Source organism: Microtus oregoni, unplaced genomic scaffold, assembly GCF_018167655.1.
Source record: "Microtus oregoni isolate MIOR12 unplaced genomic scaffold, Mior012 000033F_ref0000390, whole genome shotgun sequence".
In the NCBI taxonomy this organism is placed as follows: Eukaryota; Metazoa; Chordata; class Mammalia; order Rodentia; family Cricetidae; genus Microtus; species Microtus oregoni.
The window spans coordinates 9,301,156-9,373,244 of record NW_024543092.1 but is presented as its reverse complement, the minus strand read 5'-3'; positions in this window follow the sequence as shown (position 1 = coordinate 9,373,244).

Sequence of the window (72,089 nt, the reverse complement as noted above, 5' to 3'; positions counted from 1 at the left end):
GGGGGAGAGGAGTGGGGGAGGGGAAAAGGAGTGGGGGAGGGGGAGAGGAGTGGGAGGAGGGGGAGGGAAATGGGAGGCTGGGAGGAGGCAGAAATATTTTTTTCAATAAAAAAAGGAAAAAATATTATTAGGCCAATAAACAGCAGGAAGAAGTTTGGACAGAACTGTACCCATATTCCCAAATATTGTTTGTAATGTTTCTTTACATTTAAAGGAAGATATGCTATAGAGATGGATACTTTGCATTGGTATAGATCATGGTTTATTGATACAAGTTTTAGGACAATTTTGCTATATGTCTATTTCTGCTCTTAAGGTATCATGTTTGTGCAGTTCATTAAAAAATGTAAGACATAATTAAAAAATATAGGTTAATAGATAATCATCTATAATAGTCAAGATTGTAGTCATGTTAGTTAGGTTTTCTAGATATATAGAGATATATTTCAGTTAGGTATTCTTCAAATATTTCATATTTTAAATATGGCATTTAAAATGTTTAAGAACTTAGGAATTTTCATGACCATGAGACACATCTTCCCCTGGCAGCACCAATCTACTTCAAGAGGAAGATGGGCATCAAAGAGGCTCCTTATGGAGTTGGCTAGCCATTTAAGCGAGAAACTGCTCTTGCCTGAACTGCTTGATGAACTGGACATGCAGGACCTGAGGAGGGATGACTGCTGAACTTGCCTAGAGTTGAGATAATCCTTAGGGGTTCCTGCTTCATAAAAGAGTCTGCCAGACACTCTGCAGGACACAGAAAAAATGTGACAGACAAATTGCCAATAGAGGTGGAACTGTCCTGCTTCATGGAAAATTCTGCTGGATACTATGGGCCTGTAGGCTAAAGATGGATGCCCCAAAGATACAAAAGAACTTTGGGGACTCTCTAGGCAGTGAAATTCCTCTTTCAATTCTAGAATTTTGAAAGTTGTTTACAATGTACTTTTTGACTACTTAGGTAATTTTATATATTTTTGGAGTCTTTGATTGAGTTGAAAAATAGATATAGTTTTTCTTAGTTATGATTAATGAAAATACAAATATTGTAGCTGTAATTCTTGCTTGATACTTGTTTTGTTATATGTAATTTTTCTATGTTAAAGTTAAAGCCTTCCTTTTTGTTTAAACAGAAAAAAGGAAATAGTGTGAGAGGTTCTTCTGTTTATGTGTTGCTTTTATTGGTTGTTGAATAAAGAACTGCTTGAGCCTATAGCAAGGGAAGAACAGAACTAGGCAGGAAAACTAGGCTGTATGCTGGGAGAAAGAGGACAGAGTCAGAGAGAAGCCATGGAGCTGCTGAAGACAGACACTAGGAACTTTACCCAGTAAGCCACAGCCATGTGGCGATATACAAATGAATAGAAATGGGTTAAATTAATATAAGAGTTAGCCAATAAGAAGCTAGAGATAATGGACAAAGCAGTGATTTAATTAATACAGTTTCTGTGTGATTTCAGGTCTAAGCTAGCCGGGCAGATGGGAACCAACAAGCGGCCTTCCTCCATCATAAAAGAATCTTGGTCAGTGTCCTCCTGAGTAGCAAAGGCTTCTATCCATTTTGAGAAGATACCAACACATACTAATAGATACTTATACCTGGTGTGAGGAGGCTTCATCTCTGGGAAGTCAAATTTCCATTTCTTATCATTGGCTAGTCCCCTCAGATGAACAGAGGAGACCTGTTTGCCCCTTGCCTTGGGTTGACCTGAGTGCAAAAGAGACTTTGAGAGGCAGCCTGAGCAGCCACCACTCAGAGAGATGTAATTTGGTACCTGGAAGATAAGACCTAGTCAGTCTGGTGGCACCCAGATGGGTGGTCTAGACAGTCAATGTACCAGAAGGTATCTGAGTGCAACAGTAAGCATGCTCTTGACTCCAGCCAGCTCCACTATTCAGTAGGATCCTGTGTTGCAATTTGGGATAGGGCCTTAGGCTGTTGGAGCTCCTTCAGCCAGCAGCCTTTAAGATAGCAGCCCACTTTGCTGTGGTCGCTTATACAATAAATGAAGCCGTAAAGTGTGCACTTGCTCTCTTGCTTCCAGCTGTCATTTCCAGCTGCTAGGTTTGGTTCCTGTTCCCCATTTGTGCAGAGGACTGTGATCTAGGGTCGTGATCTGTGAGCCTGCCCCTAAATAAATAACCCTTTATTATGCAATTCTGAACTAGTATGGGATTATTTTGTAATTTCCATCATCATCTTGTAAGGAGGCTGCTTGTTTGTTTCCTGGTAGCCCAGACTTCTGAAATAACCACACAGAAACTGTATTAATTAAATCACTGCTTGGCAAGTCACTCACTATAGCATATTCCTAGCAAGCTTTTACATATTGAATTAACCCATTTCTATTATTTAATATTATACCAATAGTCTTGTGGCCTACCAGCAAAGTTCCAGCTGGCAGTTTGCATCTTTCCCCTTTGGCATCTACATAGCATCTCCTGAATCTGCCAGCATTCAGTTTACTTTCCACAGCTGCCCCCCACCCACCACCAAGCTCTACTCTGCCCTATCATAGGCCAATGAAGATTCTTTATTCATTAACCCTCAAAAGCAATACATATACAGAAGGACTTTCCACATCAGCCTTATCTTCTTCCTACTGGGAGTTGGAAAACTCAGTGTATTGAGGATGAAGCTATGAATAAAGAAAGGCAATGGAATGGGCTCTGCAGGCATCTCTCTGGCTCTGCAGGCTGCCTGATCTGCTTTCTACTTTCCTTGCGCTTGTTTCCTTGTTGGCTGCTTGATGCCTCTTGCAATAGGTAACAGTCACCTCTTTAGGGAGCCAGACCAGAGCCATAATTACCTCCTCATTTTAAAGTTTTCCTGATGAGGGAAGCTCTGTTAACCAATCACCTTTAAGAAGTGGAATCTAGTTAAGGCGTGGCTACCTGGAGCCCAGGAAGAAAACTGGGATGGACCAGGTGTGCACTCTCTCTGGGTGATTCCCACCAGATACAGTGGAACTCGGACTTCCCATTCTTGTGGAGTGAATTTCCCCTTATAACAATTAAAAATATAATTGTTTATCTTTATTCTGGCCTGGTTATTTCCCAAATTGAGAGAACAGTTACATCTTCCCTTCAGCAGTCAGTAGTCCTCTCTCCTCGTGATTCATGGCTTGGGCATGAAGGGGAGCAAAGCACCCCTGCTGTCCATATGAATGTTTACTCGTCTGTCCCTTCACCAGTGCAGGGCTTGAGTGAGAACTCAGTTCTGCCTTTGGGGCCGCTATCCCTGAGGTAAGGCCTGAGCCCCATACAGCAATTCTCCTGACTCAGCTGAGGTTTAGAGTTCTCCCTCAGTTTCAGTCCACATCAAAGGCTGCTCTCTCCCACTGACAGAAGCCACGATGCTGTGTTGTTAAAAGTAAGTTTGTTTTGCTCTCTGTTTCCTGGAAGCTGACTTTTTTCAGCCTATAGCCCTGATTTCTTTCTGAAAATATTCTCACTCTCCCAGAATGTCCCTGGACCTTCCCTAACAGCATGGTGACCACATGATTTTTTTTTGAGAAATTTTCCTCTGTATTTCCTTATTGCCCCATTGTCCCTCTCTTCTGTAAAACCACTTGTGATTTTACTCCTTAAAATGGGCCCAAGAAATGGATTTGGTGTTGTACTCTTTAACCCCCAGCTCCTGGATGCCACCTCAATAAAAAAAAAAAAAATCAAGTTTGCTTCAAATTTGGCTCTAATTGTGGTGTGGCCTTATTGTCCCAGTTGGGATTAACATGAACAAGTTGATTCAAAAGTGGGTAGCTCTGGGGGCTGGAGAGATGGCTCAGCGGTTAAGAGCATTGCGTGCTCTTCCAAAGGACCTGAGTTCGGTTCCCAGCAACCACATGGTGGCTCACAACCATCTGTAATGGGGTCTGGTGCCCTCTTCTAGCCTGTAGGCATATATGCAAACAGAATATTGTATCCACAATAAATAAATAAATATTTTTTTTAAAAAAGTGAGTAGCTTTTCAGCATCCAAACCAACTGCTGAGGACAAAAGGATTTCTTGCCTCTACTCATCTTGCATCCTGGGTGGGACTGTGGTTGGGAGGATGGACTCCAGGAGAGCATAGGGCTTGGGGCTTATTAGGAAAGGGGTGGAGATGAGTCTGAAAGCGGTGGGGAGATGGGGAAGAGGAAGATGGGCTGTAGGCAGGGTGGAGGGAACCCAACAGAAGGTCTCAGCCTAGGAAGGGAGCAGAACAAGTGGCTGGAGGCTAGTGACAGGAGCTTTTTAGAAACCTAAACATCAGAATAATCTCCAGAATCACAACCCTTAAGCCAAGCTAAAGATGGGTTTTAAACAAGAGTCAGAAAAACAAAACTAAACAAACAAATAAACAAAAACAAGAGTCAGTCATTTATCAATATAAAGGATCAATATCAATAATCAGGGTACCCTGAAACCTGTGACACTCAACCAAACTGCCTTTGCAGTAGCTGGGTCCAGGGACCAGTAGATGGCCGTCCCATGTCACAGGGCCAGTCAGTCTCACAGTTTCAGAGCAAGCATTCCCTGCATTCCTCCCCAAACCCTTGGGAGAAATTCTTTAGCTTTCACTGATGTCGTGAGGATTTAGTTTGTGATCTTCTTGTTAGGAGAACATTTATGTGACTGGTCTAAGTAGACAAATCCATAACACTGGCAATGAAGAAAGGAAGATGCATGAGATCTTCTACAGCTCCCCTGGAAACAAGTGAGAATAAGGAGGACAGGGAGCAAGTGAGAATACAAGCAGGGGAGGAGGAGTTTGTGACTTCAGCAGTGAGTTGATATGACAGGAAATTTCCTATCCTGAAGAGGAGAGGCACCAACAGCAATCACAGGGGGTGCCACCTTGTGGTGGAATCATAAGAGAAAACTACTGACTCCCTAGGGACCAAACGAGGAACAGAGCAAACAACTGCATGCAGATGATGCCACCTAGTGGAGCAATCCAGAAAACTTATCAGAATCCCAGTGAATCAGAGCAATTACAGCCCAGGTCCCCTGTCAGGGGAGCAAGAGAAAACAGAAACACCAGCAACAAAATCAAGAAATCGGGCAACTCCCTGGGCCAAATGTTCCTGTCATGCATTCAAGTGCTCACACAGTTGGCCATCCATTCTTTCAAGAAAACTGAACTCTTTTCTCTCATGAGAGGCAGAACCAGAATATCAGATCTCCCACCACTGCATCCCACTTTAGCATGGGACAACGGAGGAAGAAGTTCTCCTCACAATTTTCTTTCTTAATCTCAATGCGGCTGCTTTGTCCCTTTCCTTTTTAATCAGAACCAGAACTGAATTCAGTACTGAGACCAACTTCCTAGGAGTGTCAGAAGGATTTTATATGTTTTCACATTTGGGAAAATTGGTGCCATCCTAGATTTCTTTGGACTCAGTGAGAGGACCATGACCCTCAAAGGTTTATCAGTAGTACCTCCCTACAACCTCCTCATGGGAGGGAAGGCAGGGGACAAGGCTAAATACCACAGAGATTGAGCCTGGGCCTTCAAATGAAGTGATCCAGGTGAGACAGTCATTGACAATGATGCTGATTAAATCAATCAAAAGTTTTGAATCTTTTAAAGAAATGGCCAGAAAAATGTGAGCTCATGCATCTAAAGTCTCTTGGTGACCGAACTGAGCTGTACAAGGTTTTAAAAAGACAAAATCACAATGACATCATTGCTCAAGTTAGGGGATTACAGCAGAGAAGAATTTGAGGTGGCCTAGTATTTTTGGTTTTATTTCAAAGCTCAGCAGTATTTCCCAGACCCTCCACAGTTGTTACTGATTTACATGTTTTAGCCTTATTGTTAGTCTTACATAAACCACAGTTATCTTGGTGAATACTCCTGGAACATAGTTAGGGGCATAGGCAGTGCCAAAAATCATTACCAAGGTGGACGTGACTCTTGGAGAAAGGGTGAGAAGTGTCCAGGCAGACACAGAAAAAGTTGGGATGAGATAGCATTACCTTGGTCATTGCAAATGGATTTAGGCTTTGAAGTAGAAGTTCTCATGAGAAAAGTGTTACCTCTTGGCAATCTGTTGTTACTGGAGGTTTTTATTCTCCTTCCCTTTTCTTGGGTAAAAGTTTAGAATATTCTGCAACATCCTCCATACTTTTCTTATGTGTAGTTTCTTCAGGGCGTCAGTGTTTCACCAGAGTTTGAGATGCAGGACGCTTGGAGTAACAGCTGCTTAATCTTAGGTGCTTTAGTCCTAGTGTCTTTGTTTCTTTGTTTGTTTTTGTTTTTTGGGAGACAGGGTTTCTCTGTAGCTTTGGGGCTTGTCCTGGAACTAGCTCTTGTAGACCAGGCTGGCCTCGAACTCACAGAGATCCACCCATCTCTGCCTCCCAAGTGCTGGGTTTAAAGGCTTGCACCACCACTGCTCAGGTTCTAGTATCTTATCTTCTATGTTAAAAAACTTACTGAAAACATCTTGGTGGATGTGATGGCTATTTTGGATTGCCCAATTGACACAATCTGGAATTAACTAAAACTCAAATGTCTAGGAATACCTGTGAGTGACTAATTTATTAATTAAATCATTTGATGTTGACAGATCCCACTTCAAATCCTAGACTTTATTTTTTAGATAAGTACCATATACCAAAGCAAAACCAAGACCAGATGAATGATCTAAATAGACCTGTTAGTCGTGAAGAATTAGAAGCTGTTATCAAAAATCTCCCTTCCAAAAAAAGCCCAGGACCAGATGGTTTCAATGCGGAATTCTACCAGAACTTCCAAGAAGACCTAATACCTATACTCCTTAATGTATTCCACAATATAGAAACAGAAGAGTCATTGCCAAATTCCTTTTATGAAGCTTCAGTTATACTGATATCAAAACCACACAAAGACTAAACCAAGAAGGAGAATTACAGGCCAAACTCACTCATGAACATCGACGCAAAAATTCTCAATAAAATACTGGCAAACTGTATCCAAGAACACATTAGAAAAATTATCCATTATGATCAAGTAGGCTTCATTCCTGAGATGCAGGGCTGGTTCAACATACGAAAATCTATCAATGTAATCCATCATATAAATAAACTGAAAGAAAAAAACCATATGATCATTTCATTAGATGCTGAAAAAGCATTCGACAAAATTCAACACCCCTTTGTGATAAAAGTCTTGGAGAGATTAGGGATACAAGGGTCATACCTAAATATAATAAAAGGTATTTACAGCAAGCCGACAGCTAACATTACATTAAACGGAGAAAAACTCAAAGCCATCCCACTAAAATCAGGAACACGACAAGGATGTCCACTCTCTCCATACCTCTTCGATATAGTGCTTGAAGTTCTAGAAATAGCAATAAGACAACATAAGGGGATCAAGGGGATTCATATTGGAAAGGAAGAAGTTAAGCTTTCATTATTTGCAGATGATATGATAGTGTACATAAGCAACCCCAAAAACTCTACCAAAGAACTCCTACAGCTGATAAACACCTTTGGTAATGTGGCAGGATACAAGATCAACTCCAAAAGATCAGTCGCCTTCCTATACACTAAGGATAAGGAAGCAGAGAGGAAAATCAGAGAAGCATCACCTTTCACGATAGCCACAAATAGCATAAAATATCTTGGGGTAACTCTGACCAAGAAAGTGAAAGATCTATTTGACAAGAACTTTAAGTCTTTGAAGAAAGAAATTGAAGAGGACACCAGAAAATGGAAGGATCTCCCTTGCTCTTGGATTGGGAGGATCAACACAGTAAAAATGGCAATTCTAACAAAAGCAATCTATAGATTCAATGCAATCCCCATCAAAATCCCATCATAATTCTTCACAGACCTGAAGAAGACAATAATCAACTTTATATGAAAAAACAAAAAAAAAAAACCCAGGATAGCTAAAACAATCTTATACAATAAAGGATTGTCTGGAGGCATTACCATCCCTGAGTTCAAACTCTATTACAGAGCTACAGTATTGAAAACAGCTTGGTATTGGCATAAAAACAGAGAAGTTGACCAATGGGATTAAATAGAAGACCCTGACTTTAATTTAAAAACCTATGAACACCTGATTTTTGATAAAGGAGCTAAAAGTATACATTAGAATAAAGAGAGCATCTTCAACAAATTGTGCTGGTAAAGCTATGTGAATCTGTAGAAGAATAAAAATAGATCCATATGTATTACCATGCACAAAACTCAAGTCCAAATGGATTAAAGACCTCAATATCAGTCCAAACACACTGAACCTGATAGAAGAGAAAGTGGGAAGTACTCTACAACATATGGGCACAGGAGACCACTTCCTATGTATAACCCCAGCAGCACAGACATTAAGGGCATCAATGAATAAATGGGACCTCCTGAGACTGAGAAGCTTCTGTAAAGCAAAGGACACTGTCACTAAGACAAAAAGGCAACCCACTGACTGGGAGAAGATCTTCACCAACCCCAAAACTGACAAAGGTCTGATCTCCAAAATATATAAAGAACTCAAGAAACTAGACCGCAAAAGGCTAATCAACCCAATTATAAAATGGGGCACTGAGCTGAACAGAGAATTCTCAACAGAAGAAGTTAAAATGGCCAAAAGACACTTAAGGTCATGCTCAACTTCCTTACCAATCAGGGAAATGCAAATCAAGACAACTTTAAGATACCATCTTACACCTGTCAGAATGGCTATAATCAAAAACACCAATGATAGCCTTTGCAGGAGAGGTTGTGGAGAAAGGGGTACACTCATCCATTGCTGGTGGGAATGCAAACTTGTGCAACCACTTTGGAAAGCAGTGTGGTGGTTTCTCAGGAAATTCGCGATCAACCTACCCCTGGACCCAGCAATGCCACTCTTGGGGATATACCCAAGAGATGCCCTATCATACAACAAAAGTATATGCTTAGCTATGTTCATAGCAGCATTGTTTGTAATAGCCAGAACCTGGAAACAACCTAGATGCCCTTCAATGGAAGAATGGATGAAGAAAGTATGGAATATATACATATTAGAGTACTACTCAGCAGTAAAAAAAAATGACTTCTTGAATTTTGCATACAAATGGACGGAAATAGAAAACACTATCCTGAGTGAGTTAAGCCAGACCCAAAAAGTGGAACATGTGATGTACTCACTCATATTTGGTTTCTAGCCATAAAGGTCATTGAGCCTATAACTCGTTATCCTAGAGAAACTAAATAAGAAAGTGAACCCAAAGAAAAACATATAGGTATCCTCCTGAATATTAACCTTCATCAGGCGATGAAAGGAGACAGAAACCCACATTGGAGCACCACACTGAAATCCCAAGGTCCAAATCAGGAGCAGGAGAGAGAGCACGAGCAAGGAACTCAGGACCGTGAGGGGTGCACCCACACACTGAGACAATGGGGATGTTCTATCGGGAACTCACCAAGGCCAGCTGGCCCTGGTCTGACAAAGCATGGGATAAAACCGGACTCACTGAACATAGCGGACAATGAGGACTACTGAGAACTCAAGAACAATGCCAATGGGTTTTTGATCCTAATGCATGTACTGGCCTTGTGGGAGCCTAGGCAGTTTGGATGTTCACCTTACTAGACCTGGATGTACTTACCACAGGGCAGGGAACCCTGATTGCTCTTTGGGCTGACGAGGGAGGGGGACTTGATCTGGGGAGGGGGAGGGAAATGGGAGGCGGTGGTGGGGAGGAGGCAAAAATCATTAATAAATAAATAAATAAACAACAAAACAAACAAAAAACAAATCCTGGTCTTTGATGTGGCAAGATACTCTTTTAATACAGATCTTTTGAGATAGAGGTGAGAAGATTCGCCTCTAGTCTGGGTCATACTTTCTGCTGGCCTCCTATGTAAAGGACATGAAGAAGGGAAAAACGAAGATCTGCTCTTTATTTGCTTTGTTTGCTGTCATTTGCAAGTGCATTCTTCCTCCTCCTCCTCCTCCTCCTCCTCCTCCTCCTCTTCTTCTTCTTCTTCTTCTTCTTCTTCTTCTTCTTCTTCTTCTTCTTTGCCCAACATGGTTTTTCTGTGTGGCCCTGACTGTTTTGGAATTCACTTTTGTTAACCACGTTGGCCTCGATCTCACAGAGTTCTGCCTGCCTCTGCCCCCCCCCCCAAGTACTGGGATTAAAGGTGTGTGCCATCATGGCCGACTTTTTTCTTTTTTATGAAGAATACTAGTGGGATTTTTAAGGGTCTGTAGGTCACTTTGGTATGAACATTGTAAATGTATTTCTTACAATCAGTGAACACAGGGTGAGTCCCCAATTAGTTGCGTTCCTTTAAGTTTCATCTGTCTGGAGTTTCTATTCTCAGCTCTTTTACCTCTTTGACTGAAGTTGTTGATGTTACTGACAATGAAGCAGTTCTCTTAATTTAACTTTCTGATCAAATGTTGTTAGTGCATGTAAATACAACTGGTTATTTTTGTTTGCTGATTTTTTTATCCTACAATTTGATACACAATTTATTACTCCTAGAATCTTTTGCTGGACTCTTCAGAGTTTTCTAAGCTTACTATCATGTCATATGCATGAAGAGACTCCTTAACCTCTTCATTTGTAAACCTGATGCATTTATTTATTTTTCTTGCCCAATTAGCTAGCATTTCTAGTGCCACATTGAGAAAAGATGTGAATGGCACCTTTCTGGCTTCAACTTTTCACTGTTAAGTATCCTGCTATCTGTATTATATTGTAAGTCTCTCTCTCTCTCTCTCTCTCTCTCTCTCTCTCTCTCTCTCTCTCTCTGTACATTCTTCTCATATTTAATTTCCTGACAGATTTTATCAGACAGTGGGTTGAGTTTTGACACCTTTTCTTTTTCTGCATTTATTGATGGGATGATGATGCTTTGCCTTTTATTCTCTTCATTTGGTACATCACATTTATTGATTCACCTTTCCTTGCCCATTGATGTGCAAGTGAGGGCAGGGAGTACTAGGGGTAGAGGAACGAGTGTCTTCATTGAGTTTTATTGCTTCATCGATATTTTTCTAGTGCATCTGTATTTTCCACATTTTAAAGATCCTTATCATTCTTATTTTCATCCTTCTGGTTTCCAGAGGATAGTTTACTATTCTTCAATCTTCAGCAAGATTGTTAACTGGAAGCCTTCCTTACTTTCCTTACTTTAATATAAACATATATTACTTCACAGTTCCCTTTAACCATACTTTTCTGTGTGTTGCAGATTCTTTCTAGAAAGTTATCTTAATGTCTGTTTCAAGTAAATAACATTTATACACAAGAAAACAGGAATATCAAAATTGGGATTTTGCTTAGGATAAAAGTTCATACAAGTTTTAAAAATTATTTTTATATGTATGTATGTTGTTTTACCTGAATATATGTGTGTTTACCATGTACATTCCTGATGCTCTTGGAGGACAGAAGAGGGTGTCATATGCCTGGAACTGCAGTCATCTGTAACTCCAGATACACATAACTGCTGTTGTATGCACCATGTGGGTGTTTGTATTTGAACTTGGAAAAGCAGCTGGCACTCTTAATAATTGAGCCATCTTTTCAGCCTTCTGTGTTTTTTTTTAAACCACAGCATATGTTTGTGGTTGCTTTAATAATAATGGCACACATAGGCCCACATAGGCTCATAGATTTGGATGGTTGGTAGCCAGGGAGTGGCATTATTAAGTTTGACCTTGTTGGGGTGGGTGTGACCTTGTTGGAGGAAGTGCATCACTGGGGTGGGCTTTGGGGTTTCAAATGCTCAAGCCAGGCCTAGTGTCGTGGTCTCTTCCTGTTGCCTTCTGATCTAGATGTAGAACTCTCAGCTAACTCTCCAGAACCATTTCTGCTTGTCTGCTGCCCTGTTCCCCACCATAAGATAATTTCAGATAAACCTCTGAAAATATAAGCCAGCCACAATGAAATGCTTTCCTTTATAAGATATGCCTGGGTTGAGCTAGGTAACAGTGATGCATGTCTTTAATCCCAGTATCCTAGGAGGCAGAGGTCGGTGGATCTCTGTAAAGTTTGAAGCCAGCCTGGTCTATAAAAGTGAATTCTAGGAAGCCAGAGCTATTACACAGGGAAACACTGTCTTAGACCCCTCCAGGCCCCCCTCAAAAAAACAAAGAGTTGCCCTGGTGCCTCTTCACAGCAATAGAATAATGACCTCTGCAGTTGCCTTGCTTATGGTGTCCCTTCACAACACTGACTATGACAATCATATTTACTCAGGTCATCCAGGAGAATCTTACATCTTGTCAGCTCACCAGTTCACAGCACCTCTTTTTTCATTTGACTTCTTTTATTCATCTTTTATTTATTTACTTTTTATTTTTTAAAACTTTGTCCCTCATTACACACTCCAATCCAAGTTACCACTCTCTTCCCTCATTCCACACCATCCACAACCTCATCCCCATCCAATCCTCAGAGAGGGTGAAGCACATTGCTTTGGGGAAGGTCCAAGACCCTCCCTACTATATCTGGGCTGAGCAAAGTATCCATCCAAAGAGAGTAGGTTCCTAAAAAGCCAGTACATGCAGTAGGGATAAATCCCGGTGACTCTACCAGTGGCCCCTCAGTCTGCCCCAGCCATGCAACTGTCAACCACATTCAGAGGGATTAGTTTGGTCCTATGCTTGCTCCTTCCCAGTCCAGGTGGAGTTGGTGAGCTCCCATTAGTTCAGGTAGACTGTTTCAGTGGGTGTACCCATCATAGTTTTGACCTCTTTGCTTGTATTCTCATTCTTCCCACTTTTCAACTGGATTTTGGGAGCTCAGTCCAGTGCTCCGTTGTGGGTCTCTGCCTCTGTTTCCACCAGTTGCAGGATGAAGATTCTATGGTGATATTTAAGATAGTCATCAGTCTGACTACAAGGCAAATTAAAATTGGGACACCTCTCCTCTATTGCTTAGGGTCGTAGCTGGTGTCATCCTTGTGGATTCCTGGGAATTTCTCTAGAGCCAGGTTTCTTGCTAATCCCATAATGGCTCCCTAAATCAAGATATCTCTTTCATTGCTCTCATCTCTGTTCTTCTTCCATCTCAATATTCCATTCCCTCATGTTCTCCTCACCACCCTGCTTCTCCCCTCCTCTTCCCCTTCCACCCTCAAATTTCCCCCCCACCCCATGCTCCCAATTTTGTCAGGTGATCTTCTCTATTTCCCCCTTTTCAGGTGAATCTATATATGTTTTTCTTAGGGTTCACCTTATTACTTAGATTCTCTAGGATCATGAACTTAATATCCTTTGTTTATAGCTAATATCCATGTATGAGTGAGTACATACCATATTTATCTTTTTTAGTCTGGGTTACCTCACTCAGGATAGTGTTTTCTAACTACATCCATTTGCATGCAAAATTCAATATGTCATTGTTTTTTCCTGCTGAGTATTACTCTAATGTGTAAATGTGCCACATTTGCTTTATCCATTCTTCAGTTGAGGGGCATCTAGGTTGTTTCCAGGTTCTGGCTATTACAAATAATGTTGCTATGAACACAGTTGAACAAATGCCTTTGTAGTATGATTGAGCATCTTTTGGGTATATGGCCAAGAGTGGTATTGCTGGATCCTGAGGTAGGTTGATTCCCAATTTTCTGAGAAGCCGTCACACTGATCTCCAAAGTGGTTTACAAATTGCATTTCCACCAGCAATGAATGAGTGTTCCCCTCACTCCAAATTTTCTCCAGCATAAGCTGTCATTGGTGTTTTTGATCTTACCCATTTCTGACAGGTGTAAGATGGTAACTCAGAGTTGTTTTGATTTGCATTTCCCTGATGGCTAAGGATGTTGAACCTATGTCCTTAAGTATCTTTTGGCCATTTGACATTCTTCTGTTGAGAATTTTCTGTTTAGTTCTGTACCGCATTTTTAATTTGGATTGTTTAGAATTTTGATGTCTAATTTCTTGAGTTCTTTATATATTTTGAACATCAGTCCTTTGTCTGATGTGGGGTTGGTGACGATCTTTTCCCATTCAGTAGGCTGCCTTTTTGTCTTATTGACTATTTCCTTTGCTTTACACAAGTCTCTCAGTTTCAGGAGGTCCCATTTATTTATTGTTGCTCTCAGTGTCTGTGCTACTGGGGTTATATTTATGAAGTAGTCTCCTGTGCCCATGTATTAAAGACTACGTCCCACTTTCTTTTCTATCAGGTTCAGTGTGGTCAGATCAATATTGAGGTCTTTTTTTTTAATTTATTTTTATTGAAAAAAATTTCCGCCTCCTCCCAGCCTCCCATTTCCCTCCCTCTCCTCCCACTCCTCTCCCCCTCTCCCCAATCCTCTCCCCCCTCCCTCTCCAGTCTGAAGAGCAGTCAGGGTTCCCCGCCATGCGGAAAGTCCAAAGTCCTCCCCCCTCCATCCTGGTCTAGGAAGATGAACATCCAAACTGGCTAGGCACCCACAAAGCCAGAACATGAGGTAGGATCAAAACCCAGTGCTTGGCTTCTCAGCAGCCCTCATTGTCCACCATATTCAGAGAGTCCGATTTTATCCCATGCTTTTTCAGTCACAGTCCAGCTGGCCTTGGAGAGCTCCAAATAGATCAGCCCCATTGTCTCCGTGGGTGGGTGCACCCCTTGTGTCCTGACTTCTTTGCTCATGTTCTCCCTCCTTCTGCTCCTCATTGGGACATTGGGAGCTCAGTCCGGTGCTCCAGTGTGGGTCTCTGTCTCTATCTCCATCCATCGCCAGATGAAGGTTCTATGGTGATATGCAAGATATTCATCAGTATGGCTATAGGATAGGGACATTTCAGGTTCCCTATCCTCAGCTGCCCCAGGAACTAACTGGGGAAATCGCCCTGGGCACCTGGGAGCCCCTCTAAGTCCAAGTCTCTTGTCAACTCTAAGATGGCTCCCTTAATTAAGATATGTGCTTCAGTGCTCCCCTATCCAACCTTCCTTTATCCCAATCATCCCGTTTCCTCAAGTTCCCCCCATCCTCCCCTTCTCCCTTTTCTCTCCCATCTCCCCTTACCCCCCTCCCACACCACCCGCAAGATCCCAAGTTTTTGCCCGGCAATCTTGTCTACTTCCTATAACCAGGAGGATAGCTATATGGATTTCTTTGGGTTCACCTTCTTATTTAGCTTCTTTAGGATATCAAATTATAGACTCAATAACCTTAATTTATGGGTAGAAACCAATTATGTGTGAGTACATCCGATCTTCATCTTTTTGGGTCTGGGTTACCTCACTCAGGATAGTGTTTTCTATTTCCATCCATTTGCATGCAAAATTCGAGAAGTCATTGTTTTTTACCGCTGAGTAGTACTCTAATGTGTATATATTCTACATTTTCTTCATCCATTCTTCTATTGAAGGACATCTAGGTTGTTTCCAGGTTCTGGCTATAACAAATAATGCTGCTATGAACATGGTTGAACAAATGCTTTTGTCATATGATAGTGTATCTCTTGGGTATATTCCCTAGAGTGGCATTGCTGGGTCCAGGGGTAGGTTGATCCCGAATTTCCTAAGAAACCGCCACACTGCTTTCCAAAGTGATTGCAAAAGTTTGCATTCCCACCAGCAATGGATGAGGGTAACCCTTCCTCCACAACCTCTCCAGCAAAGGCTATCATTAGTGATTTTGATTTTAGCCATTCTGACAGGTGTAAGATGATATCTCAAAGTTGTTTTGATTTGCATTTCCCTGATTGCTAAGGAGGTAGAGCATGATCTTAAGTGTCTTTTGGCCATTTGAACTTCTTCTGTTGAGAATTCTCCGTTCAGTTCTGTGTCCCATTTTTTAATTGGGTTAATTAACATTTTAAAGTCTAGATTCTTGAGTTCTTTATATATTTTGGCGATCACACCTTTGTCTGTTGCAGGGTTGGTGAAGATCTTCTCCCAGTCAGTAGGTTGCCTTTTTGTCTTAGCGACAGTGTCCTTTGCTTTACAGAAGCTTCTCAGTTTCAGGAGGTCCCATTTATTCAATGTTTCCCTTAATGTCTGTGCTGCTAGGGTTATACATATGTAGTGATCTCCTGTGCTCTTCTGTTGTAGTATACTTCCCACTTTCTTTTCTATCAGGTTCAGTGTGTTCAGATTGATATTGGGGTCTTTGATCCATTTGGACTTGAGTTTTGTGCATGATGATAGATATGGATCTATTTTCATACTTCTACAAGTTGACATCCAGTTATGCCAGCACCATTTGTTGAAGATGCTTTCTTTCTTCCATTGTATGCTTTTAGCTCCTTTATCAAAAATGAGGTGTTCATAGGTTTGTGGGTTAAAATTCAGGTCTTCTATACGATTCCATTGGTCGACTTCTCTGTTTTTATGCCAATACCACACTGTTTTCATTACTGTAGCTCTGTAATAGAGTTTGAAGTCAGGGATGGTAATGCCTCCAGAAGTTCCTTTACTGTATAAGATTGTTTTAGCTATCCTGGGTTTTTTGTTTTTCCATATAAAGTTGATTATTGTCCTCTCAAGATCTGTGAAGAATTTTGATGGGATCTTGATGGGGATTGCATTGAATCTATAAATTGCCTTTGGTAGAATTGCCATTTTTACTATGTTGATCCTCCCAATCCAAGAGCAAGGGAGATCCTTCCATTTTCTGGTATCCTCTTCAATTTCTTTCTTCAATGCCTTAAAGTTCTTGTCAAATAGATCTTTCACTTCCTTGGTTAGAGTTACCCCCAAGATATTTTATGCTGTTTGTGGCTATCATGAAAGGTGATGCTTCTCTGATTTCCCTCTCTGCTTCCATATCCTTTGTGTATAGGAGGGCGACTGATTTTTTGGAGTTGATCTTGTATCCTGCCACATTACTAAAGATGTTTATCAGCTGTAGGAGTTCTTCCGTAGAGTTTTTGGGGTCGCTTATGTACACTATCATATCATCTGCAAATAATGAAAGTTTAACTTCTTCCTTTCCAATTCGAATCCCCTTGATCCCCTTATGTTGTCTTATTGCTATTGCTAGAACTTCAAGCACTATATTGAAGAAGTATAGAGAGAGTGGACAGCCTTGTCGTGTTCCTGATTTTAGTGGGATGGCTCTGAGTTTTTCTCCGTTTAGTTTGATGTTAGCTGTCAGTTTGCTGTATATAGCTTTTATTATATTTAGGTATGACCCTTGTATCCCTAATCTCTCCAAGACTTTTATCATAAAGGGATGTTGAATTTTGTCAAAGCTTTTTCAGCATCTAATGAAATGATCATATGGTTTTTTTCTTTCAGTTTATTTATATGATGGATTACATTGATAGATTTTCGTATGTTGAACCAGCCCTGCATCTCAGGAATGAAGCCTACTTGATCATAATGGATAATTTTTCTAATGTGTTCTTGGATATGGTTTGCCAGTATTTTGTTGAGGATTTTTGCGTCGATGTTCATGAGTGAGATTGGCCTGTAATTCTCTTTCTTTGTTGAGTCTTTGTGTGGTTTTGGTATTAGAGTGACTGTAGCTTCATAAAAGGAATTTGGCAATGACTCTTCTGTTTCTATATTGTGAAATACATTAAGGAGTATAGGTATTAGGTCTTCTTGGAAGTTCTGGTAGAAATCTGCATTGAAACCATCTGGTCCTGGGCTTTTTTTGGTAGGGAGGTTTTTGATAACAGCTTCTAATTCTTCGCGACTAACAGGTCTATTTAGATTGTTCACCTGGTCCTAGTTTAATTTTGGTAAATGGTATTTATCTAAAAAAGTGTCCATTTCCTTTACATTTTCCAGTTTTGTGGCATACAGGCTTTTGTAGTAAGCTCTAATGATTCTCTGAATTTCCTCTGTGTCTGTGGTTATGTCCCTCATCCAGATGGAACTCCTCAGCACCTAAACAGGGCTTCCTGGTAGCCCAATGATCCAGGGACAAAAGGAAGAACGTGGCAGGCAGGGCGGGGTCCAGTAAAGCACAGGAGACCCTGGAGCCCAAGCTGAAGGTGCCCAGGCTACCTTACAGGGGACCTTGAGGCCTGCCCGGTAGGCAGGCACTCACTGCTCTGGGTGGGTAGTCTTAGTGTAGGAGCTTAAAACTGTTCTTGAGCACTGGTCCTAACATACAGCAGGGCAGGGTTGGGGGGGGGTGCTTGTGGGCTGGGTCGTGCGTAAGAAAAACAGCCCTGCAGAAGGAGCTGGGGGAGGGGGGTTTGTGCTCTCTTCCGGGACAATCCGCCCCTGGATAGCACACACTCACCCGTCCAGATGGAACTCCTCAGCACCTAAACAGGGCCGCCTGGTAGCCCAATGATCCGGGGACAAAAGGAAGAGGCCTAATAATTTTTTGAGGGTATTCACGGCAACCTCTCAGGAGGTCGTGGTCTATCAAACCACATTTGCCTGGAATGTATCCTCAGGTTCTCATCTTCTGTGTAAACCAAAGAAGAACCTCCTTTCCAAAGCAACATATCCTTAGACCCATACTTTGAAATCAAGATATCTTTAAAGTATATATGTTATTTTAGCTTAGCAGCCCATACAATAAAATGTCTCCTTGTAGCTAGCTCCTTCACAGTCAAAAAAATTTTTTAATAAAACAATAATATACATAATCCAGACTCTCTGTGAATTTTTCATCTTTATGTGGCTTATTTATTTTTACTTTATTACTTTTAATATTTATTTTATTATCTTTACTCCTTTAATCTATGACTGCCTTATTCTGTCTCTTTAAAGACTTTTTTATTTTTTAAATACCATTTACTTCTTTTTATAACTCTCTATACACTTTTTCTTTTCTCTCCCAAGCCTTCATATATTTACCCAACACTGTGACCCATTTAGAGGTCTTTTATGTCTGACTCTGTTCTATTGTGTATAGTTTTGGTTTTTTTTTTTTTTTTTTTTTTTTTTTTTTTTTTTTTTAGTTTTTCGAGACAGGGTTTCTCTGTGGCTTTGGAGTCTGTCCTGGAACTAGCTCTGTAGACCAGGCTGGCCTCGAACTCACAGAGATCCGCCTGCCTCTGCCTCCCGAGTGCTGGGATTAAAGGCGTGCGCCACCATCGCCCGGCTTGTGTATAGTTTTGTATTGGATTTGAATTGCTCTTGTTTAGACAAAAGGGGGAGATGATGGGGAAAGCACTGTTAACCAATAATCTTTAAGAGGTGGGTATTAATTAACACATGGCCTCACTGGGACCCAGATAAAAAGTTATGCACCTCAGTGTGAGCTCTTTCTTTATCTTTTCCTGAGGGACATTGCTGTGCTTGGATTTCTCGTTTCTTGTTTCGTGAGTTTTCCCCTTATACTAAATAAAATATAATTGTTTTATCCTTATTTAGCCTGGTTATTTCCACACTTTTACATAAAAATATTTCTCTCCCTGAGAGAGCTTGAGGTAGTCTCCCGACCCTTTACTGAGCTTAGTCCACACAAGCCAGAATAGACAATGTTTCCAGGGACCTGGGGCCCCTTCCTGGGTGAGGCCTGTGTGGTCCATGCTCAGTGCTACCAGGCCATCTATCTGATGGGCTCCACTGGTGTCCACCACATTGTGATTCAAGGGAGTCTTTAAGGTGGAATGATTTAAAGTTAGCATGGCCAAATGTAGCATGATATATGGGAATTTAGGTTGGTGTGCAATGCCCTTTTTATGAGTTGTCATTTCATAAGCATTTGATGATGCTGCTCTACAATAACTTGGCCCTGTAAATTGTAAGGGATTCCAGGAACATCATTAGAATCTTATAAACTGAAAGACCCTTTAAAGCATTTGCTAGAATGAGGAAGACAATGATCAGTTTTTAGTTGTCATGGGAGTTCAGGAAAGGAAGCCTATACAGAGCTATTTCACAAGTCGAGCTTTACTTGTCTGTATTTTCTTTCTGCTCCGGGGCCCCATGCCACATGTGGGGCTGTGCCCTTTAGATGAGCAGTTAGGAACAGGCACTATGCATGCCTGTGAGCACTCTGAACACTGGGCTTTACACACCTGATGGCAGAGAAGGCCTCAGCTACAGTCAGCCCTCGTGTCTGAGGTCAAGCTGACATGAGAAGCACCCACTACTAACTGCACTAGAAGCCTGGGATATGTAAATATGTAAACTATGTCTTCAACAGAGGATGAGCCGTCTCTGACTTCCTCCCTCACCAGAATCTGATTGTTTCATCAGACCAAGAGTAAGCACAAAACTCAAAAGCAAACAATACCTACATAACTAGGTTATACATTTTAAGCTGAGGGGATGATGGCCCATTTGTTGTGAAGTAATAATATTGTCTAAGTAATTATAAGGTGATGGTTTTCATATTTCATCCAGAGCTATGATTAGTTTTGCTCTTTTATTTACCACAAAAGTTAAGCACTCATACTAGTACTCATTTATGAGCACGAGAGGAGAATGTCATCCATACAACGGATGACCAATAAGTGCTTATGTATATAATATTGACATATAGTGAGGCTATTTTTCATCCCCTGTGATAAAACTTGCCAGGATATAAGGTTATTGGTTGTTGATTGTTTAAAGTATGAACAGAGAGTGCAAAAAAAATGTTCCTCATTGTCATGATGTACAGAAAGGAAGAAAAAAGCAGTTTTTTGAGTCAAGTATAATAATGTAATGTTCTTGACGAATTACAGTAGCAGCAGGGAGCCCTGACTAGAGAGTCCCCCTTGTTTTCTTTTTTTTACTGGGGTTTTTGTTGTTATTGTTGTTGTTTGGTATGGTTTGGTTTTGTTGTTGTTGTAGTTGTTGTTGTTTGAGACAAAGTTTCTCTGTAGCTTTGGAGCCTGTCCTGAAACTACTGCTGTAGACCAGGTTGGTCTGGAAATCACAGAGATGTGCCTGCCCCTGCCTCCCAAGTGCTGGGGTTAAAAGCGTGCTCCACCACCGCCAGGCCTCCCCTTGTTTTCATAGTCACATTTATGGCCCTACGATTGTGTAACAGTTTAAGTTTTTTCTTTGCCTCTAGCAGTTTCTAAACAAAGGAGTTCAAAGGACTAACTGAGGTTCTCTGTGACCTATTTGCAATTTCTCTCGTACTAGAAGTTTTAGCTTTTTAAATTCAATTTGTTCCAAAGAAGAGTTCAGTGATGAATCCATGGAGAGACAGGAGGACAAATAAATTAAGTATTGTAACAGCCAAGTCCTAAGTCACAGGCACTGGCACAAAGACATTCTCTCCATCTAGTATGAGTGACCATCCCTCCAGAGTGTCTTCAAAACTACTGTGAAAACTGCATGCTTCCCAGGCTGCTCTCTCTCAGGACCCAGTACCTGGCCAGGAGCCACAATAAAATGGAGAATATTTTCCCTGCTGCAGGAACCTCAGGCTGACTCCTGCCAAACCAAGGTCACTGTCATATTCAGAACTGCCATAAAACCCACCCAGGGCCATTCCCTAGAACTGACACTTTAGGCTTAAAGATTGTTCAGGGTCAGAGGGTCCTAGAGATAGGTTCAGCCATGCTCTTCATGGATGTATTGTCTCTGGCTGCTTTCAAGCCCCAGGAACAGACCAGAACAGGACCATTGCCAGAGTCCTCCACAGTTGGCAAGGTGTGCTAGCCCCTGGTTATCTAAGGAGTCTTCAGGCATGACCACCTCTCATCAGAGAAGCATGGCAACTGGCGTGCATGGTGGTTGGAGCAGCAAGTTAGAGCACACTGTCATTGAGATGGATCAGTTTTGATTGTGTTTTAGATTTATTTTGTATTGACTGCATGTATTCATGTGCACCACATATGTTCCTGGTGCCTTTGGAGGCCAAATGAGGACATTTGGTCCCCTAGAACTGGAGTTACAGGCACTGGTGAGCCACCAAGAGCAGTTGCTGAGAATCAAACACAGATTCTCTGCAAGACCAACAAGTGCCCTTAGCCAATGCACCACCTCTCTAGCCCCAAAGGTTTAGTTTAAACAATGGGCACAGGGAGCCTGGCATTTTCGTGAGATATCAGCTTTCAGCTTCTTGATCACTTGTTTTGTCTTTAACACAGCCAAATCTGGGTTGGCTAATTATCTCTCTATATTTAGAATTTTTTTGTTCTGTTAACCATGACCCCCTTAAGTGGTTAGGCTTCAAGGTGGGTCTCCCTACTCATCAATAAACCACTGTTTTTGATGTTACTGCCTTCTGACTCCACCTGATTTTCTGTTGTATACTTCTGAGGTTCCAAGTTATAGTCTAAGAATGAGAAGGGGAACAAAACAAGAAGGAGTCGCTGGTAAAAATGATCTGTTCCATCTTGATGAAGTGACAGAGGAGGCATGGACACAGTCAGCTTTAATACTTCACTCCATGTATGGTCAGAAGTGAAATGACAGATTAACAACACATTCAAAAGGTTTATCTTTTCTTTCTGTGATGCTGAAGAGAAGTAGCAGAGGCAGCTGTTGTACCTGACTACAGATGAGGAAGCTGAGGAGCAGCGTGGAGAATCACCTAGTTACAAAAAGAGGGTGTCAGTTACAATGGGCTCGTGCTGCATCCTACTCTACTTCATTTCAGAAGGACATTTCTCCCCACTTCACAGACTGTGCAGCTAAGCTTCCCAGGAATTTTCCCCCCTTTTTGATGTATTTATTTCAAACTTTCTGCCATTTTCTTCTTCAAATGAAAATGAGGCTTTGAAATATATTTAAAGAGACTGAATAAAATCAAAACATGTCGGGCGGTGGTGGCACACGCCTTTAATCCCAGCACTTGGGAGCAGAGGCAGGCAGATCTCTGTGAGTTCGAGTCCAGCGTGGTCTACAAGAGCTAGTTCCAGGACAGGCTCCAAAGCTACAGAGAAACCCTGTCTCGAAAAAACAACAACAAAAACACACACACACACAAAAAAAAACCAAAATGCAAATAATCAGCCAAATAGCTATATTTCTGGTTCTGCTGGCCTTTTACTTTACTTTTAATGTGTTTTTATGATTGTTTTGAGCCACAGTTTTACTTTGTGTCCTGAGCTTGTTTGGAACTTCCTGTGTACCACAGATTCTTACCTCAGCTTCTCAAGTGTTTGAAATTACAAGTGTGTGCAACCATACCTAGAGTTCACAGTTTATGAAAGTGCTTTCCTGAAATAATTATACTAAAAAACAACTTAAGGAAATGTTTGATATCCTTAGCCATCAGGGAATTGCAAATCAAAATAACTCTGAGATATCATCTTACACCAGTAAAAATGGCCAAGATTAAAAACACCAATTATAGCTTATGCTGGAGAAGATGTAGAATAAAGAGAACACTTGTCTATTGCTGGTAGGAATGAAAACCACTTTAGAAATCAGTATGCTCAGAAAAGTGGAAATTAACCTACCTCAGGATCCAACAATACCACTCTTGGGCATATACCCAAAAAGATGATCAATCATACTACAAATGCATTTGTTCAACCATGCTCATAGTAACATTATTTGTAATAGCCAGAACCTAGAAACAACCTAGATGCCCCTCAACTGAAGAATGGATAAAGAAAATATGGTATATTTATACATTAGAGTAATACTCAGTGGTAAAACACAATGACATCTTGAATTTTGCATGCAAATGGATGGAATTAGAAAACACTATCCTGATCCTGAGTGAAGTAACCCAGATCCAAAAAGATTAATATGGTATATTGATGGAGGTGGATGTTGTATCTTATCTGCTGCTTTCATTGGTTAAGTAATAAAGAAACTGCCTAGGCCCATTTGATAGGCCAACCCTTAGGTAGGCGGAGAAAACAGAACAGAATGCGGGGAGAAAGAAGCTGAATCAGAGAGTCGCCATGGTTCTCCCACTCCAGACAGACACAGGTTAAGATCTTCCCTGGTAAGTCACCTTGTGGGCTACACAGAATATTAAAAATGGGTTAGAACAATATGTAAGAGCTAGCCAATAAGAGGCTGGAAATAATGGGCCAGGCAGTGTTTAAAAGAATACAGTTTCCATGTAATTATTTCAGGTATAAAGCTAGCAGTGTGGGTGGCTGGGTGCCAGAGACGCAGCCCACCGCTCCTACTTCAACAGAGTGGCGCCCACTCCTTCAACAGTATATACTCACTCGTAAGTGGATACTAGCTATAAACAAAAGATATTGAGCCTGTATTTCATGATCCTAGAGAAGCTAAGTAATAAGGTGAACCCTACTATATATGTGTATATATATATATATATATACAAGATCACCTAACCAAATTGGCAGCATGAGGCAGGAGGAGGAAGATTAAAAGTGGAAGAGCAGGGAAGAAGGGGAGGAGTGAGGAGAACTTGAGGGAATGGGATAGTCAAGATGGAGAAAGGACAGAGATGAGTGCAAGGAAAAAGATACCTTGATTGAGAGAGAACCATTATGGGATTAGCAGGAAACCTGGCTCTAGAGAAATTCCCAGGAATCCACAAGGATGACCACAGCTAATGCCCTAAGCAATAGAGGAGATTGGGCCCAATCTTGACTTGCTCTGTAGTCAGACTGTTGAATATCTTAACTATCACCATGGAGCCTTTGTCTAGCAACGGATGAATGGAGAGAGAGAGAGACCTGCATCAGAGCACTGGACTATGTTCTCAAGATCCAGTTGAAGAGTGGGAGGAGTGAGAATATGAGTGGGGAGGTCAAGATCATGATGGGAACACCCACTAAAATGGTCTACCTGAGCTAATGGGAGCTCACCAACTCCACTCAGACTGGGAAGAAACAAGCATAGGACCAAGCTCGTCTCTCTTGATGTAGTTGACAGCTGCATGGCTAGGGCAGACTGGGAGGCCATGGCAGTGGCACTGGGATTTGTCCCTACTGCGTGTACTGGCTTTTGGGGAGCCTATTATCTTTGAATGGATGCCTTGCTCAGCCTCGATGTGGTGGGGGGTGCCTTGGGCCTTCCCTGGGGCAGTGTGTCTTGCCCTCTCTAAGGATTGGATGGGGGTGGGGCGAGAGGGTATGTGGAGGGAGTGGGAACTTGGGTTGGTATGTGTAATGAGAAAGGTTTGTTTGTTTTCTTTTTAAAGAAAAAAATTAAAGAAAAAAACCAAGAAGTTCCCACTAAAGAAAGTCTTTATGATAAACAGAAAGAGAACTTTTGTCACAGAGCATACTACAATCAACATGAAATAATCCATACTGACAAGAAACCTTAAGAATGCAATGAACTTGGAGCAGTTTTTCTGAATGAAAATTGCCCCCATTGGCACGTAGGGAGTGGTACTATTAGGAGTTCTGATCTTGTTGGAAAGGATGTGACCTTGTTAGAGGAAATGTATCACAAGGGGTGGACTTTGAGGTTTCAGAAATTCAAGACAAGCCCAGTATATGCTCTTTCTTCCTGCAGTCTGCCAAATCCAAATGTAAAATTGTCAGCTACTTCTTCAGCTGTATATATATATATATATGCCTGTATGCACCATGCTTCCCACCGTGAATAAAATGGACTAAACCTCTGCACCTGTAAATAAGCCCCAAATAAATTCTTCCTTTATAAGAGTTGTGATGGTCATGGTATCTATTCACAGCAATGAAACCCTAACTAAGACTCTAGGGAGACATTTAGTCAAATTCACACCTCACTCAGTGTAGGAGAATTCACAATAAAGGAAGTCACATATGTATTGACTGTCATAATGACTTCAGTCACAGTTCAGCGTCAGAGAATTCATATCAGAGATAATTTTCTGAATATAACAAGTATTGAGAAGTTTTTGTAGGGCTAAATTATTATTTGGCTCTTGCAAAACCACACCAGAATGTACTAAATGTGATTCATTCCCATTTAAAAATGGTTTTCATACTTGTGGTAGTTTGAATGTAATTGGAACAGTAAGCTCATAGGGAGTGGCACTATTAGGAGGTGTGGCCTTATTATATTAGGCATGGCATTGTTAGAGGAAGTGTGTCACTGTGGAGGTAGGCTTTGAGATCTCATATGCTCAAGCCATGCCCAGCATCTCAGTTCACTTCCTGTTGCCCACAGGATTCAGATGTAGTTCCTTCTCCATTCTCAATTCCTTCTCGAGCATCATGTCTGTCATCATGTTACCATGTCCTCTTGTGATGATAATAGATTAAACCTCTGAAATTGTAAGCCACTCAATAAAATGTTTTCCTTTATATAAAATAACATTAGCAACCATTCAACTGCATGTTGCATGAAGGGAGTGAGACAGGAAGAGTAAAATGAGGAGTCCTAATGATTGTGTGAAAATTCCTTTGCAAATGTTTCTGCAGTGAGTACATGGCAAGTGTCATAGTGGTGGCATGACACGTGAGGCATTTGAGAGCTTGTTTCATTCCGTATTTAGTATCTGAGCAGAACACTAAGTATATGGAACTGCCAGCTAGACTAGTCAAAATGTCACTGTTGGGGGGATAGGAAGATGGTTCAGTAGGTAAGGCCCTTGCCATGCAAGCATGAAGACCAGAACACACATCCCAAGGCCCTTGCCATGCAAGCATGAAGACCAGAACACACATCCCAGGTACCCAGTGGGACATTTGTTCTAAGTCCTCTTCAGACTAAACCTACAAAGGCCCAAGGCAAGACTCCAGCTCCGTGCTTACCTCTTTGGGGTCAACATTTCTTCACAAAAATCCCAACAACTAAAGGTAATATGATGGCAATGACTGATGTTATGTCAATAAATACTTTCTCATGCTGAAGCTGGGTGGTATTTATGGCAGATGGAAGTTGGGTTATATCTTGAACCCTTGATGTTGATCCTTTAAAAAAATCAGAAAATTATGGATACAGCTAAAAACACAACACCATCAGCACCTTCTTTCTCCAGGCATTCTGAAGGACTGATGTGTAGTAACTATTTATAAGGTCCTGAGGAGAGAGGAGTAGAGCTGTGTGGGGTTTATTTCATTAACAAAGAAAACAAATGTCTATTAAACTATCAAAGAATGTGACATAGTTGCTGTGGTTAGAACTTTCTGGATGTTAGGGCAATTGCTGGCATTTAATTGTAGCAGGGAAAGATAGCAAATCCTCTCAAAATGATGTAGAGCTGATGGAAGGTCAGCTATCTGTGAGGCAGAAAAGCCTGGAGGTTTGCAGTGATGCATGCAGACTTGGGGCCATTAGTAGGACATGGGATGTCTAGACCATTGGTTAATAGGGAATAAGAAACATTGGGAGGTGAGATGAGAAAGAGTAATCATTGTGGTCATCACTGGATCTCAGGAAGACCGCCAGGAAATGACCCACCCAGTCTATCAAATGTGATGGAGTTGCCCCCTGATAATCTAAGTAATACCTACTTGGCTTTTCCTTTGGGTGCTTTAAGAGTTCCTTGAGCCAGTGCCTGCAGTCTGCTGTGGAAATTGTCCTGAGATCTTTGATGAATTGTGTATCATCCTTCCATTGATTCATAATACCACCAGCTTCAGGATCAATCAGTGTCCAGTTCATATTCATTGTGTTGAAGAGGAAGGAGTACTTTCCACTGATGTTAAATCTCCAGGAGGCACCAACACTTTGTCTGTGTTCATACTGAGAAAGCATGGTGGCCTGTAAAGTGGGCTGACCTGTGAACCACACAATACCATCATGCTTCACTCTCATAGATCCATCACTTCTCCAAAGGTCAAGACTTTCCCACTGGCTTATGAGCCAGGATCATTTCCACATGACTTGTCCTTTGTTACCCACTGGGTACCACATGCTTCCAAGGTTGGACCAATGCTCAGCTCTCTCACACAGATGCAACCACCATCTCATTTTCACATGTGCTCTGTCCTTCCTCTCTCTTGCCACCTGTCTCTGCCTCAGTACTCGATCCCACACTTACCACTGGTCTTGGTCATCTCTTGTATGGAGTTAGCCAACATCTTCCTGAGCTCTTGCCCCAAGTAGTCCAACCTTTGGGTCATATCTGTCCACACTTGAGTCCCATTTACTGCATTTCCCCTGTTACCCAAAGGTGTGAATTTGCTGTTATTATACTTAAGGAACGGCACTCCATCCAGTGAGCACTGTCCTTCACACCAGGGCTGTCCAGCTGTGGTACGAACCTTGACAATGATGTCACAACGAAGAGAGTGTGTATCTGTGAGAGAAACATGCAGGTGAGGTACAAAGTGGGAGCATAAAATCACAGGACTCATGGTTGTGTGATACCAGATGACACCAGATGAATCCTTATGAAGGGAAAGAGGGCAGAAGGAGAAACCTGTACTCAAGATATCCACCAGCATCTGGAACCTCATTTCTGTGCCAGCTTTCACTGCCTTAGAATGATAGGACCCTCAGGTGTACACCATGTCAATGGGAAGATTTATCTCACAAGTACTTTTAGTGACTTTAATGAAGTGTTGAGGAATAAAATATGTCAGGTAGTGTCTCTTCCTGTGTTGACAGAGATTTCTGACTTGCCCAGTCCCACAGCCATTTAGTTCCAAAGAAACACACAGAGATATACATTAATTATAAACTGGTTGGTCTAGTAGCTCAGGCTTCTTATTAATTCTTATATCCTATCTTACATTAACCCATAATTCTTGTCTGTGTTAGCCATGTGGCTTGGTACCTTTTATCAGTGAGGCATTCTCATCTTGTTTCCTCTCTGTCTTGCTTCCTCTATAACAACTACAGACTGAACAAGAACTATAGGCATAGTGACCAGGCAGGAAGTATAGGTGGGTAATGAGAACAGGAGAATTCTAGGAAGAGGGAAGTTTCAGTCTGCAGCAGACACAGAGGAAGCCAGATATAGAGGAAGCAAGATGAGAAGGCCTCGCTGATAAAAGGTATCAAGCCACATGACTAACATAGACAAGAATAATGAGCTAATTTAAGATGTAAGAATTAATTAATAAAAAGCCTGAACTAATAGGTCAACCAGTTTATGATTAATGTAGACCTCTGTGTGTTTCTTTGTGACTGAACTTCTGTGGGACCAGGCAAGACAGAAACTTTCATTCAACAAATTGGGCCAACATGGAAAACTGAATCCACTTAAAACCTAGAGAGCTTGGGGTAATTCTAGATACAAAAGAACCAAGTTAAGCATGAATTCTTGGTAACAGCATATTCTCAGGTGGGTTCTGTTTGCTGGAGGCACATGAGTCTTATTTAAGAGAAGCTTTCTGGCTCAGCTTTAGCTGTAAAAACCTTGCAGCTCTTTCAAGAGGACCCACCAGCAAACACTTAAATGGTGTTTATGAATAGCCAACAGCATGTTTTCTTGGTAGAGACAGGGACCTTGAAACTCCATAGAGTTGTGGCAATATATATGGCTCCCACCAGTACATCTGTCATGAGGCTAGACTCTCAGAAAGCTAAGGAATGGGGTGGATCCAGCCATCAAAGTCATGGCTTTAATACTAGCCATAACACATCAAATTAAAGACTCATGAGGTCAGAAAAAGAAATATACAGTAATGATAGATTCAGATAAAAAAAAAGTCTAAACCTTTAACAATGTGTTTAAAAATATATGTAGGCTTGGGAGAGAAAAGAAAAAAGATAAAGTCCTTAAAATAAAAAAGAAAGAGAGTACTTGGGTGTGGTGGCACACATCTTTAATGCCAACACTTGGGAGGCTGAGGCAGGCAGATCTCTGTGAGTTAAAAGACAACCTTGTCTACAGAGTGAGTGCCAGGACAGCCAAAAATACACAGAGAAACCTAGTCTCAAAAAACAAAGTTTGAAAAAAATAAAAGAAATAAAATTTAAAATAAAGCCACATAAAGATGAAAATATACAGAAAGTCTGGATACTGAATGTTATTGTGTTGTCTTTAAATGGTTTGAAGATGGAAGAAACAACGGCTGCTAAAAGACATATTACAGATGCTGTGGATTAATACAACATATATATTTTTAAAATTCTTTGACTTCAAAATTTAAGGCAAAAGATATGTTATTTTGAAGAAGAAGTTTTGGTTTTGTTTTCACAGGAAATGAGAGGCTGTAGCTTCATTCTGGGTTAAGAAAAATCAGGTTTGACCAAGGAAGACCCCCTGAAAAATCTCCCATCGGAGCAGATGGTCCAGATGATCAAGCATTTCACAGGACCTCTGTTGGAGTTTCCTCTGAGTTCAACATTCAGAACAGTTTCAAGACTGCTGGCTGAAATTATCAAGCCTCACAGAATACTCCAATCAGGACTTGATTATAATTTTAAATCTTCTTTAGGTCCCCATAAGATTATCGGCATCCCCAATCAGCAGGAACTAGCCCATATTCTTTCCCCAAAAAATGGATTATGGATGTCTGTCCAGAGTGTTGATTACAAGCTGCTATGGATAATGAGCAGGAAAAAAGCTAAACAAAGGAGATTAGATCAGACTTTTTGTTTTGAAAGAGTGGAGGGTGGAAGTGCTGTGGAACAACAGTCTTGTACCCTCTAAAGATTTGTCACTTGTAGTTTAATAAAATGTTGATTGGCCAGTAGCCGGGCAGGAAGTATAGATGGGGCAACCAGGCAGGAAGTATAGGCAGGGCAATGAGAACAGTAGAATTCTGTGAAAAGGAAAGGATTAGTCTGAAGTTGACACAGAGGTAGCCAGATACAGAGGAAGCAAGATGAGAATGCCTTGCTGATAAAAGGTACCAAGCCACGTGGCTAACATAGAAAAGAATAATGGGCTAATTTAAGATGTAAGAATAAATGAATAAGAAGCCTGAACTAATAGGCCAACCAATTTATGATTAATGAGGACTTCTGTGTTAAGAAACTGTATTCCTGAACTGTAGCAACATGGTACAGAAAAGCCCCATAGGGTGCAGTGGTCAGGAAGCAGTAACATCAAAGGCAGTGGTTCACTGATGAGTAAAAAGGACCCACCTTGAAGTCTAATTGCTGAGGAGTCATGACTAACAGAACATCAAAATCCTAAATACAGAAAGATGGCTAGCTAACCCAGATGTGGCTGGGTTTTAATAATTAAAGACAAAGTGGGTGGTGGTGACAAATGCCTTTAATTCAAGCACTCAATGAGGCACAGGCAGGCAGATCTCTGTAGGTTTGGGGCCATTCTTGTCTACAAAGTAAGTTCCAGGACAGCCAGAGGTAGATAGAGAAACCTTGTGTTGAAAAAAACAAGGAAGTCTGGACCGTGAGGGGTTGGTCCACCCACTGAGACAGTGTGCCTGTTCTAATAGGAGCTCACCAAATCCAGCTGGACCGGGACTGAATGAGCATGCGATCAAACCGGACTCTCTGATTGTGGCTGACAATGGGGGCTGATAAAGGCACTGGGACTTGTTTCTACTGCATGTACTGGCTTTTTGGGACCCTAGTCTATTTGTATGCAAAGCTTCCAAGGCCTGGATATAGAGGGGAGGGCCTTGGACTTCCCACAGGGCAGGGTTCCCTGACCTCTCTTAAGAAGGGAGGGGGAGGGAGGAGTGTGACTAAGGGAGTGGGAGGGGAATAGGAGGAGGGGAGGAAGGATAAATTTTTTAATGGAAAAATAAATAAATAATAAAAAAAGGAATTTAATAGATGTGACAAAAAACAAAATAAAACAAAAAAAAAACAAAACAAGCAACCAGTGGCCTGGAGCTGGGTAGCGGAATGCAGCCCACTGCAAAGCTAGCCGTGCAGAGCTGGGTGGGAACACAGCCTGCCGCTCCTCACTATAGGCTGGTCCACACTGCATGAAATGGAAAATCCAAAACTTCTAAAGCTGGTAATGAAGTGTCAAAAGGCTCAGAAAAGTCTTGTGTCAAAGAGATGTGATAAAAAAAAAATATGTTCATTCTGTTCCATGGAGAAGCATGGATGAGTGTTGTTCGCCAGGCATTGAAAGGATGCCCAGTGAGAAGGTCACAAGCCTTGGCATATGCCCAGGTATGAAAATTATACAAGGCCATGGTTGTGGTGGTTTAAATAAGAATGGCCCCCATAGAGCCTAGGCTGTTTGGATGTTCACCTTACTAGACCTGGAAGGAAGTGGGAGGTCCTTGGACTCCCCACAGGGCAGGGAACCCTGACTGCTCTTTGGACTGATGAGAGAGGGGGAGTTGATTGGGGGAGGGGGAGGGAAATGGGAGGTGGTGACGGGGAAGAGACAGAAATCCTTAATAAATAATAATTTTAAAAAAGAATGGCCCCCATAGGCTCATCTATTTGAATGCTTAGTCATTAGGGATTGGCACTTCCTAAGAGGAATTAGGAATGTGGCCTAGTTTGAGTAGGTGTGACCTTATTGGATGAAGTGTGTCATTGTGGGTAGGCTTTGAGGTTTAAAAAGTCCATTCCAAGCCCAGAGTCTCTCTCTTCTTGTTGCCTTTGGATCTGGATGTAGAACTCTCAGCTACCATATCTTCCTGGGTACCACTATGCTCCTCGCCATGAGAAAATGTACTAGACCTCTGAAACTGTAAGCAAGTCCCAAATAAATGCTTTCTTTTCTAAGAGTTACCATGGTCATGGTGTCTCTTCACAGCAATAGAACACTGAACAAGACAACATTTCTCACATGAATTGCTTTTGGTAGAATGTTTTATCACGGCAAAAGAGTGAGGCTAAAACTACACACTCGAGATCATTCCCCTGGATGCACTGTGGTGCTCCAGGGATGGCTTCCTGGACCTGGTCAGAGGATTATCATGCCCACACTACAGGACAAAGAAATTCTAGACTGGTTAAATCTGGCAGTAGAAGAGTGGGAATCAAGAATCTCAGAGAAGTACACGTGCCAGAGTGGATGGAACAGCAAACATTTCCAGGGGAACTGTGCAGAGTCCATGCTGCTCTAGTTTGGACCATCCCTGTCAAGAAGCACAGTGAGAAGGACCAGAGAGTAGGGCACTAGCGTTGCAAGAAGTTCAGGGATGGTGATGGCTCTAGGCTGGAGATGGTGTTAAGAAACTGTATTCCTGAACTGTAGCAACATGGTACAGAAAAGCCCCATAGGGTGCAGTGGTCAGGAAGCAGTAACATCAAAGGCAGTGGTTCACTGATGAGTAAAAAGGACCCACCTTGAAGTCTAATTGCTGAGGAGTCATAACTAACAGAACATCAAAATCCTAAATACAGAAAGATGGTTAGCTAACCCGGATGTGGCTGGGTTTTAATAATTAAAGACAAAGTGGGTGATGGTGACAAATGCCTTTAATTCAAGCACTCAATGAGGCACAGGCAGGCAGATCTCTGTAGGTTTGGGGCCATTCTTGTCTACAAAGTAAGTTCCAGGACAGCCAGAGGTAGATAGAGAAACCTTGTGTTGAAAAAAACAAAAACAAGGAAGTCTGGACCGTGAGGGGTTGGTCCACCCACTGAGACAGTGTGCCTGTTCTAATAGGAGCTCACCAAATCCAGCTGAACCGGGACTGAATGAGCATGCGATCAAACCGGACTCTCTGATTGTGGCTGACAATGGGGGCTGATAAAGGCACTGGGACTTGTTTCTACTGCATGTACTGGCTTTTTGGGACCCTAGTCTATTTGTATGCAAAGCTTCCTAGGCCTGGATATAGAGGGAAGGGCCTTGGACTTCCCACAGGGCAGGGTTCCCTGACCTCTCTTAAGAAGGGAGGGGGAGGGAGGAGTGTGACTAAGGGAGTGGGAGGGGAATAGGAGGAGGGGAGGAAGGATAAATTTTTTAATGGAAAAATAAATAAATAATAAAAAGAAAGAAATTTAATAGATGTGACAAAAAATAAAAGAAAACAAAAAAACAAAACAAGCAAAAAAAGAAGACAAAACAGATGATGAAGAAGCTGAAAGCTGCTGTCCCATGAGAACCCCAACTCCTGTGCCCATTGTTAAAACTGAACCACTGGGGCTAGAGAGGTGGTGCAGTGGTTGTGGACACTTGTTCTTGTAGCTAATATAGGATTGATTCTCAACACCCATACATGGTGGCTGACCACAGCCTGTAACTCTAGGCCCAGGGGATCAAATGTCCTCTTCTAACCTCTGATGGTACCAGGCACATATGTAATGTACATACATACAGGCAGTTAAAACAAAATCAATCTAGAAAAAAATTAAAACTGAACCTCATCAAAGACAGACTCTGATTGCCTTCCCATGAGGATCAATCAGATCCCAACAAGATCCCATTCCGCCCAGCAGCAAGTGCAGTCATTCTTTCTGTATTGCTTCATTACTGCCCTGTCACTTAGGGGATGGACCCCCAGATGCTCCTGTGAGTGTCTAGTGTGGTTATTTGAATGACCCTATCCTCTATAGAGTAGGGTGTTTGACCATGTGGTACCCAGTTGGTGACAGCTGTTTGGACAGGTGTAGGAGGTATGGCCTGACTGAAGGAAGTGTGTCACTGGGGGTGGCTTCAAAACTCATTCCCATTTCTTCATCTCTGGACCTTGCCTGAGGTTTAAGATGTGTGTTCTCATCTCAACATGGTATCACATGGCTCTCATGCCAGCACTTGAGAGGCAGAGTAAGGCAGAACTTTATGAGTTTTGTCCATCCTGTTCTACAAAGTGAGTTCTAGGACAGCAGGAACTAAATAGGGAGACCTCATCTCAAAAACCCAAACCAGCTGTGCAGTGGTGGCACGTGACTTAATCCCAACACTCAGGAAGCAGAGGCAGGAGGAACTCTGTGAGTTCCAGGACAGTCTGGCCTACAGAGCAAATTTCAGAACAAGACAGGACTGTTTCACAAAGAAACTCTGTCTTGAAAAATAAACAAACAAGTGTAGTTCACCAAGATGTGTGCTATACTAAAACAACAACAACAAAACAACAAATAAAACAAACTGAACTAAAATTTTTGGGGTTCTAAACTTGCTTCTCCAGCCACCATGCACCCCAGTTGTCATGCCTCTCTGCTGTGAGGTGAAGGACTCTTGTCCCTCTGAAACTCTAAGATCCCAAACCCTTCCTTCTGTGTGTGACCATGGCCTTGGTCTTCATCACAGAAGCAGAAAGTGATGAATACAGCTACTGTATCAGTACTGAAGTCTTCACAGGTCAGAGAGCCTCTGTTACACCTGCTTAGCTCTGCTCTTGGAGCTTGAAAGGAGCAGAGACAATACATCCTTGAAGAACGTGGCTGGAACTTTCCTAGGGCTCTATAATCCAGGACAATTTGTCTGCCCAAGGTTAGTTCTAGAAAAGAGCTTTGGGTGGAGTTAATGTCAATGTCTAATTGGAGACACCTTTCTTGGATAGACAAGTCTGACCCATGTGCTACAGGGAAAATGCACTCCATTCCACTGTGTCCTCTGGCATGGCCCTGGGAGAGAGCAGCCTGTGGTCCTGGACTATCAGAAGGCCCATCAGGCCCCAGGCAGACATTATGAAATGATCTCTTATTACTAGATTATTAGGTGGACAGGTCAGAGTCAGACAAGATGTTCAGAAGTGAGACATCACTGTAGGGACATAACTAGTCACTTGTGTGTTGAGAGCTGCTTAGCAGGGAGGGATAAGGACTCTCCTGTGACAGAACATCTCTTGTTTCCCAAGTGGATGTGGAGATCTTATTTCATGCAGAGGAAGCAACTGAGGTTAGTTCTCAAGTAAGTTGCCACCTCTTCTTCAGCAAACACCTCAGGCTTCAAAGTGTGTTCTTTAAGGCCATGGGATCTAAGGATTGTGCTGGACAGCAATGAAGAGATGAAGAGGCCCTAAACCCAGGCCCTCCTCCTGTCATTTCTAGATGTCCCAGACATCATAGGCAACATAGAACCCACTGTTTACTGGGAAATGTGCAACTTTGGCACTGCTTTTCAAGACACTCTGGGTGAATGGGCACCTATACATGGTACATGGGGTATACACCTAATCTGGGGACAGAGGACAAATCTGCTGTCCCATACATCAACTTGTTACCTTCTGCATCTGTCACACTGACTGCAGACCTGAGTATTTGATGCAGGATTGATATAGTGAGACTTGCCAGGTTGAAAATAAATATTTTCAACTAAATAGTGCCTGCCATTTACAGGGAAAAAAAACCCTCTCCTTCCTAAATGAACCCTGGTATCTGATTGCTGTCGTCTCCCCAAAAGCTAGACTGTTTGGGCTTGGGATCAAGGACAGAAGATTTTAAACACCCCAGCCAGGACCATGGCCAGAGACCTCCATAGCAGTGTGCTAGCCCCTGCTTAACCAAGGTGTCTTCAGGCATGAGCAGTCTGCCACCTGGAAGAGAACGTAAATGCACTTCATGGGTGGGAAAGAGGGAAAGGCAAGATGGACCAGAAAGTGAGGAGCCATAGGATGAGTCCCATGGGGATGGAAACTGAGCTTAGACTGAGGGAAAGATGGGATTATTGGAGATTCTATACTGTGGGCTGTGGTGTGAAATCCTGCTTTAAAACAAAACAAAAACAGAAAGAAAGAAAGAAAGAAAGAAAGAAAGAAAGAAAGAAAGAAAGGGGTATGAATTTGTATGGTCATGGCTGCCTGTGGTTCTCCCAGGAAGCCTCTATTGTCATCTTCCAGAGAATAGCATGAGAAGGTGGGAAGGAAAGTTCAAGCACAAAGGGGTCACCGAATGGTGGAGGGCTTGTGAGGAACCCCGGGAAGGCAGTCTTCAGAGCATAGACTGCCTTAGGTCCAGGGCAGCTGGCACAGCCTCCTGAAAGGGTCAGCACTGGTGAGGAGGCTTAGGTTTCAGTGGACCCCAGTGGTGCTGAGGGCCTCACTAGCTACTCCCCTCTGCTGCTGTGCCTTCCTCATTCATGCAGGCCCTTTCAGCGCTGCAGCAGTAACTTTTCCCCTAACTTTGTCAATCCACAGAAGAGAAAGGGGAGGGATGCGGTGAGAACAAGGGCGCCCAGACTTAAATCTCAGTGATAGTGAAGAGAGAGAAGCCCAGGATCTTCTTCCCATGAGGAGACTTTGATCTTCCTGACTCAGTAGCCCCATGTGCCCTTCCTTACCCCTCCCTTTAAATCCCAGTAACTCACTGGCCCACAGGGAAGATCCCAGACAGCTCAGTAGAAGGAAAAGGCACAGAACTAGGGAAAGATTGCGTCTGGTGGCTGCAGCCTTTGCCATGGTTCCTTCCTGAGTCCAGGTTCCAGACAGGTGTGACTGGACCTGCGGAGAGAATGGGAGACCTCAGTAGGGGCCCCCCCGCAGAAGACTCCGGGCAGATTCGCGAAAGTTTTGGGCACCTGGGCTGTGAATTCAGTCCTTCCTGTGCTCCAGTCAAGCAGGTTCCTAGGTCCCGTCTTTTCCTACATCTCTTCGGGGTCTCTCAGTGCCGTGCAGCTCCGGTTCTGTCTCTGAACCCACTGCGATGTTCCTCAAGCTCGGGCACGCAGAACACTCAATGTGAAAGGAGAAGCGAGGGCACTGTTGTCCTGGGCTCCCACACCTGCTGTCCTTTCACCTCACTCACCCACAGCTGAGCCCTCAGGGACCGTGAGCAGCGGAATCAGGAGAGAATAAGTCGTGCCTTCAGCTGGTTTCTCTGCCAAACGCGCCGGGATTTGCCTGCTCTTGTCCCTGTGAGGTTTCCACGCCCACAGCAACAAAGTGTACTTCGGCCCTTCCAGGTCATTCTTGGAACTCACTCTGCTCCACCAGACCCTGGCAGTCCTACAAGCTACAGACAGGAAGTCGTTGAGTTGAAGAAAGATGACTCACGAAAGCCACAGTAGAGCTCTAACTAATGTGAAGCCTAAGCAGTTAGAGTCTCCTTTGGCTATATGCCAAGACGGGCCAAGAAGTGTAGCAGAAAAGTCTTTTTTTAATCTGCTGAGAGGTTCCAAGCAATACATTACTGTACTGCAGCCTGTAAAATGATTAACATGGATTTTATCTCTCTTTCCAAGGGCTATGCACATAGAGTTGATGTTCTGAATATTTTGTTCCTTGAGATCTCAACAAAGATCTTAATAATTGTACAAAATGCTTTGTCTCAAAGGACTGAGAAGGCCCATGTTATTAGCTCCCTCACTTACAATCTCGACCCCTTGGGTGAGAGGACCGAGTTTCCTAAACCTCTGATTTCTATTTGAAGAAAACTTCCCTTATCTTCTCCAAGGGTCCAGCATCCCATGTTGCGGCAGCAGCTGTGCTGATTCCCCTACAGGCTTTACAGCAGGCACAGAGAAAAACGATCCTTGAAGAAACAAGAATGAAACTCGACTCTATCAATTTTATTGTAATTGCTGCTGGACCAGGACTTCTAGAGTCGGCCCCAGATCATTTTACTTTAGCCATATTTAAGCATAGCAGGACTGTGCTTAACTCAGTCCCAAAGGTGCAACAATTTAAAACATGTTTGCATTGAGATTCCTTACAAAGTCCATCTGGCTTCTTTCCCAAGACTATGTACTGTTGACTCAGAGATAGTGCCCAAGATTTATAGTCTAGAGGGAATGACTGAGGTAAACATAGTCCCTGTGGGTATGAGGATTGACCTGGCCCTAAGATAACACAGAAGTTGTAAAGCATGTGTGACATCATTCATAAGAATAGATTTTATGGTTTTGCGAGCTGCTCCATCAGCACGGAGGCCTGAGCTCTCTGCGCCAGGAGAGACAGCATTGGGGTGAGTTTCTGGCCCCGCCCGGCGCCAGCCTGGGACAGGGAGCTCAGAGGTTCCTTGGCCCCTTATCCTTCTTGGGCTTTCTGCAGGGCCTCTTCTCCCGGCATACCGCCTCTTTCTTCCTAGCCCACCCAGCTTCCATCCAGAAGCCTCCCCACTTTGGCCCCACCGCCGTCTTTCGGCACATAACATCACCCAGCCCAGCCTGTCTGGGCACTGGGTCCGAATCCTCGGGGCACCCAAGCGGGTGGGAGTTTCTTTGCTTCGATGGCCTGCCTGAACCAAACAGGGTAGGCGCTTTGTTTGCGAGCTGCCCCATCAGCACTGAGGCCTGATCTCTCTGCGCCAGGAGAGACAGTGATGGGGCGCCAGGAGAGCCAGCTTTGGGGAGAGCCAACATTGGGGAGAGCCAGCGTTGGGTAGGCAAGGAGACCTGATCCAATAAAAGAAGATCCATAAGGGAGCATTTGGAAGAAGAGATGGGCAGACGCCAAGGCAAGAATTCGCCCAACAAGCTGAAAAGCAACATGAACCCAATAGAAACTAGCGACCTCACAACGGGAGGACATGAACACCTTAATCAAGAAGAAGTAGAAAAGATTGACTTCATGAAAGTGATTGACGCCCTTAAACAGCATGTAAAAAAAGGCCCTTATAGAAATGGATGAGAAATATAACAGAAAGTTTGAAGAATTGAATAAATCAGTGAATGATACCCTAGAAAACCAAGGGAAAACAATCAAACAGATAATGGAAACAGTTCAAGACTTGAAAACTGAAATGGAAGCAAAGAAGAAAACACAAACAGAGGACCGGCTGGACATGGAAAATTTAAGTAAACAAACAGAGTCTACAGAAACAAGCATAACCAACAGAATACAAGAGTTAGAAGAAAGAATCTCAGATTCTGAAGATACCATAGAGAAAGTAAACACACTGATCAAAGAAAACAGCAAGTCCAACAAACATTCATCACAAAACATTCAGGAAATATGGGACACAATAAAAAGACCAAACCTAAGAATAATTGAAGTAGAAGAAGGAGAAGTGGAGCTCAATGGTCCAGAAAATATATTTAATAAAATTATAGAAGAAAACTTTCCCAACCAAAAGAAAGATATACCTATGAAGATTCAAGAAGCATACAGAACACCGAATAGGCTGGATCAAAAAAAAATCCCCTCGCCATATAATTATCAAAACACAAAGCATACAGAAAAAGGAAAGAATATTAAGAGCTGCAAAAGAAAAAGGCCAAATTACTTATAAAGGTAAACCTATCAGACTTACACCTAACTTCTCCATGGAAACCATGAAAGCCAGAAGGTCCTGGATAGATGTACTGCAGAAACTGAGAGACCATGGATGCAAGCCCAGATTACTATACCCAGCCAAGCTTTTGTTCATTATAAATGGAGAAAATAAAATTTTCCAGGATAAAAACAAATTAAACATTACACAGCCACAAATCCAGCTTTACAGAAAGTAATAGAAGGAAAATCACTAACCAAGGAGTCCAACAATGACCACAATAACTCAGACATCTAGAGACCCTTCACCAACACAAATCAAAGAAGGGAAACACACAAACTCTACGACTAAAAAAGTGACCGGAGTTAACAACCACTGGCCATTAATATCACTTAATGTCAATGGACTCAACTCACCTATAAAAAGGCACAGGCTAAGAGATTGGATAAAAAAACAGGATCCAGCCGGGCGGTGGTGGCGCACGCCTTTAATCCCAGCACTCGGGAGGCAGAGGCAGGTGGATCTCTGTGAGTTCGAGACCAGCCTGGTTTACAAGAGCTAGTTCCAGGACAGGCTCCAAAACCACAGGGGAAAAAAAAAAAAAAAAAAAAAAAAAACAGGATCCAACATTCTGCTGTTTACAAGAAACACACCTCAACAACAAAGACAGGCACCTACTCAGAGTAAAGGGATGGGAAAAGGCATATCAAGCAAATGGACCTATGAAACAAGCAGGTGTGGCCATACTAATCTCTAACAAAGTTGACTTCAAACTTAAATCAATCAGAAGAGATGGAGAGGGGCATTTTATACTCATAACAGGAACAGTTCATCAGGATGAAGTCTCAATCCTGAACATCTATGCCCCTAATATAAAAGCACCCACGTACATAGAAGAAACATTGCTAAAATTCAAGGCAGCCATCAAACCGGACACACTAATAGTAGGAGACTTCAACACTCCTCTCTCACCAATGGACAGGTCAATCAGACAGAAACCTAACAGAGAAATAAGAGAATTAAAGGAGGTAATGAATCAAATGGACTTAACAGACATCTATAGATTATTCCACCCAAATAGGAAAGAATATATCTTCTTCTCTGCAGCTCATGGAACTTTCTCAAAAATCGACCACATAGTCGGTAACAAAGCAAATATCCACAGTTACAAAAAAATATTAGTAACCACCTGTGTCTTCTCAGATCACCATGGATTAAAGTTAGAATTCAACAACAATGCTACCCCCAGAAAGCCTACAAATTCATGGAAACTAAACAGTCAACTACTGAATCATACCTGGATTAAGGAAGAAATAAAGAAAGAAATTAAAGTCTTCCTGGAATTCAATGAAAATAAAGAAACAACCTACTCAAACTTATGGGACACTATGAAAGCAGTCCTGAGAGGAAAGTTCATAGCACTAAGTGCCCACTTAAAGAAAACAGAGAAAGCTCACATTGGAGACTTAACAGCACACCTGAAAGCTCTAGAAAAAAAAGGAAGCAGACTCACCTAGGAGGAGTAGAAGACTGGAAATAATCAAACTGAGGGCAGAAATCAACAAAATAGAAACACAGAAAACAATACAAAGGATCAACGAAACAAAAAGCTGGTTCCTGGAGAAAATCAACAAGATTGACAAACCCCTATCCAAACTAATCAAACGGCAGAGAGCGAATTTGCAAATTAATAAGATCAGAAATGAAAAGGGGGACATAACAACAGACACAGAGGAAATTCAGAGAATCATTAGAGCTTACTACAAAAGCCTGTATGCCACAAAACTGGAAAATGTAAAGGAAATGGACACTTTTTTAGATAAATACCATATACCAAAGTTAAATCAGGACCAGGTGAACAATCTAAATAGACCTGTTAATCGCGAAGAATTAGAAGAGGTTATCAAAAACCTCCCTACCAAAAAAAGCCCAGGACCAGATGGTTTCAATGCGGAATTCTACCAGAACTTCCAAGAAGACCTAATACCTATACTCCTTAATGTATTTCACAATATAGAAACAGAAGAGGCATTGCCAAATTACTTTTCTGAAGCTACAGTTACTCTGATACCAAAACCGCACAAAGACTCAACCAAGAAAGAGAATTATAGACCAATCTCACTCATGAACATCGATGCAAAAATCCTCAACAAAATACTGGCAAACCGAATCCAAGAAGACATCAGAAAAATTATCCATTATGATCAAGTAGACTTCATCCCAGGGATGCAGCGCTGGTTCAACATACGAAAATCTATCAATGTAATCCATCATATAAATAAACTGAAAGAAAATAACCATATGATCATTTCATTAGATGCTGAAAAAGCAATTGACAAAATTCAACATCCCTTTATGATAAAAGTATTGGAGAGATTAGGGATACAAGGGTCATACCTAAATATAATAAAAGCTATATACAGCAAGCCGACAGCTAACATCAAATTAAATGGAGAGAAACTCAAAGCCATCCCACTAAACTCGGGAACACAACAAGGCTGTCCACTCTCTCCATACCTCTTCAATATAGTGCTTGAAGTTCTAGAAATAGCAATAAGACAACATAAGGGGATCAAGGGGATTCGAATTGGAAAGGAAGAAGTGAAACTTTCGTTATTTGCAGATGATATGATAGTGTATATAAGCAACCCCCAAAACTCCACCAAAGAACTTTTACAGCTGATAAACACCTTTAGTAATGTGGCAGGATACAAGATCAACTCCAAAAAATCAGTTGCCCTCTTATACACAAAGGATATGGAAGCAGAGAGGTAAATCAGAGAAGCTTCACCTTTCACGATAGCCACAAACAGCATAAAATATCTTGGGGTAACTCTGACCAAGGAAGTGAAAGATCTATTTGACAAGAACTTTAAGGCATTGAAGAAGGAAACTGAGGAGTATACCAGAAAATGGAAGGACCTCCCTTGCTCTTGGATTGGGAGGATCAACATAGTAAAAATGGCAATTCTACCAAAGGCAATTTATAAATTCAATGCAATCCCCATCAAGATCCCATCAAAATTCTTCACAGATCTGGAGAGGACAATAATCAACTTTATGTGGAAAAACAAAAACCCAGGATAGCCAAAACAATCCTATATAATAAAGGATTGTCTGGAGGCATTACCATCCCTGACTTCAAACTCTATTACAGAGCTACAGTGATGAAAACAGTGTGGTACTGGCATAAAAACAGAGAAGTCGACCAATGGAATCATATAGAAGACCCGAATTTTAACCCACAAACCTATGAACACCTCATTTTTGATAAAGGAGCCAAAAGTATACAATGGAAGAAAGAAAGCATCTTCAACAAATGGTGCTGGCATAACTGGATGTCAACCTGTAGAAGAATGAAAATAGACCCATATTTATCACCATGCACAAAACTCAAGTCCAAATGGATTAAAGACCTCACTATCAGTCAGAACACATTGAACCTCATAGAAGAGAAAGTGGGAAGTACCCTACAACAGATGGGCACAGGAGATCGCTTCCTATGTGTAACCCCAACAGCACAGACACTAAGGGCAACATTGAATAAATGGGACCTACTAAAACTGAGAAGCTTCTGTAAAGCAAAGGACACTGTCACCAAGACAAAAAGGCAACCTACTGACTGGGAGAAGATCTTCACCAACCCCGCAACAGACAAAGGTCTGATCTCCAAAATATATAGAGAACTCAGGAAACTAGACTTTACAATGCTAATCAACCCAATTAAAAAATGGGGCACTGAACTGAAGAGAGAATTCTCAGCAGAGGAAGTTCAAATGGCCAAAAGACACTTAAGGTCATGCTCAACCTCCTTAGCAATCAGGGAAATGCAAATCAAAACAACTTTGAGATATCATCTTACACCTGTCAGAATGGCTCAAATCAAAAACACCAATGATAGCCTTTGCTGGAGAGGCTGTGGAGGAATGGGTACCCTCATCCATTGCTGGTGGGAATGCAAACTTGTGCAACCACTATGGAAATCAGTGTTTCGGTTTCTCTGGAAATTCAGTATCAACCTACCCCTGGACCCAGCAATACCACTCTTGGGAATATACACAAGAGATGCCCTATCATATGACAAGAGCATTTGTTCAACCATGTTCATAGCAGTATTATTTATAATAGCCAGAACCTGGAAACAACCTAGATGCCCCTCAATGGAAGAATGGATGAAGAAAGTGTGGAATATATACACATTAGAGTACTACGCTGCGGCAAAAAACAATGACTTCTCGAATTTTGCATGCAAATGGATGGAAACAGAAAACACTATTCTGAGTGAGGTAACCCAGACCCAAAAAGATGAATATGGGATGTACTCACTCATAATTGGTTTCTACCCATAAATAAGGGTCACAGAGTCTACAATTGGTGATCCTAAAGAAGCTAAGTAAGAAGGTGAACCAAAGGAAAAACATATAGTTACCCTCTTGGCTATGGGAAGTAGACAAAATTGCCGGGGAGAAAATTGGGATCTTGGGGGTCGTGTGGGAGGGGGGTAAGGGGAGATGGGGAGAGAAAAGGGAGAAGGGGAGGATGGGGGGAACTTGGGGAAAAAGGAGGATTGGGATAAAGGAAGGTTGGATAGGGGAGCACGGAAGCACAATTCTTAGTTAAGGGAGCCACCTTAGGGTTGACAAGAGACTTGAACCTAGAGTGGCTCCCAGGAGCCCAAGCCGAGGTCCCCAGTTAGTTCCTTGGGCAGCTGAGGATAGGGAACCTGAAATGACCCTAGCCTATAGCAATACTGACGAATATCTTGCATATCATAATAGAACCTTCATCTGGCGATGGATGGAGATAGAGACAGAGACTCACACTGGAGCACTGGACTGAGCTCCCAATGCCCCAATGAGGAGCAGAAGGAGGGAGAACATGAGCAAAGAAGTCAGGACCACGAGGGGTGCACCCACCCACTGAGACAGTGGAGCTGATCTTCTGGGAGCTCACCAAGGCCAGCTGGACTGTGACTGAAAAAGCATGGGTTAAAACTGGACTCTCTGAACATGGCGAACAATGAGGACTGATGAGAAGCCAAGGACAATGGCATGGGGTTTTGATCCTATGTAATGTGCTGGCTTTGTGGGAGCCCAGCCAGTTTGGTTATTCACCTTCCTAGATATGGACAGAGGGGGGAGGACCTAGGACTTACCACAGGGCAGGGAACCCAGACTGCTCTTTGGACTGGAAAGGGAGGGGGAGAGGAGTGGGAGGAGGGTGAGAAGGGTGGGAGGAGGGGGAGGGAAATGGGAGGCTGGGAGGAGGTGGAAACTTGTTTTTTTTTCTTCCTTTTCTCAATAAAAAAAATTCTTGAATTGCAAAAAAAAAAGAATAGATTTTATGCTCTAAAAACAATGCTCACTCAACATTTAGAAAGGAAGGTTTTGTATAAGTAAAGACATAAATTCTGGGAGATAAGGCAGAGCCTCTCTCATCCCAGAGCAAAGGATCACTAGGTTGTTAAAGGGCTTCATTCCTAGATTCCTGGTAGAGCAACTTTGCACCTCATTCCTTTGAAGAGGTGAGCTGTGTGTCTAACTTTCCTGCTTATTTGTGTGCACAAGGCTTTTGTGCCCTCTTAAAAAAATTACCATTGAAAAGCTATTTGCTTCTGAGTTAGTCAAGCTACTCACTACTTAAAATCCTGAGTCTTAACTGAGCCAAAACTTATTTAAAAATTGATTTTTGGTCAATCTCCAAGTAGTCACATGACTATTTGTTCTTCAGTAGTGATCCAACTGACATATTCCACATTAGATAGCTCATACTTGAATTAATTAGGACAACAAGGTAAAGGTGAAAGACAATGTTTAGGCCCTTGCTCCCAGGTTGTATATTTCCTCGGGGGACAATGGGACACTTCTGAAAGGAACCTGTGCATCTGGTAAGTCACCAGTCCTCTTTTTTTAAAAAAATATTTAAAATGAAGTTTTTAGAATTTTGTGAGTACTGTTATTACATCATTTCTACCCTCCCTCTGTCCTCTCCAACTCCTTGCCTTCTCCTATACCCTCTCTCACTTATTCATGACCCTATCTTTAATCATTATAATTGCATAAAACACACACACACACACACACCCTTCTGAGTCCATTTAGTGATGTTGGTATGTCAATGAGCTTCTGACTGACTGTAATGGTCTGTCCCGTCCTTTTAAGAGACAAGCTCCTCCCACTCCCCCCATCCACTGCTGAGGCAGGCAGATCTCCCTTCTGCTTCCAGTCTGAGCTCCTTCCTTTCCATCTCTCTCCTGAACAGGTAGCTGCTGCCATGTCTCTTCTCCTCTCCCCCCCGTTTCTCTTTCTCTCTCTCTCTCTCTCTCTCTCTCTCTCTCTCTCTATGCCTCTCTCTGCTCTTCCCCCTCTCCCCTTTCCCCTTCCCTTCCATAACCCACTAAATAAACACACACTTTCTCTGCATGGCGTGCCTACCTATCTCTGTCTCTCATCTGCCACAGCTGCCGCTCCTCAAGGGACCAGCTACCCCGTGGCCCACATGGTTTCGGGACCTGCTGTTCACTGCAGCTATTTGGGGAACGGTGCTGTTTTATTTTTACCATAATATTGGTGCTTGTGACTCGGCTAGGTTCTCTCCACATTCCCTCCCACCTGCAGGTGGGCCAGCTGAGGGTGCATGGAACTCTCAGCCCAGGAACAAGGTTTCTTCAGAACAGCTCTATGTTCTATCTACCTGAACACTGACCTCTATGCTCACCAGAAGCTTCGGTGGTGAGAGTTCCCATTCCAGCCCCCAACCACAGCCTTCATGGCTATGGTTGAGCCCTTCACTGACATTTATCTCTGGTTGCTTCCTATAACTAAAAACGTGACCAGACTACCCAAGGTTAGTCCTCCTGTGCTAGTACTGCACATTTGGTGGTGCATTTGATTTGGGGCCCAGGGTCCCTCAGAATTTTTTCTCTTTTCTTTTTTTTTTCTTTTCTTTTAAACCACTCATAAGTGATGGAGGAGTTAATTTCATTGGTTAATAAAAAAAAAACTGCTTTGGCCCATTTGATAGGCCAGCCCTTAGGTGGGTGGAGTAGACAGAATAGAATGCTGGGTAGAAGGAAGTGAGGTCAGACATGATGAAGCTCCAGCCCAAGATGGACGTACACTAGAATCTTCCTGGTAAGCGACCACCTCATGGTGCTATACAGATTATTAGATATGGGTTAAAGCAAGATATGAGAATTAGCCAGTAAGAGACTAGAGCTAATGAACCAAGCAGTGTTTAAATGAATACAATTTGTGTGTTGTTATTTCTGGGTCTAAGCTAGCCCAGCAGGAGCCAGGTGGGACGAAAAGCAGACCTGCCCACAGATCTACATATAAGTAGTCCCTGCCATGAGAGGTCTCTAGCCTCTCTGGCTTCCTAGTCAGCCAGACAGGAGCCAGTCAGGCTTTAACATCCCACCTATAGAGAGGAGGCATCCTTCTATTGGCCCTTCAGTGTTCATTCACTGTTTTTGCGGGTTTTCATGTTTTAAGCTATGGTATAAACCTTCAAACTATCAGCTACTTGCCTGTACATGCTCTGCTTGTGTCCCACTGGCTCCATTTTTCCTCAATCTATCCCTGCCACCACTACTGCTGGTCCCATGGATTAGTTGAATGAATGAGGCAACTGTTTTCAATTTTATCCTTTGCTCCCCATGGCAGCTTGTGGTGTGGTGGCTCGGCAACAGGGCAGGTCACACCTCTAGGTCTCTCTTGTCATAATGTTTAAAACTCCTACGGTTCAAAAAAACATGGCTTTTCCATACAACATGTGACCACTGCTGTTTTGACAGAGGTCAGGTGACCTTATCACCATCTTAACTGAGGTCAGGTGACCTTACTGTCATCTTAACTGAATTCAGGTGACTTCACCACCATCTTAACTGAGAGCCAGGTTAGGTGGCAAAGTGCAGCCATCTTTACTGAGGTATTTCCAGTCTGGTCTCCCGGGTGCTGACTCTGTTGCATGTGTGTTTTGTGCAGTGGCATACCTTTGGTAGGGCCCACCAGAACATCCACTTCACCCAATTCCTGTTCACTGTGTGTGTGTGTATGCATACATGTAACTTAAATGCACCTATGTTTACTGTTAAATGTTATAACTGTCCATTATATCTCATTCCAGACTACAAAAACAATAAGTTTCATGTTTTAAATTGGTATGTTCTTTTAATTCTCTTAATCCAACCCTGCTTTATCTGTTAAGTTGACAACCAGTAAAGTCAAGCTCAGACTCAAATCTCCAGGAAGATTCTATACTGTAGTTATACCTGATGAACAGCCCTCAACTGCTCAGAGATCTGGGGAATATGGCATTTTAATTATTAAAAACTTTTCATGACAAAAAGAGACAGGTTGGCTCCTAGCAGCAGCACTCTATTCCTCCAAAGAAGACAGAAGACAAATGGACACAAAACATCCATCCACAATTCGCTTCAACTGCCAAGCCCTGACCACTGAGAAAAACTGTCTTTTATCTAAACTAAAGATCTTTAGACAATGAAAAGAATCACTGGAATTGACAGCCTAGATCCTCAGTTCGAGGTAGGCTTGTCTTCCTGAATATTTCTTAGCCCACAGAATCTTCTGGAGCCTAGCAGAAATAGCAAAAGGAAAAATGACCCTCAGTGACCACGGAGGACCATAAGGAGTGGCTCTAGGTGCCAACCAAGCAAGTTCTCTGTCATTTTTAATCAATAACTCCTCAAGTGAAATTTTATCCTTCTCAAAGATCTCTGATGCAATTTGACAGCTGAGAGGTTTGTCAGTTTTAAAAAAATGTCATCAAACACGTGTCAGCAGAATACAAATACAAATTATTAAGGCATGTACCTGCAAGTTATGAAGGTGTGAGGACAAGTGCATGCTATCAAATTTCTCTCTCATGCATCCTTTCATAGTCTTAAAGATACTTTTCATTATGCAAAACTGTCACAATTATTTTGATATAAATATGATGCTGTTTAAAACTTATGTTTTCATAAACCCCAAAATTATTGTGAATTCCAGGAAGCTAAATTGAAGGATCCACGTTAAACAGGTCAGATACACCCCTCTCAATTTCCTGATCCTAATTTTTTTTTTTTGCTAAACTTAATTTTGCCCTCTGTTCTGCCAATATCTTAAACAGCTGTAAGAGACACCAGACATTCCCATACCACAAACTCTGGACAGGAGCAAAGAGACCAGCTACCCGAGGATGTGACCAGCACCCAGCTTTCTCAGGTCCCCCCCCCAAGATAATGCCCACAAATAGGCAGAAAACAGTCTTGAGAATCTGCCGCCCCAATTCCTTTAACCTGTTGTGCCTAACCTCCTGCCTTTTTATTATAAAAAAGAGATGGGGATGTAATGGTTTGTTCTGTTCCTTTAAGAGACAAGCCCAGTCCACTCCCTTACCCATCCACTGCCAAGGTAGGCAGATCTTCCTTCTGCTTCCAGTCTGATCTCTTTTCTTTCTGTCTCTCTCCCAAAGAGGTAGCTGCTGCCATGTCTCCTCTCCTCTCTCCCAGCTCTCTGTTTCTTTTTATCTCTCTCTCTATCTCTCTTTGCTCTTTCCCCTTCTCTGCTTTCCCCATCCCTTCTATAACACACTAAATAAACACCCACTTACTCTGCATGGCATGCCTAATAGGTCTCTGTCTCTCACCTGCCACATGGCTCCCTGCCTGGACTCATGACTCCTCTTGGCCTGCTGCCCACTGCTGCCACTCGGGAAACTGAGCTGCCACGTGGCTTTCTGCCTGGGATTTGCTGCCCCTCATGGCCCATGGGCCATTCAGGGACCTATGGTGTTTTATTTTTACCATAACACTGACCAACTGTAGTTGGATAACCTTTTGGAAGACTGGTAATTGAAGCAGACTAAATCCTGCTCTCTCAGCAGTCACTGACTGCATATAGCCCATCAAGTAGAGACAGGGCCCTATAAAATTTTCCCTATTCACAATGGCATGTCAGTTGATATTGCCATCATGCAGGTCGTCCTTAGACAGTCATATTGTCGAGATTTCATGGGTATGGCATCCCTGGGATGGCTAGGAGACATTGGCATTGAGTATTCTGGCCCTCTGCCTCTGAAAAATCTTTTCACCACTTTCCTCCATCTTTTCCCTGAGTCCTAGGTATAGGGTTTGCACTGTAGATGTATCAGGTTAGGTTGGGCAAACAAGGTCACATGTTCTCTGCAGTTTGAACAGATGTAAATCTTTATAACAATCTGTACACTGCAATACAAAAGGAGCTCTTTAATGAGTAAGGAAAGTTGCACTTTATTTTTCTTATTTATATATGACATTATTTTCCTTTCCCTTCCTTCTTTCTTTCCTTCCTACTTTCCTTCCTTTCTTCCTTTCTTTTCTTTTTCTGTTTTGAGAGGGTGTTGCACTACATAGATCTTGCTGTCCTAGAAATTGCTATCTAAATCAGGCTGACCTTGATCTCTCAGAGATCCACCTGCTTCTGCTTCCCAAGTGTCAGGGGCCAGCCTTTACAAAAATACCTTTCTCCAGAGTGGAGACATAGGAATCTAGAAATATAGTAACAAATATGAAGATGTGAATGAAAATAATAAATGCAGAAACATATAGAATAGTATCAGGAGGGAATTTTTCAGTGAGTACTGAAAATTCTCCCGTGTTTAATTTTCCAACAGCTTAATAGACCCCTGGCCCCAAAAGGTAGGAGTAAAACAAAAGACTGCATTAATATACAAGTTGAAAGTCACAGGCTACATCCCTAGACTCATGCCCTAGACCAAACACTCTATAGGCAAACCACACCCAGGGTGGAATCCCAGTTATTTCCATAAAGGGAACTGGAACTTAGTTGGATCCTTATACTTTTGTTTTAGGTAGGAACCAATTACCTCCCTAATTCCAGGAGCACAAGGTCTGGCAACTAGCCACACCTGTTGACAATAGCTTTGGGAGAACAGAACTGATTTACTTTACTACTAGGTAGGACTTTTGCTTGAGGCAGAAGTACAATAACCTTGAATGAACTAGAAACAAGTCTCAAACACTATGACCTTTGGGCTTTTGTGCCTCCACACCCAAGAGCTGGCATATGCCAACATCACTGGCCAGAGAGCTACAGTTGCCTGTGGGAGGACACAAGAACACGTATTAAAAATGTAATTAGAAGCTGGGCAGTGGTGGTGCACGCCTTTAATCCCAGCACTTGGGAGGCAGAGGCAGGTGGATCTCTATGAGTTTGCAGATAGCCTGGTCTACAAGAGCTAGTTCCAGTACAGGCTCCAAAGCTACAGCGAAACCCTGTCTTGAAAAAAACAAAAGTAACAAAAACAAATAAAATATAATTAGAATCTGGGTTGGTACAGAAACATGGCAGTTTTAGGCTCTCCTCCAGCATCTATGACCTCTCCAGTTCACATGCTCCCTTGATCAGAGACACCTTGGGTAGAACTTAGCTTGGATTTTAACCAGTGTTATTCTTTTTTAAAAAATGCTGCAAGATCCCCGGTAGCAGTAGGCAGCAGAAATGCTGTAGGACCCAAATGGTGGCAGTGGGCCATGTGGTGGCAGGCAGTGGGCCCTGGGAGCAGCCAGTCCCAGGCAGAAATGGCTGCCGGTCCCAGAGCAGCAGCCCAGCAGCAGCGGCAGGCCATGTGGTGGCAGACAGCGGGTCCTGGGAGCAGTAAGTCCCAGGCAGAGACAGCTGCTGGTCCCAGAGCAGTGGTGGCGGGCCATGTGGCAGCAGGCAGTGGGCCCCAGGCAGAGACGGCTGCTAGTCCCCGAGCAATAGCTGGTCCCAGGCAGGGAGACACATGGTGGGTGGGCAGAAGACAGAAACATGGATAGACACGACATGCAGGGTGAGGTTGAATGTTTATTCAGGGGGTTATGGAGGAGGAAGGGTGAAGGGGGGAGAGAGAGAGAGAGAGAGAGAGAGAGAGAGAGAGAGAAGAGGAGAAAGAGACAGAGAAGGGGGGAAGCAGAGAAGTGGGGAGAGAGGCAGAAACGAAGCTGCCTCTCTGAGAGGAAGATGGAAAAGAGAATGAGCTCAGGCCGGAAGCTGAAAATCAGCCTGCCTCAGCGAATGGGGAGGGGAATGGGTGTGGCTTGTCTCTTAAAGGGACCAAAACCATAACATTCCCAGGTCTTCCTTATAATAAAAACCACGCACGTCAAGGAAGCAGAAAAGGAAGGGCCCAAGATGGTGGCAGGCAGGTCAGAGGTAATGGGAGTGGATGTGGCTTGTCCCTTAAAGCGACAGGAAAGCACAACAACCAGCATGCATTCTGAGATGAGAGAGGGCCATCACATGGGCAAGCATGTTCAGTACCTCCAAGAGAAGCTACACTGTGGGAAAGAACATGACTCATTCCAGCAACTGGGAAAACAAGTAGAAGAAAACTAAAGGATGAAAGACCCAAATGAATCCAGACCCACCCAGCTTTAGGACCCTCTCTTCTCTGCTGGCAGTCCTCAACTTCTCACTCACTGCTCCCCTACTTTACCCCTTTATCTTGACCCTACAACCCCTAACCCGTAATGCCTATTCTCTCCCCCAAACCATCCTCACCTTCTCTTGACCTTGGGTGGGGGGTGATACTGCCTACTGGACTGTTCTTCACCACACCCTCATCCCTGTCTTAGCTCTCTCCTCCCTCTCAAACCTCTGCTCCACCACAGCCCCCACTGACTTAGTCTTCTTTTCCCATCCCTCCTTCCCTTGCTACACTCTCTACCTCAACCCCAACAACACCCTTGTTCCCCCTATGCTCCTGCCACCTCTGGTCTGACTCACCATATCTTCACTCTAAGCCTTGTTCACCCTCACACATCTCTGCCCTGTCATAGACCAAAGCAGCTTCTTTATTAACCAATGGTATTAAAAACATATCCATATCTTACATGGGAGAATCCCACATCACTGTGGGAAATCACCTGTGATTAATAAAAGATCAGAACCACTAAGGGACAATATGAAAGTATTTCCCTAGAGTCAGCACATAGAAATCCAAATCAGTGGGGTCAGGTGACATCTTGACCTGGCAGCTGAACTTGACAATCTGTAAGCATCATTGATGTGTTACTAGTCTTGAAAGTCATGAAAGATATAAGATTGACAGTCTGATCTACATAGCAAGTTTCAGTCCAGACAAGGCTATATTGTGTGACTCTGCCAGTGCCCCCCCCCCGAAAAAGAAAGAAAAGAAAGAAAAATCAAAAGAAAGAAAAAATACCCCAACAACAATACATGAGTGGTGTAGGAGGGCCTTCTTTCTATGTGTTGCTTTCATTGGTTGAATAAAGAAAACTGCCTTAGCCTTTTGATAGGGCAAAACTTAGATAGGCAGGGGAAAAGAGAACTGGATGCTGGGAGGAAGGTGGGCAGTGTGGCAGACGCCATGGCTCTCCTCTCCAAGAAGGATGCTGGTTAGACTCATGCCGGTAAGCCACAGTCAAGTGGCCATACACATTAATGGAGATGGGTTAAACAAATATGTAAGAGCTAGCCAATAAGAGGTTAGAACTAATGGGCCAGGAAGTGTTTAATGAATGCAGTTTCCATGTAATTATTAAGGGATTAAGCTAGCTGGGTGGTGGGAAGCAGCCCACCACTTTACATTACAACACATGAGGGGTATCATTTTTCCAAATCCAAATCCTTGAGAATATTTATTTTGTAGTAATCACCCTAACACACATGAAGTGCTCAACTCACTGTTATCTTGAGTTACATATTCTAGTGCTAAATACTGTAGAATGTTTTCATGTGCTTATTGGTCATTTGCATATCATATTAAGGTAAATATCTTTCCTCATGTTTTGGTTGTATTATTTGTTTTATATTGTTAACTTGGGGTTTCAAGCGATAAAGACATTACATAATGGCAAAATGATATGTTCAACAACAGTATACTCCAATTCTAAGTGTCTATTTACTTAATATCAGAGCTTCCAAGTAAGCAAATGTTTATTACTAAAGTAAGAAATTCATATCAACATGGTAATTGAGGATATTTAAATTACTTGCTTTCATTATTTTTATTTATTTAGCTTTGTTTCCTGAGACAGTTCAAGGCTGCCTTTGAACTCACAGAGATCCACCCGTTTCTGGTTCCCTAGGGATGGGATAAAAGGTTTATGTTCTCACACTTGACTTATTCCTCACTTTCAATAAGGGAAAGAACATCCAGATATCAATAAAGAGACAAGGCAACTGACTTGGACCTCTACTATGACCCCAAACATGGACCTCTACTCAGATCCTAACTATGCATAGAACAATACAACCTGTACTAATTTTTACCATGCTTCCTTGTTTTCTAAAATAATTTTAAAATTATTTTATGTACGTTGGTGTTTTGTCTGCATGTATGTCTATGCGAAGATGTCAGGCATACTGGAACAGGAGGTATAGACAGCTGTGAGTTGCCATGTGGGTGCTAGGAATTGAATTGGGGTTCTCTGGGAGCACAGTAGAGAGCAGCACTGACCCAAAACCTGCATCAGGAGGATGTGGATCCAGCAACAGGACCCAGAACCTTCTGCTTTTCACTGCCAGATTGTCACTGCAGGGGCAGCCATCCTGTTAGACCAAGCAGCTTCCTAGTTCCCTGTCTCCAATGTTTATGTAGGCATTGCTGGACTACTTAGTGCATGTCACAGAAAGTCACTTATAATAGTAATAATATTATAAAATGTTACCTTTTCTGTTATAAAATGGTCCCTTTCTATTGTATATAGTCATACAAAAATAAAAAATACATTCCTTTTTTTGTTATAGAGAAGGGTGACTAGAAAAGCATGGTTATATTAAATTTCTATTACAAAATTGATATTCCTGCCTGGTGCTTTAATCCCAGCACTTAGGAGGCAGAGACAGGCAGATCTCTGTACGTTTGAAGTCAGCATGATCTGAGCTAGTCCCAGGACAGACTCCAAAGCTACAGAGAAACCCTGTCTCAAAAAAAATTAATATTCCTAACAAAATTTAACTCCCAGCTGAATGTCTTAGGTGGGGTGGTGGTCCTCCTAGTCTGTTTTACACTAACCTAGATACTGAAAAATTATATACACAGGAATAAAAACTCCACATTTCAACTAAGGAGATCTGGCTATCCTGTGGCCTATGCTAGGGATGGGTACATAACCATGTTCTTTCCAGATCTCTAGTTCAAGTAATTCCATGCTAAGGGCAAATTCTACCAAGGAACACCAAGAAAACAATACAAGGTGATAAGAAAGAGCCCAAGCGACTGCACAGAGTGAAAGACCATGAAATGCTGTGTCTGCAGCATCATGATTCATCTGGTGGAGGCTGATGGAAAGGGAGAGTGGTGGCACCAGATGAACTCTCACGACTTTTCTGGAGCATCTTAAACCTGCAGCAAGGAAACACGTCTATTGAAGGGTCTGAGGAGAGCCTGGGTCAGTTTTCCTGGGTGCCCTGTACCAGTCATCACCACCCCACAGCCACCCTCACTGAGGGTCATTCAGTTCCCTCCTCCATCACCCCTGGGCTCTCCATCCTGGATCCCCTACTCTCTTCCTCCATCTTTCCCAAATCACAGAGCCCAAGACCATCCTGCAAATCTGGGAGATCAGAATAAAGTGGTGATGACTAGCTCTGCTTCCTGACTCAGGGGCTGATGGGAGGGGCTGGAGGAGCTTGAGGGGGACCTCTATTCAGAAAGGCCCATGGGTCCTGGTTATCCAGGCCTTGAGTGGGGTTCCAGACATCATTTCTCTTTTATTCTAAAACTCCCAATATCTAAGATTGGCATCACACCTGAGGGTGTGACTGTCCCTGCCCTACCTATCCATCCGCACAGTCAGATGAGAGCAACAGATTCCAGGAGCATCTCAGTCCACAGGCCTCCAGTGGGGACAGGGTTCTGGAAGCTGCTGTTGCTTGATTTGTTTCTATTTCATGTGCATGAGTGTGTGCCTGCATGTCTGTAAGTGCACTGTGTGAATGCCTGGTGTTTGTGGAGAAGGGGCTGGATCCCTTGGACCAGAAGCTGTTTGGTTGTGAGCTGCCATATGGGTTCTAGAAAGGGAACTCAGGTCTGAAGCAAGGGCAGCAAGTGGTCTTGCCACTGAGCCATCTCTTTATTCATATTTTTATCTTTGTCTGTTGGGTGGAATCCTCTTGCCTCTACACAGTAAGAGGAACTATATGTTCTTTTGTGTTCCTGTAAATGGGACCTGCCTGATTAGACACGTGCTGTGTACCTCATTCCCCACTGCTCTGTGACATGATTCCTGTTCTGTCAAGGGTGAGGATGCACAAGCTATTGCTAGCAGGTGGCATGAACTCCAGATCTCCTGCCTCTTTTCTCAATAAGATGCTGCAGTTGAGGGACAAGAGCAGGACTTCAGGAATTGCTTCCACACTCCTCATCCATCCGTCCCTTACTCTATTCCCATCACTGCCCTCAGTACCTGCCATTGCCAAGGATCCTCCTGAGAGAAGAAGCAGAAGGGAGCAGGTGAGGAGAATCAGCAGGACAGAGATGTGAGGCTTGATGGTCACGGCCTTTGACGAACCTGAAGTGGAAACACAAGCTGAGTCTTTGACCAGACCTCAAATCTGAGAAAACCTCACCTTAGCTTCTGGGTCCTCAGGTCATGCAGCAACACACAAGAGTTCCACCCCTGTTGTTGATCTGCAGCAGCTGTTTAGGTGGGTCCCAAGGAGGAAGGGAAAGAGGGCGTGTTCCCTGATCTCAAAAGACTCAGGCAGCTATGGTAGGGGAAGCAGGGTAATGATGGCAGGAGAGCAGGCATGAGGGTGACCTGTGAGGACGGTGGCAGGAAGAAGAAAGATCAGGCGAGATGAAAGCAACAGTGAGTGCAGAATGAGGACAAGGCCAGGAAATAAGGGCGCTTGTACTGTAATAGACAGTGAGTGTCAAAGTGAGAGAGCAATTAGTGAGACAGAGGAGGGTGGGAACCCAAGTGAATGACGGAAAAAATAATCACTAACCCACAAACTCCTGGTGATTAGATTAATACACACACCACACACACATACACATACACCACACACACACACACACACACACACACACCACACATACACACACACACTCATACACACACACACCACACACACACATACACACATACCACACACACACACCACACACACACATACACACACACCACACACACACACCACACATACACACACACCACACACACACACATACACATACCACACACACATACACACACCACATACACCACACACATACACACACATACACACAACACACACACATACACATACCACACACACATACACATACACCACACACACCACACACATACACACACCACACACACCACACACACACACATACACACACACCACACACATACACATACACCACACACAGCACACACACATACACATACACCACACACACACGTACACACACCACACACACCACACACATACACACACCACACACATACACACACCACACACATACACACACACCACACACACACATACACACACCACACACATACACATAACACACACGCACACACCACACACACACCACATACTTACACATACAACACACATGCACACACACACATATATTTACACACACACACCCCTCATTTGCAGTGAGTTTCCTACCCTTCTTCACAGTTACCTGTACGCTTCACCTTTTTTGCCATGCGGAAGCTGAACTCCTGAAACCAGGTCTTGCAGTGATTCTGGGAGGTCATTTGTAAGAAGGTAGTTACTTCCAAGTTTTGCTTGATTCTCTCCAACAACAGGACTGATGCAGGATCAATAGTAGTCCATGCTCCAGTGATTGCATTAAAATGCAACATTTTGCGTTCATTGATGTCAAAGTTCCAGGATGCATTGAATTGCCCATCTGCTTCATGCCAACAACACATCCTGGCATTCAGTAAGAGGTGTTCTGTGCCCATGGGGAAGAGATCAGCTTCTGGCCTTGATGAGTCCTGTCTGCCTAACTCCCCTTCCCATCATCTGACCTTGCTCTACCCTTCACATTTTAGCCTTGCTACTGTGTAGGAGGAGGAGCAGGCCGTGTCCCGCCGCCTGGGTAGCTTAACCCCCAGAAATAACCACACAGAAATTGAATTAATTAAATTACTGCCTGGCCCTTTATATCCAGCCTTTTCTTGGCCAACTCTCACATCTTGGTCTAACCCATTTCTAGTAATTTGTGTATTACCACGAGGTCGTGGCTCACTGCGAAGATTCTAACCTACATCCATCTCAGGCTGGAGATTGATGGCATCTAGGCTCTCTCTGTTGCTTTCTTCCTCCCCGAATTCTGTTCTGTCATCCCTGCCTTCCTGAATTCTGCCCTATCAACTAGGCCAAGGCAGTTTCTTTAATACCCAATGAAAGCAACACAAATACAGAAGGGACTCCAACACCACTACTGGGTCTCTTTGGTGGGAGGGACTACCAGTGATTCTTTTTTTTTTTTAATTTTCCTCCATGAAAACAATGAATGTCCCTAACCTGTCACAAATCCTGTCCTTTCCTTCATGGAGCCATCTAATAAGTTCTTTTATTTTGTTTGTAGCAGTGGAAATTGTATCTGGGGCCTCATGCATGCTAGGTAAACTATCACTGAGCTACATCCCCAACACTACTGGGCAATTTAAAACTCACCCCCCAGTGTCCACTCCTGCATCACGCGAAGCACGAGCGTTTCGAACAGTCCACTTCCTTGTTGCAGAACACCAATCTGGGGTTGCCAGATCTTTGTGGTATTCAGTTTTCTTCCTAGAATACCGTTTGCACGGCAGGTGTTATTACTGTAGTAAACAAAAGTCTCTTTGTTCACTTTGCCTCTAACTTCTTGCCTCCATAATTCAGGCCCTGTCTGGCCAACAGTGAAGCTGTAGCAAAGAGACACAACTTCTGTGAAGGAAACATGCAGTGAGGTTAGGGATGAGGAGCACCAACTCAGAGACAGTCCTCAGAGACAGTTTTTGGACCAAAAAAGTCATTCTGGAATAATGTCTTTAAAAAAAAAAAGAAAGAGAGGAAAGGGAAAGAAAGGAAGGAAGGAAGGAAGGAAGGAAGGAAGGAAAGTCTTGACCATCTTTGCTGGTTTACTTTGTCAGTTTGATCCAGCCTATATTCACCTAAGAAGGGAGTGTCTATTGAGGGGCTGTTTTGACTGTGAATGATGTAGAAATGCCCAATCACTGTGGGAATTATTGTTCCTTAGGCAGGTGGTCTCTGATGAGAAATCTAGATAAGAAATCTAGCTCTGCAGAAGATGTGATCAAGACAGCTAGCAACATCCTCCATGGTTCCTGCTGTGCCTCTCTGGCTGTGAAGGGAGCTCCTTGGTCATAGATAATGCTGTGGGGAATAGCAAGTGGGCCTGTCTCTGAGAACCTGCCCTGACCTCCCTCAGTGACAGACAGGTTTGATTCTTGGTTCTCAGCAACTGCTCTTGGTGGCTCACCACTGCCTGTAACTCCAGTTCCAGGAGACCAAATGCACTTTGTCCTCCAAAGGCACCAGGCACATAAGTGGTGCACATACATACATGCTGTCAATACAAAAAAAAAACTAAAATAAAGATTAAAACTGAACCACCTCTATGAAAGACCCTGATTGCCTTCCCAGGAGGGCCACAAGAGTGACCACTCAGCCCAGCAGCAAATGCAGTCATTCTTTCTGCACTATTTCATTACTGCCCTGTCACTCAGGGATGAACCCAGAGATGCTCCTGTGAATGGATGGTGTGCTGGTTTGGGTGAGCCTGTCCTCTATAAAGTTAAATTTTGAATATTTGGTCCCCAGTTGATGGCAGCTGCTTGGACAGGTTCGGGAGGTATGGCTGTCTGAAGGAAGTATGACACGGGATGAGGTTTTGAAACCCATTCCGTTTCTTCAAGAAAACCCAGTCTGGACCATGCTTGAGGTTTAAGATGCAGGCTCTCAGCTAGGCATGGTATCACAGGGCTTTAATCCCAGCACTTGAGAGGCAGAGGAAGGCAGAACTTTATAAGTTTGTATCAAGCCTGTTTTATGTAGTGAGTTCTAGGTCAGCAGTTACTAAACAGTGGGACTTTGTCACAGAAACACAAACCAAACTAAAAATACTAAGCTTGCTGCTCCAACCACCATGCACCCCAGGTGCCATGCTTCTCTGCTGTGAGGTGATGGACTCTTGTCCTCTGAAACTCTAAGATCCCAAATCCTTCCTTCTGTGTGTGGCCGTGGCCTTGGTGTTCATCCCAGTAGCAGAAAGTGACCAATACAGCTACTATAGGAACAATGAAATCTTCACAGGACAGACTGTTTCTGTTACATCTGGACAACTTTGCTCTTGGAACTTGAAAGCAACTAGAGACATGACTGGACCTGTCCTAGGGCTCTATGACCCAGGACAATCTGTCAGCCCAAGGCATCAGTTCTAGTAAATGGCCCTGGGTGGAGTCCATGGCAGTGTCTAACTGGAGAATCGCCTTGCTTGTGCAGAAGCCAGCCTGACCCATCTGCAGCAGGGAAAATACACTGTGGCTCCTGGCATGGTCCTGGGCCCTGGGAGAGAGCAGCCTGTGGTCCTGGGCTATCAGAAGGCCCATCAGGTCTCAGGCAGACATGATGAGGTGAGCTCTTTCCCTCTAGGTTACTAGGTGCACAGGTAATAATCAGACAAGGTGTCCAGCAGTGAGATATTGCTGCAGGGACAGAACAAGCCCCTTGTGTGTTCACAGCTGCCTGGCAGGGAAGGACAAGGACTCTTGTCTGACAGAACATCTCCTGTTTCCAGATGGTTGTGGAGATCTTATCTAGATGAAGAAACTGAAGTTAGTTCTCAAGTCAGCTACCACCTCTCTCTCAGCAAACACCTCAGGCTTCAAGGAGTGTCCTCACAATGATGGAATGCAAGGACTCCATTGGGTAGCAATGGACTGAGCAGCATTCCCTAAAGCCAGGACCTCTTTGTGTCATTGCTAGCTGACCCAGATGTCACAGGCACCATAGAACCCACTGCTGACTGGGAACCATGCAGCTTTGGCAGTACTTCTGAAGACACTCTGGGTGGGTGGGCACTGATACTGGTTTTGGGATTTCCCTAATCTGTGGTCAAAAGAATGGACAGAGGACAAATCTGATTTCCCATTTATCAACTTGTTACCTTCTGTCTACACTGAATGTAGACCTGAGTATTGGATGCAGGTTAGATACAGTGAGACTTGCCAGGTTGAAGATATTTAGTGCCTTCTATTTACAGAAAAAAACAAACCCTCTCCTCCTAAATGAAGTATCTGATGACATCGCCCAGGAGGTAGACTATATGAGCCTAGGAGGGCAGGAGATTTCATACTCTCCACCCAGTAACATTGTCAGACCCTAATGGACAAGGCATGTCAGCCCAGGCTTAGCTAAGATGTCTTCAGGCATGAACACAGACTGCCACCCAGTGGAAGAGGGCTTAAATGCACTGTATGGATTTGAAGTGCGGTCTGCTTAGAAGCACTGGAAAGGGAGGTGAGCAAGACTGAAAGATGATGATACACATAGGAGTTGAATCTGAGCTCAGTGGGACACATCTGTGATTCAGGAACTTGAAATACTGAGTGATGTGGGATTCACCTCTGTATGGAATACCATCGATTAACAAAGGACTGCTTTGAGCCTATAGCAGAACAGAGCAGAAAGAGCTAGGCAGGGAAAACTAAAGTGAATGCTGGGAGAAAGGAGGAGTTAGGGAGAAGCCATTTAACCCTGCCAGAGACAGATACCAGAACTTTAACTGGTAAGCCACAGTCATGCGGTGATACAAAGATTAATAGAACTAGTTTAAATTCATATGTAAGAGTTAGGCAATAAGAAGCTAATGGGCTAAGCAGTGATTTAATTAATATAGTTTCTCTATTGTTATTTCAATTCTGGGTGGCTGGGACAAACAAGCAGCCTCCTCCAACCCACTGTCACCCACGTGGCCAACTAAAATCCACTTAAAACCTTCGAGGGCTTGGAAAGGAATTCTAGAAATACAAAAATACAGAGTTTAACACACCTTCTTGCTGTTTGCTGGTGGTGTGCCACAGCTCCTTTAAGAGAGGTTTTCCTGATTCAGCAGTAGCAGAAAAAAAAGCCATGTCTTTTGAAATGCAGGATGTCTGGGCCATGCTTCCAGCACAACCTCTGGCTCTTTCAGGAGACTGAGCACTTGAATGGGATTTTGTGAGCAACATGCTATGGTTTGCTTGGTGGCAACATGGACCAGCTTTGTGTCTAGAGACAGGGCACTGTGCATGGCTTTCAGAGGTGCTGAGCACCTCTGCTATGCTGGGCTGGATGGGGCAAGCAGGCAGTGCCATATTTCCCCTAGCAATGGCATAGCTTAAGTTTTTAAGAAGTGCTTAGCATTTTAAGTGGCACCCCTGGACAGTAAAGAATTACAGATATACAATTGGACAGACTCAGACATAAAAGACCTCTAAAAAAGATACAGTGTGTTTAAAAAAATGTACATAGGCTTGAGAGAAGAAAAAGAGTAGAGAGAGTTATACAATAATAAAACAAAGTCATTAAAGAGACAGAGTAGAGACAGTCATACATTAGAAGGAGTGAAGAAAGAAAAATCCATGCAAAGATGGAGAATACACAGAGAGACTGGATTATGTATATTATTGTGATTTCTTTGAATTTTTTGACTGTGAATGAGCTAAATATAGAGAGACTTTTCATTGCATGGGCTGCTAACCTAAACCAGCATAGATATTTTAAAGGCTTCTTGAATTCAAAATTTGAGTCTAAGGATAAGTTGCTTTGGAAAAGAGGTTCTTCTTTTGATTCCACATAGGATGAGAACCTGCTTCCAGACTAATATGGTTTGATACTCCAAGACCCCCTGAAATTCACTGTGAACACCCTCCAAAAAACTACTTTGCCCAACTGCTGACTGAGATGAACCTAACACACAGGATACACCATGAAAGACCTCAATAATAGTATCCCCAGTCAGCAGGAAATAGTCTAGAGAACTATGTCCAAATTTCCAAATATTGTTTACAAATATTTGTTTACTTTTAAAGGGGGATATGCTATCGAGATTTGCATTGGTATGGATCTTGGTTTATTGATACAAATTGAAGGTTGATTTTGTTATATGTATATTTCTGTTATTGATTAAGGTATTGTTTGTGAAGCTCATTTAAAAATGTAATGTATAATTAAGAAATATAGGTTAATAGATAGTTACCTATAATAGTCAAGCTTGTAGTCATGTTAGATTTTCTAGATGTACAGAGATATATTTCAGATGAATAGGCATTCTTCAAACCTTTCAAAGACTAAAGAATATGGCATTTAAAATGTTTTAAGAACTTAGGACTTTTCATGACAGTGAGACACATCTGCTCCTGGCAACACCAATCTACTTCAAGAGGATAGGCTGAATATGGATGCCCCAATGGTACAGAAGAACTTTGGGTGAGTGTCCAGGTAATGAGAAGTCTCTGTCAATTCTAGAGTTTTGGAAGTTGCTTACAAAGCACTTCCTGTTTACTTAGGTAATATTATATCCTTCTGGAGTCTTTGGTGGAGTTGAAGAATATGTAGATATAGTTACGGTTTTCCTTAGTTATGATAAAAATAAAGTAGATATAAATATTATAACTGTAATTCTTGCTTGATACATGTTTTGTTGTATGTAATTTTACTATGTTAAAGTTGCAATCTTCTTTTTTATTTAAACAGAAAGGGGGAGGTGATGTGGAATTCCCCTCTGTATGCTGTGAATACCATTGGTTAATAAAGGAACTGCTTTGGGCCTATAGCAGAGCAGGGCAGAAAGAGCTAGGTGGGGAAAACTAAAGCGAATGCTGGGAGAAAGAAAGAGGAGTTAGGGAGAAGCTATGTAGCCCCGCCAGAGACAGATGCCAGAATATTAGCCAGTAAGTCATAGCCATGTAGCGATACAGATTAATACAAATGGGTTAAATTAATGTGTAAGAGTTAGCCAATAAGAAGCTAGACCTAATGAATCAAGCAATGATTTAATTAATACAGTTTCTGTGTTGGTATTTCGGTTCTGGGAGGCTGGGTCAAACACGTGACCTCCTTCTACAACACAGAGAGAGAGAGAGACAGAGAGAGGGGGGAGAGAGAGAGAGAGGAAGAGAGGGAGAGAGAGGAGGGATTATTGCAGATTATGTATTCTACAGTGTGTGCTATGGTGCTATGGTGTGAAATCCCACCCTAAAACATCAAGAGAAAGAAAGAAGGTAAAGAAAAAAGAAGGAAAAAAAACTACGAACAAGCCTTGTCCAAGGCTGCAACTCTTGTGATCTTTTGATTAAAAAAAGGGGGGGGGGGTGAGAAGATGTGAAAGAAAGAACAAAGGAGTCCTGGAATGGTGGAGGGCTTGTGAGGAACCCCGGGAAGGCAGTCTTCAGAGCACAGAGTGCCTTAGGTGCAGGGCAGCTGTTTGACACCGCTTCCTGGAGGGCTGCACACTGGTGACTCGGTTAGCCTTCTGTGGACCCCAGTGGTGCTGAGGGCCTCACTAGCTACTCCCCTCTGCTGCTGTGCCTTCCTCATTCATGCAGCCCCTTCTGGCCCTGCCACAGTGACTTTCCCCTAACTTTGTCAATTCACCTGTGAGGATGGGGGAGGGACGCTGCAAGGACCAGGGAGCAGAGACTTAAATTCCGGTGGTAGTGAAGAGAAAAGCCCTGAAGCTTCCCCTGAGGAGACTTTTATCTTCCTGATGCTGTAGCCCAATGCTCCCCTCCCCCACTTCTCCTTTTAAGTCCGGGTAACTCACTGGCAGGCAGCTTGGACCCCAGACAGCTCAGTACAACGAAAAGGCACAGAACTAGGGAAAGATTGCTTCTGGTGACTGCAGCCTTTGCCATGGTTTCTTCCTGAGGCCTGGCACCCGACAGGTGTGACTGGAGCTGCCCTGCAGAGAGAATGGGGGAGTCCTCATACCGCCCCGCAGAAAACCCCTTGCAAAGATTCGCAAAGTTCCGGGCATCTGGACTATGAATTCAGGCCTCCCGGTCCTCCAGACACACGGAGTTCCCCTATTTTCCTACATCTCTTTGGGGTCCCTCCAGGGCCTCTGCTCCTCCCTCCCTGGGCACTGCGATTTCCTCACACTGGGCCAGGCAGCACTATGGCTCCAGTCTCTGGCGGTTTCTGACTTGCTAGCTCATTGCCTTGCTCCTTTGGGGCATGGAGGGTGTTGTTCTTAATTTCTTCGGGTTGTTCTTAATTCCTGCGGGTTAGACGAGGGTTACGCTAGAAAAGACACAGACACGCGGCGGTACCACGTGGTACACTTTTTAATGGGAGGGGAAAACACACTAGGAAAAGTGAAAGGAAGGGACAAAGGGAAGGGACAAGAAGGGGCGAACTTGTGGCTTGCCCTTGCTTTTAACAGAGGATGCAAAGGCTTCTGGGAAATGTGTCCCGCGCTTGCGTGCCCTGGAGTCCAGAGGGATGTTGGGAGTTGTAGTGTTGCAAGGGAACAACAGAGGGCACTGTTGTCCTGGGCTCCCACAGCCCTTGGTGCCTTCATCTCACTCACCCTGGGACCCTAGGCAACAGAATCAGGAAAGACAGAGACAGAATAAAATCTGTGACTTCATAAAGCAAGCGGGGGTTCAAGATTATAATGTGGAAATCCACAGAGACAGCTGACCTGAGCTACTAGGAGCTCAGGGACTCTGGACTGACAGCTGGGGAACCTGCATAAGACCGAAGTAGGTCCTCTGAATGTGGGTGACAGTTGTGTGGCTTGAACTGCTTCAGGGGCCAATGGGGCCATGATTTATTCCCTATGCTGGGATACCTTGCTCTGCCTTGATGCAGCGGGGAGGGCCTGGCCCTGCCGACTTGGTATAGTAGACTTTGTTGACTCCTCAAGGGAGGCCTTACTCCTTCTAAGGAGTAAATGGGGGTGGGATGGGTGGAAATTGGGCGGGGTAGGGGGAGAAGAGGAGGAAAAGGAAACTGGGGTTGATATGTAAAATATATAAAAAAAAAATTCTTTAAAAAAAAAGTCAGTGTCTTCAGCTGGCATCTAGGCAGAGAGCAGCCCAAATCAGCATAATATATACAGGACCCGCCCTCTACTCACCACGTACCACGCCCACTCCGCTTAGCCTATGAATCTCATTACTTCTGGGCTCCTCCCCTTCAGATGCTGATCAATCAGAAGGAAGCTTAAAGTTCCAAGGCCCCCTCCCTCCCCCCACCCCCACCTGGAAAAGGAGTTAGCAGGTTCCCTAGGGCGCCCTTCTCCAGGGCTGCACTCCCGGATTGTCAGGACTGTCTCAGCTCCTGTTGTCTGATGACACACGGACTGGGTGTATGGGGAGGGTGGGGGTGGGGAGATGTCTCCTCCACTGTCTGACCCCTAGGGCTGGCCTACCCCAGCACTTAGGTTTTTCTCCACTCTCCCACCTCCCCTCTGATCACTGACCTCCTCTCTGGGAAAAATTATAACGGGCCCAACTTCTAGGTCAAAAAAAATTGTAACTAGGGGATAAAGAACTTTCGGATGGTCCTTTGAACTTCCCCAGTTTTGTTGTTGTTGTTTTTTGCTTTTTGCTTTTTGTTTTTTTTTTCCCCTTTTTCAGAGACACATTTTCTCTGTGTACCCCCTGGCTGTCCTGGAACTCATTCTAGACCAAGCTGACCTTGAATTTAGAGATTTGCATCCCTCTGCCTCGGGAGTGCTGGGATTAAAAGCATGCACCAGTACTTGAACTCCCCCATTTTTACAGTTCATAAGACAAAGAATAAATTTAAAATTTTACATGATCATAGGTGAATAAATGTGACTATGCAAACAGCGAGGACCCTCCAGTCAGGCCTCCCTGCTTCTACTGTGATTTCTCACCAACATTACATTACTATACTTGATCAAGACTGCCTTTTCTCTCTTCCTTTACATCCTGAAAGGGAACATTATTTTCCATTCTCTGTTCCTACTTTAAACAATCAACAGCCAATGTCCCTGTTATGGCCAAATCCACAAAGTCCCCCAAAAGTCAACAAGGAGACAGAGTCCTGTATGTTAAAGCAAAAAGCCTTTATTTTAAGAAAGTTTGCAAACTCTCTCTGCATGTTCAACGTATTGGAATAAACATGAGAGCCCCGAGTTCAGTTAGAATTGGGTTTTTATTGTAGTAAAGGTGGGGGTGAGGGGCTTTTGAGGTTCAGAACCCCTGGTTGGCTGATATTTGTCTGGGGGTGTACTGGTGAGTGTGTGTTGGCAGGTGATCCTATCTACAGCAGTTGGAATATTAGGCATTCCCTTTGAATGGTCTGTTCTTGAGTGGTGGTTGGGTAATCTCGGCTTGTGGTTCTTCCTGCAACCAGGTATTGCTTCAGGGTAAATTACTGAGACTCAGGCCTCTTATTAATTTATGGATGGCCAAGTCCTACTCTGGCAGGTGATAATGGTTGGAAGTAAAGAACCTACCCATACTTAGCTGACTGCCACAGTTCCAATACCTCTGGAAAATTCTACCTTAAGGGATGAAAACTAGCCTCCCAATAGATCACTATTCTGTACTTAAGCACTTCAGTCGGTGCTGGTTAAATTTCCCGAGGTATTGGTCATTCGTTGTGTGGATGACATTCTTCTCTCCTGCTCATAAATAAGTACTTATGTGAGTGCTTAACTTTCATGGGAAACAAGATTAAAAGAGCAAAATTTGAACATACTCCACAACCTCTCCTGCTCTTCGGGCTGATGAGGGAGGGGGAGTGGATTGGGGTAGGGGGAGGGAAATGGGAGGCGGTGGTGGGGAGGAGGCAGAAATCTTTAATAAATAAATAAATAACAAAAAAAGAGCAAAATTTGAACATAGCTTCATGTAAAATACAAAACAGTCACACTACAATTACTTAGAATATATTATTACTTAGAACGTATTATTACTTCACAACTATTTGGCCATCATAACCCCTCAGTTTAAAACTTAAAATCTTACAATCTAGGCATTGTTTATTAGTTTTGTGCTTACCCTTGGTCTGACATAATTGGTCAGACTCTCTGTGAGTTTGAGGCCAGCCTGGTCTACAAAGCTAGTTCTGGGACATTCAAGAATACACAAAGAAACCCTGTCTCGAAAAAAACAAAATAAATAATGAAACAAAATTTAAAAAGGGGCCCTGTGGTGGTGGCACTTGCCTTTAATCCCAGCGCTGGGGAGGCAGAGTTAGGTAGACCTCTTTGAATCTGAAGTCAGCCTGGTCTACAGATAGAGTTCCAGGACAGTCAGGGCTGTCTAGGGAGGTGGGAGGTGCAGGAGGCATGTAGGTCCTTGTGCTCACTGATAAATACTAGGGAAATCAGGAATACTGAATGCACAGGGTCATCTTTTCAAAGAGACATGTATAACCGGTTTTCTGCCCAGAAGGCTGGGACAGATGGGGTTAATAGCCTGGTGACCTCTGTGTTATCTGTATGGTCAGACCACAACAGCTACCCCAGATCCTTATCTTGATCTTGTTTATCTCAGTCAATCACAGCAGGATCCTCCCCCAGACCCTTATCCTGAGTTTGTATCTTCAGATAATCTGTAGATCCTATCCTTATTGAAGATGTCACCTGCAATTGAGAAGAGTTTCCATGTAGTCCTGTTTTAAGCTCTGCTGTGCACAGAGATGGAGTTAATAGTCACTAGGAAACATTTTTTCCCTATTTTCTATGTTTAAATATGTCTAAAATAAACTACCTGGTGTCAGACTTTCAAAGTCTGAACCAATACTGCCCACTGAGTCAGGTTAAACAGGGCTTCCTTCTTGCTTCCTGTGGATCAACCATCTGCTGGTGGAGGTGTTAGCAGGGGCCCCACAGGTGTCTTTTGAAAGCAATCTCATGGGGTGAGTGCTGCCTTGTGGGTGGAACATCTCACTGCAAGCAGGCTCAGGAGTGAAAGGTTAGACCAATTTTCACTGGTTTCCAAAATTAATTTGGAGAAGGCTGACTTAAGAGCCCAGTTCTGTCTTGGACCAATCCTGAGCTCTGAAGTCAGTAGGCACAATTTCCAGGTGACGTTAAGGCCTTACTGACCATTTAAGCTATGGACAAGAGAAGGAAGGTCCATCACGTTGTTCTTTTGGTCCCTGCCCTAGCCACGCCCACTCCTTTTAACTCCTGACCTCAGCCTTGCCTGCTCTCTTCCTGCTTTTCCTCTCACACGGGGCTTTTGCCTCTCTCTCTCCTCTCTCTCCCTTCTTTTCTCTCTCTTCTCCTCTCTCTCTCTCTCTCTCTCTCTCTCTCTCTCTCTCTCTCCCTTCCCCTTTTTAATAAACATTTATGGCTATTTCCTATGTTTATATGTCTGACCCGCCGCCACCGCCGCCGACTGTAGTCGCTTGCTCACCCGCCGGAGTTTGCTGCGGGGCAGGGGGACCCCAAGGGATATTTTTTAAAGAATAAGACATCATCTGATCCGATTGACAGGGACAGTCCGAACCTAGAATGATCTTATGTAAGAGAGTCTTGGTCACTGTCAGAGCAGGGTCCCCTCTGAGAAGTAAATGCTTCTATCCAGTTGAGAAAGTGTCAACACACACAGATACTTAAACTTGGGTGTGAGAGGCTTGATTTCTGTGAAGTCAAACCTCCATTTCTTGTCAGGGTTAGTCCCCTCAGATGAACAGAGTCCAGACTACATAGAGAAACCCTGTTTCCACCTCCAACCCAGTCCAGACCAAAATAATAAATAATGAATTTGACAGGTCTTTATACAGATTGACAAAGAATAAAGAGAATATTACAGCTATTTTAGTACAAATGAAATAGGCATCGCCACAACATGAACACATGCAAAGCAATCACAAGAAGAATGTTCACAAACATCTGAATAGAAAGATGGCATTTTTTAAAGATGTCAAGTCAGCAATCAGATGGCTTCCAGTAAGGAAAAGTAAGGACAGACATTACCAGTGACTTCAACTAAACAACTGGTCCTCAATTTTTCTTTCCTTGGATTAGTTGTTACAGGTTTCCTTTAGTGATGCCTGAGATACCTGAATATGGCCAGTCTACTTAATGCCACTATAGTTACAAATTAATTAGGGAGAAATAGTGCATCTTACATTCGTGATACTTCTGTCAGAGCCCGTGTGGGTCCAACACAGATTCCCTAACTTGGCTGGAACGGAGTCGCGAGGAATAATCAGACACAATTTACACGGTCATCTTTCACGGGCAAGATCTCTCTCTAAAAAGATCTCTCATTTATTCTCCAAACAGCTTATATATCCTCACATGAAAAGAGCAGGAACAGGTTAGGCTATCTCCTAGGCAACCAGGTGCATGGGCTCTGGTCATGTCCGCATCTGGCAGTCAGGTAGGCCCTGAATTAGCATCTCTATAAGACATCCTTCAAATTACAAAGGAAGAAAGCACCAAACATCTAAACTCTTAAGACATCAGCTTCAGTCAAACAGCTCTTCTCAGGTAATCCACATTTTAACAAAAGAAACTAGGAGCAGGCATCCTGATTTTTGTTAAGGGCAGAGACAGCTTGTCTGCAGAGCTATGTGATCCGCTCAAACCGGGCTAAATGCTTTTGGGCCATATCGAATTATGGGCCCACATACTTAGGTAGCACAACATAAGAGCTCAAAATCCAAGAATCAGTCAGGTGTAGTGCACACACCTTTATGCCCAATGCTAGGGACGTAGAGGCAGGAAGATCTCTGAGTTCCAGGTCAGCCCGGTCTATGTAGTGAGTTCCATTCCATGTTGTGCTACATAGTTATGACCTACCTCAAAAACATGTTTTCAATAGTGATCTTTCCATATTTTCAAGTCCTTATACTGTCACTGTGTGTGTGTGTCACGTGGGGGAGGGGGGAGTGCTAGTGCACTTGTGCATAGTATCCCTGTGCAGTCAGAGGAAACCAGTGTGAGTTCACTCTCCTTCCATCCCAGGTCTGGATGTGCAGAAGAAGCTTCTCTGACACAGTGGAGAGCAGTGCTGACCCAGACCTGCACCAGGAGGATGTGGACCCAGCAGCACTAGCTCCCACGACCTTCTGCCTTTCACTGCCAGATTGTCACTGCAGGGACAGCCAGCCTGTCAGACTGAGCAGCTTCCGGGTTCTCTGTTCTCACTGTGAATGTGGGCATTGCTAGGCTACCTAGTGTATGACTAACCTATAATAGTAATGATATTATAAAATATTACATTTTCTCTTATGACTATATTATATACAGACATTGAAAAATAAAAGACACATTTTTTTCTTTTGTTCTAGAGATGGCTGCCTAATAAATATCTACTACAAAATCAATATTTTTAACAGAATTTAACTTCCAAGCAAATACCTTAACAGAGGTGGGGCCTTTCTAATCTGTCTCACATTGACCTAGATACACAAGAGAAAAAAGTTCACATTCCCACTAAGGAGATCTGGCTGTCCTGTTTCCTATGCTAAGAATGTGTACACAGCCATGTCCTTTTTCAGATCTCTGGTTCAAGTAGCTTCATGTTATGGGCAAATCCAACCAGGGAGCCCCAAGGAAACAGTACAGGGTGAAGACCATGAAATGCTGTGTCTGCAGCATCCTGATTCATCTGGTGGAGGCTGATGGAAGGGAGAGTGGTGGCACCAGATGAACTCTCACGACTTTCCTGGAGCATCTTCAACCTGCAGCAAGGAAACACGTCTTTTGAAGGGTCTGAGGAGAGCCTGGGTCAGTTTTCCTGGGTGCCCTGTACCAGTCATCACCACCCCACAGCCACCCTCAGTGAGGGTCATTCAGTTCCCTCCTCCATCACCCCTGGGCTCTCCATCCTGGATCCCCTACTGTCTTCCTCCTTCTTTCCCTTGTCCCAGAGCCCCAGGCCCTGCTGCAGACCTGAGAGATCAGAATAAAGTGGTGATGACTAGCTCTGCTTCCTGACTCAGGGCATGATGGGAGGGGCTGGAGGAGTCATGGGGACCCCTATCCAGCCTTCTTCTCCATTCTTTCTCAGCCTTAGAGTGACACACACAGGTGTGGATGTGACTGTCTCAGCCCCACCTTGTCATCTGAGCAGCCCAGATGGGAGCAGACTCCAGCAGCAGCCCAGTCCACCTGCCTGCAGTGGGGCCACTGCTCCAGGGGTTCTGGAGGCCGCTGCTCTATTCATTGTGAGTTTATGTGTGTGAGCATAAGCTTGCATGCCTGTAAGTGCACTGTGTGAATGCCTGGTGTCTGTGGAGAAGAAGGGGCTGGATCTCCCGGACCTGGAGCTGTATGGTTGCCATGTGGGTGCTGGGACTGGAACCCAAGACCGACACATAAAAGTGGTCTTGCCCCTGTACCATCTCTTTATTTATGTCTTCTTTATCTTTGTCTGTGGTATAGAATCTTCTTCTTCCTATACACTGAGTAGAGCTACCACATTCTTCATTTGTGTTCCTAATGTTTCCACATCTCCATCATGGGACCCTCCTGATTAGGAACCTGCTCTGATCAGGCACCTGCTGTGTTCCCTTCTCATTCCCCACTGCTCTGTGACATGATTCCTGTCCTGTCAAGGGTGAGCATGCACAAGCTATTGCTAGCAGGTGACATGAACTCCAGATCTCCTGCCT